Source organism: Fringilla coelebs (assembly GCF_963513975.1).
Source record: "Fringilla coelebs genome assembly, chromosome: Z".
NCBI classification, from domain to species: domain Eukaryota; kingdom Metazoa; phylum Chordata; class Aves; order Passeriformes; family Fringillidae; genus Fringilla; species Fringilla coelebs.
The window spans coordinates 20,356,673-20,428,761 of NC_140031.1; positions in this window are offsets into that span (position 1 = coordinate 20,356,673).

Genomic DNA, 72,089 nt, shown 5'->3' on the forward strand with positions numbered 1-72,089 from the left:
AATAATTGATGTCTCCATGCAAATGGATGAGTTTTCTTCACCCACAGCTCAGTGAAACTGCAAGGATCAGGTGCTGTAGGTCCTTCTGTTGCTATAGTGATTCAGGCTACAGAGGTTTTCAAATCAGTAGGGAGATTATCCAAACTGTCAAAGTGAAACGCAATCTTTAAGATAGCTGAAGAGGTCAAGATAAGACCTGAAGAGTGGCAGGGGACCAGCTGAATGCAAGCTGTTCAGTTTCTGGACAAGGCCATAGCAGTAGAAGTACTTCTAGGATATAAAGAGGAAGAAGAGCCCTGGGGTGCTGTGTACAGGCAGGACACCTGAACTGTTAAAGATCAGGGGTGGGCTGATGAGCCAATGACATAATTCTGTGATTTTGCAGGGTCACCTGAAAATACACCCTGGACTTCTGCTTGTCCCAGCTACATCCCAGCTCTGGGTATAATAAACGTATATCTGCTGTTCCTCTCTGCCCTGGTTCAAATGGGAAAGAAACATGGTTATGTAAGTCTAGAGAAAGCCACAAAATTTTCAAAGGAAATGCTCAACATCTCTGTTGGTGGTATGGACAGGGGGGTCAAGGGCAGCCTCAGCAAGGTCACTGACAGCACCAGGCTGTGTGGGGCAGTCGACACGCTGGAGGGAAGGGATGGCATCCAGGGGGACCTGGACAGGCTTGAGAGCTGGGACAGTGCAAACCACATGGGGGCCAACAAAGCAAAGTGCAAGGTCCTACAGCTGGGTCATGGCAATCCCAGACACACCAACAGCTTGGGCACAGAAGTGATTGAAGCAGCCCTGCAGCGAAAGATTTGGGGTGATGGTAGATGAGAAACTGAACATTAACCAGTTCAGAAAGCCAAGGAAGTCCTGGGCTGCATCAAAAGGAGCATGGCCAGCAGGCAAGGGAGGTGATTCTGCCCCTCTGCTCTGATGAGACCCCAGGTGGAGTGCTTCATTCAGCTCTGGTGTCCCCAAAATAAGGACAAGGAACTGCTGGAGCAAGTCCAGAGGAGGCCATGAAGATGATAGGAAGGCTGAAACTGAAACAACTTCTGTGTAAAGACAGGCAGAGAAGGTTGTGGTTTGTTGGGCTTGGAGAAGAGAAGGTTGTGTGGAGACCTCATAACAACCTCCAGTATCTGAAAAAGGCTGCAGGGAAGCCTGAGAGGCTCTTCATCAGGAACTGAAATGACAGGGCAAGGAGTAATGGGTACAAAGTGCAAGAGGGGAAATTTAGGTTACATATTAGGAAAAAAAATCCTTACTGTGAGGGTGGTGAGACACTGGAACAGGTTGCCCAGGGAGGCTGTGAATGCCCCAACCCTTGCAGTGTTCACAGCCAGGTTGGCTGGGACCTTGAGCAACTTGGTACAGTGGGAGGTGTCCCTGCTCATGGTAGAGGCAGGTGGGATTAAATGATCTTTAAGGTCCATTCCAAATCCTTAACCTTCTATGATTCCATGATTCTACAATTCTGTGATTCTATGAAGAACCCAGCTCTGAGTAGTGGGGACACCAGAGCTGTGGAATGCCCCAGGACAGCAAAACCAGAGACACCATAGGTGGAGTGATATGCTGCACCAAAGGAAACTGAGAACTATGCTTAATAAAAATGCCTCCTGAACATGTGGTGGTGCCACTGATTAGTCTAGCCATATAAAAATAAGCAGATCCTTAACTTCACAGCAGTTAATGCCAACTCGCTCATTCCAGTTTTTAAATAGACACTATTTTATAGCACTCTTCTCTCCCTCCCTGCCTTAATCTTCTTCCTCTTTGCTACAGAGGTAAGTGGGACTGGCCGAGTGCTGGCCAGCATGCTCTGTCAGGTTTCCTTCAAAGGAAACCTTTGCCAATTGTCAGAATAACTGCATGCCTGCATAACTTCATGGAAGGGGAAAGAGAAGCAGGGAAGCATAATTAACAGCTTGAGAGCAAACCCAGTATGATCTGGAGCCAGTATGATCTCCAGGCTGGAACTGGTTCAAAACTATGCTTGCACCCCCGCTTCCCTAGCATTCTTGTGCAAAACCACGTATTACTTTAAATTAATTTCAAACCAAATTTATTTAGAAGACCTAAAGGTTCTAGACATGTTTTAAGTTAACTAGCGTGAAGTTGTACTAAAAATTTTTCAGCAGCATTTTGACATTTTTGTGTCAGTTTTGCAGACTCTGCACTCAAAAATTAAGAGACTGGCTTAGTGTGAAGTCATCCACCATCCACGAGGACTATTTTAATAACTTCTGTTGTCATGCAGCAAGTGCAAAACCTACATTTTTCTCTAAAACTGGTTTCACATTTTCACATCACTGCTTAGTTAGCAGATGATATTTAGGGAGCTCACTGTCTTGTTTCTCCTGCCATAAGCTGCCATTGATGATTTGGTAAAACACTGAAAATGAAGGATAAAAATTTGACATAACCTGAATGTAAACTCATTTAATTTAATGGGAAAAGTGATTTCTGTCCCATCATTAGTACAGTTTATTCTTTTCCTGGTCTGTGAAAAATTTCTTGGCTTCCCTCATCCCATCAAGAGGAACAGATACTGCTGTTGCAGAGCTAGCAGCATCCTGAGGGGAGAATTGCCAGCGTCAGCAACCTTCAGTTGTTGGGTTCATTCAGCCTCAGTCTGGCAAATCCACTGGAAGGATGTGCAAAAACTGTCCACGTCTGACCAACATACCAGTGGGATTATCAGCACAAATATCCCCCCATTTTGGTCCTTTTAGCAATATCAATCTATTTTAATTGCCTGATGTCGCTGTCGATCACTTAACTTAAGGCAATGCTGTTTGATAGCAATCTGAGTTTATAAAGAGGTCCTAGTGCATCAAAGTTCACTTTAAATTCTGCACCTGTTAGGGGTTTATTAGGGCTGCTTCCAGACTTGTAGGAAAAAAACTCGAATTGTATTGTTTTGTGCTGTAATAGGAAAATGAGAATACTGCCACCTAGTCTAAGACTTTGGGTGTTTTGGTTTTTGAGACTTTAGAGCAATCATTGAAAGATGATGCTGCTCCTAACTATGGAATGTATGAGAGAAAACTATGAACAAGAAAATATGGTCAGGAAGCTTAAAACTTTTGCTTTGCTGAATTGATTCCAAATATTGATTAAATAAAGAGAAGCCCAGTACAAGTGGACTGTGGGCTATCCCCCAGAGCAAGGCACAGAACAAGGCAGTGCTTAATCTCTGGAGGGTAACATACAAACCACACACCTGTACTCATCCAGGGACCATCTGTAGATGAGTAAAATGTATTTTGTAAACAAGAATGTTTACTGTGGTTTCATCAAGAACGCTGCGGCCATGCATACCATGAGAACTTACACAGCATGCAAGCTAATAACTACTGCGAGAGGCAGAGTAAATTAATTTGGGATTAAAGTAATGCTCATATGGTTATTGAGCTTCCAATTGACTTCAAGGGCAGACTTCTGCTACAAAGGACAGATCTAGCTCATGTTGCTAGCATCTACCCATGCTGCATGTCTAACTGTTTCCATACCCATGAGTCTGCCTCTGTCATCCTTAGCTTTTACGTCTCTTTGAAAAATGTCTCTCTTCAAACTTCAGTTTTGACAAGTGAACAAAAACATAACATATTAAATGAAGTTGCACTATGGTAACATTCTTTCAATTTAACTGAAATGTGATATAAAACATTGTGGAGAGAAGTAGCTGCATCTCTGTAAAGAATAATGAATAATGTATTCATTTTGGTTACAGAAGTACCTTTGTCAGTTATTTCTTCATGAAAGATAAGCAAACTTCTGCAGACTCCAGCTGCTGCTGTAGATCCTAGCTAGCTGGAGAGACTTGGAACAGAAGAAATATGGGTTCTCAAAAACAAAGCAGTAGTTAGCTGTAGAAGAGATAAATCCACACATCCTTCGAAGTCTGTATTTTCTTCTTATGTGGATTGTTTTCTGCTGGTATAAGCTGAAAAAAAAAGTGATTTTAGTTTCCAAACTACAAATTGGACTGCAGATAGCCAGAATTTTGGAAGTTGTTCAAATGAAATGTAGTCTGAGAGCTTATGCCTGGAGATTTTGCCTAAAAAAACCCCAGCCGTTCTCAAAAGAGGAATCCCATGGCTGAAGAAATGGCATCAAAGCATGCAAGGGAAGTCCTCCCCACTCAGGCAGTTTCTCAAAGTGCTCCAGGAGAATCTCTCTGTGCTCCCTATCCACACAGCCACAGCTGCAGCCCCTGCCAGCAGCTGCACCAGGGCACCTTGTGTACACCTTGTGCCAGGCAGGGACACAGGGGCTCCTCAGGGCAGGACCAGGGGTCCAGAAGTAATGTGTTACTTTTGCTTTTGTTAGCAAAATATCGGTCAATGCATGCACTCGTCACACTGTGTTTAGCATTGGGTGTTAGTGTGTACACAAAAATACCTGTGTGTATATAGGTACATAGAGAAATATGTAATGGCATCTGTCCTTCACTGTGTATTTTGCATGCCTGTTTTACTCCCTTTTTGCAGAGATTTTCAGATTTCCTGCTGATAAGTGATTTATTGCTAATGTAAAAACTTTATAAATAAAGTTGCACCTGAATTAGACCTGCAATCATGCTGGTATACCAGTAATCAGTAAGGTTAATTTCTTTTTATGAAATGAAAATTGTGAAATGTAATTTCTTCACTAGGTCTCTAGAAGCACTTTTTTTTGGTGCCTGTTGCTTGTCTCTGACTGCAAAGTTTTCAGTCATAAGTATTCTCAGCCAAAGTTTCTACATTGTCAGTGTGAATCTGAAAGTGCTTCAAATTGAACCACCTTCTTCTTTATCATTTATGATGGTATTGCCAGTCTTCTGCATATCTGTTTAATTTCAAGTTGCAGATATTTACATTGGCACATGTCCAAACACTGACAAAACAAGAAAATCTATATTGAAATACACACAGGAGTTTTCCAATAAGTTTTTCTTACTATAAAGAGCACCGGATGTACTAGAAGAAGTTGTAGAGCATTAAACATAAAGAGTCATGTATTATCTTGCTTTTCAGAAAAGTTTCTTTCCAAACTGAACCAGCTCTCTCAATTTTTTTTCTTTCTTTTTTTTTGCTTTACTAGCTATAGCTGCCTATATGCTGTACATACGGGATATGTTCCACATATGTTCATACTGGAACATATTCTTTTTCTAATGCTACAGTTCCTTTGCATTGATGATACATGAAGGCTATGTGGTGCCCAGATACATGTCCCATAAGGTTTTGAATCTTAATTCAGGAAAACATCCATACTCCTGCTGCTTGTGATACATTTACAAACTCGCAGGATTAAGCTTTTGACACACTTGTCCATCTCTTTCCTGCTCAGTTGCTCCGGAGAGAAGTAAGTGGTCAGATACTTTTTTTAATTGGAAATACAGTTACATAGTCATGGTTGTCTGAAACTCATGTTCCTACTGGCCACAGCAGATGCAGGTAGATCAAAACACTTCAAGTTCTGAAGAACTGGTTGCATATAAATTTCTTTCCTGCATATCTCAGCTTAGGAGCTATAATATTAGCAAGATTTTTACATCATTAGTGCTGCTAATTTGAAAATTTCACCTCCTCCTCTAGCAATTTCATTTCACACACACAGGCTGCATGCCAGAGATCAAGCTGCGACTTCAGTGACTTGATAGAACATTGATTTATGTGCTCACGTGGTTCTCTTATTATCTTGTTTTGATTTTGATCTGCTCCAAATTATTCCTGTGGCTGTCTCAGGTACCAGCTGACCCAGGAACAGAGAACTGACTTTTTCTTGTCCCTCCTGCTGGCTTAGTTGGCCCTGACACAAAAGTTGGGAGGAGCCAGGCAGGACTGCAGCACATGGATTAGCTTATTGTGTAAATATCTGAATAGGTAAAATTATGCAAGAATCATTAACATGTAAACATTCAAGAATCAAAGGAGAAAATCAAAACAGAAGGGATAAAATGAACAGAAAAGGGACTAAATGTTTTAAGTTCCAACACTGAGTGAAGCAGGCTCATACAAGACTGCGAAACTGGAGTTCAAAACAGTAATTTCAAAGTAGACAGAAACTAGTATGAGGAAATCTGAAGATCATAGTGACATCATCCTGCTGCCTGGATAGACAGATTAATCTCTCTGCAGTATTGTGGACCCTTAATCTGCGCTAAAAGCTGTGGTTAAGAAGTGAGGTGCAGGAATGAAAACAAGCTGCTGCAATAATACAGTGCTGCAAAAAGACAGAAAAGAGATGCAAAAAGACAAAGTAAATTAGATTTAAAATGTTAGTGACCTCAGTACAAGACGTGGACAAGATTTTATGCTTTCTCCTTTTTCTTGCTTATTTATCTTAATGTTTGTCAGAAATATGTGATGTGCTCTGAAAGGGGCTGCTTCAAAAGAGAAACTGTTTTCTTGCTCCAGTTTTTGTGGTTTTAGTATTCTGCCAGATCTCTTCCTTTACAGAGGTCCATTCAGCATCCATAAGTATGCTTCTCTTTGAAAGAATAGACAATTTTGCATTAATACAGGAAGTAAACTGAGAGTAGGTTTAGAATAGACATTAGGGAAAAATTCCTTACTGTGAGAGTGGTGAGGCACTGGAATAGGTTGCTTGGAGAAGCTGAGGATGCCCCTTTCCTTGTAGTGTTCAAGACCAGGCTGGATGGGGCTTTGAGAGACCTGGACTAGTGAAAGGTGTCCCTGTCCACAGCAGGGAAGTTTGAACTAGATGGTCATTAAGGTGACTTCCAAGCCAAACCATTCTATGATTCTGTGAGTCTGTGATCCTATGATTCTATGCCTTTACACAGGGATTGTTTTTAAACACTTGAACAATCATTCAGATTTTTAAAATTAGTTAATTGCTAATAATAGCAAGCTAGTTAATGGCTAATATACTAGCATCCAGTAAACTAAAAGTCATACAGAAAAGAGACACTGTTTTATTGTTTACCTCTTCAGGTAAGCACCCTGGCAGAACCCCTGGGAGACACAGAAACTGTGGATATGTCCATCCGAAATCAAGTGACCAAGATCTGCCATGACTTTCCTTTCATTAAAAATGATTTTCTGAAATCTTGAACAATGTGGAGCAAACACATTCTTATTATTTTGAAATTTTGCAATGCTTTTTTTCCTGATATGGCACGTTCAAGTTTTATTACTTCCTGGCTCCGAAAAAATGAGAATGTAATAATGTAAGCACTCAGAAACCCCAAAGGATACAAATGTCATTTTTCTCCTAGCTTTCTAGATTGAAAGAACAATTTACTTTTTGCTTATTATGCAGGAAAACATGTCTGCCCCAACTCTGCCCCAGCACAGTTTGTACTTGCAAATAATTTCAGCTTTGTGTTTCTCCCCAAGATTGCCACTCACCAAAATAATTATTTTCAAGTTTTTAAAATAATTTTGGTCTACGGCAGAGCTGTTGTTTCTGAGGTAGCGTGACATCCTGTCATGAGACAGGACACAGCCCATGGGTTATGTCATGTTTTAAGACAATTTTAAAAGGTGGACAATGTAAAATAAGTTACCTCCCCTTAGTTTCAACCAATTGCTTTTCACCACTCGGGGACAAATTTGAGTAGATATACATGAAAAAATAGGAGTTTACTAACAACAGAAGAAGCAACAGGAAAAAAAAAACCATAACAACCCAGTAAATGACCACTAGATACAAAGCTGCAGAATCTCACCAATGCCAGGGGAACAAAGATATACCCAAAATTGGAGGGTACTGCCCCCTTCTGAGATGTTCCCCCTGGCTGTGTGTAGGGAAAGGGAAAATGGCACCAGACCCTTTCCCATCTGGAGCCCACCACAGGCAATTGTGTGGCTTGAAGGTCAAAGGGAAAATGTGTCAGTGCCATCCCAGCATGGCACTCCCTGATGACCGCGTGGCATGGGGGATGAAGGGTATGAAAAAAGAAATGCAGAAATAAAGAACCTTCCCAGGAAAGCAGAAGCTTACAGAGCTGCTCCAGGGACAGACAAAGACTTGGCCAGCAGAGTGGGCACCGCCTGCCTTTCCTCCTGCCACACGCAGACTCCGGCGGTGTTGGTGCTGATGTCGGGGACAGCTGGGCTGTCGGCAGCAGCACAGGGTGGCATGAGCCCAGGGACTGACTCAACCTTCACTGCCCATAGAGTTTGCAAATTTACTTGGAAAACCGTTTTTAATTAATTGTGAAATGTAGTTTTTCTGAGTTGCTACAGTTGCAGGCCCAGAATCCTCCCCACAAATACTGCCCGGCAAAGAGAGAAGGGGCTTGGGTCCCCCAACATTGTAAAGGGACCGGCACCTCCTGTCTGCCCCACAATTCCAGTTCCAACTGCGCTGGCTTGTAAAGAGACAGTAACAATTTTTGGCACACATATGGAATACAGTGACATTTTGTTGCCCACTACAGTCTTCAGTCACACTATTTGAGTATTAGGATGATAGGAAGGAAGTGTCATCACTGATCTGGTGCCTAAAGATTAGCTCTTTTGTATATTTGTAGCTTTCTAGATTTTTAATACCTATAACTGTATAGTTTCCAGTGCCTTCTCACACTTTAGAACAGTAGTTACCCTTTCTCACATGTTACGCTATATTCTTAAAATTGTTCAAATATATTTTTAAAGAAAAAAATTTCTAACAAGTACATCCTATTTTGTACCAGCACCAGGGAGAAATAATAAGATCCTTCATAGACATAACAAGTTATAGGGCTAAGAGCCCTTGGAGGGACTCCAGTGGGGGCAGATCCAAGAGTGGGTTACCAAGGCAACTGTTCTCCTATTAAACATACTTGCTAGATATGCTAATTAGTTAAACTTCTAAATATTGTGAAATTTTGATACTAGCTGTACACATATGTGCATATGAAAGCTTTCATTAAAAGGCTGCTCTTTCTGTTATCAGTCTTAATATTTGGAAAGTTTTTCTTCCAGTTTTAGGCAATGGATCTGGAAACAGAGAACGAACAGCGAGTATCCACTGAGTCTGAAGCAATGTGTCTCTGCACAGAAAAGTGCCATAGCTTAACCAAGCCATCAACTAAGCTCCAGGCAGCTGCTCACTCACTGCCCCATCAGCAGGATCAGGAAGAGAATCAGAAGTAAAAAAATTGTGTGTTGAGGTACAGACAGTTTAATAGGGAAAGCAAAAGCCCCACAAAAAAGCAACGTGAATTAAGGAATGAATTCACTGCTTGTCATGGGCAGGCAGTTGGTCAGCAAGTGCAGGAGAGCAGAGCCCCACACACACCCACAAATAATGGTGACTTGGGAAGACAAACTTCATCTCTCCAAATACCTCCTCCCTTCCTCCTTCTTCCCACACTTTATATTGTGAGCATGATGCCACAAGGTCTGGAATATCCCTTGGTCAGCTGGGGTCACCTGTCCTGGCTGTGTCTCCTCCCAGCCCCTCAGGCACTCCCGTCTCCGCTGCCATCATGGCAGTACAAAAACAGAAACAGCCTTGGCTCTTTGCAGGCTCTGTTCAGCAATAAAAAAAATCTCTATATATGAACTCAGTGCTCAGCACAAATATAAAACACAGCCCCACACCAGCCACTGCAAAGAAATTTAATTCTACCCCAGAAAAATCAGCACAGAGAGAAAGGGTTCTAATTTGTGATGTGATGACCCGTGATATGGAGATTTTGAGGTGTTTCATACTCTGAAGATTAGTCTTCAACCTCCACTATTTTTACATGAGTAATTTCCTTTTTAATGAAAGAATTGAGGCCAAATGTGTGTATTATTTATATGATTTGTAAATCTAGGACTTGAATTAAATGAACCATGTATTTTTAACCACACTGAGTAAAGAAGTAGGTTCCCTGAGACTGTGCAATCCTCATTTCTCGGTGAAGTGTCTATATTTTGACCTCCACTATGCCATGAGTGTCGAACCTCCCTATCTTTATTGGAGTGTGTTTTCTGTTGCTCTGAGCCAAATCTACATTCATAGCACCCAACTGTTGGCAATTATTCATTTTTGAGACACTGGTTGCTCCTCTTCACTGTTAAATGGTAGGGTTGAAAAAAGTAGCAGCGGTTTCTGATAGTCCCCCCACCTGCACACTCTTGAAGGCTGATCCAGTTCACAGCTAAGCCCCAGTTAATTATTTGCTATGGCATTACAATGACTTCTGCTTCAAATGAATATCATTTTAATGTGAATTTTATAAGTGTGGGAAGAAATGGAATTAAATTATGTGCTAGGAGTCACTGAGGGACTTCATCTTGCACCCAGGAAATTCCCTGAGTGGGGCTTTTGTTCATTCCAGTATTGCAAGATCAAGTAGGCAGGAACCACAAACAAAGAGGAGACACCTGGAGCCCGTTTATCCTTCCTCTGTGCTCAGATCATTCCAGCCTCTTTGGACTCATGCAGCATTGTCATCATCTGGGGAAATGGACATTAAGTACTTATTTCTTAAAGTCATGCAGGAGGAAACAGATGACAGTTATGAGAACAATCCTTAATGTGATTAATATGAGCTTACTTAATATGATTAATAAGCCTTATATCTTGCCTTTGAGTTTTTATTTTTAAATTCTGAATAATTTAAAGTCAACTGCTTGGAATAGCGTAGCAAATCTCTGTTGGTTCTGACTTTGTTCTTATTCCACATTTGCCTTTATCTTATAAGCTACCTATAAGAAGACAAACTAGTTTCATCCTGGGACTTCCAAAAATGTATGTCAACTTTTAAAGATTTTTTTTTTTAGATCTTTAGAAAAGAAAATCTGATATTTAACCCAAGCAATGTTCATGAATATGCAAGGATAACTGAAAAAAACAGGCATAAAAAATCCTCAAAAAATGGCAGAGACAGTTTACTAATGCACTGATACGTATTTGGTTGATTCAGAATTCACTGATCAGAGGGTGACTCCACTTCTGTGTTACCTGTGACTCCACTTCTGTGCTTCAACATCTTTAATATGGCAAATAAAACTGTTTTCAGTGAAATTATGGGCAATATTCACATGTTTCACCATTAAAAAAAAACCCAATCCAAACACCACCGCACCCACTTTCGCACTTTGGGAAAGTAACGCCCCCCAGCCCCACCCCCAGCCCTGAAATAGCAATCCCTACTGAAACTCAGCGGTGACTTGGTGATGTAATGGTGGTTGTGGGTGTGGTGGGGATGACAAGCACATTGTGATGTGCTAGTGGTACAAACAGCCAAAGACGCTTGCTGCCTTCCTCCAGCCAATTGCTTTTTCTTGTGCTTCTGCAGAGTACAATACAAAGAGCAAAGCCAACATCTCCTGCTTCTTTCTAGCTGCTGCATTGCAGAGCAGCAGTTTCTCCTCTGGGAAGTCTTTTCCTATGGCAGAAATTATGGTTTTCATCTCTGTCACTTTCCAAATTTTTTAATCTGCCACTGTTGTGATTTATTTTTTCCTTTTGTCCTCCACATTGGAGTGTCTCTGGATGCCTATTAGTGCTCTGGGCTTAGGAGACATCATGGCCCAAAGTGCCAGAAATGAGACATGTACAGCATATGAATATCATTAAGAGAAAACACGAAAAATTCTCTCCAGAAGATCTATGTGTGTGCTATAAACACCACGATAACATAATAAATCCTGTAATACATAACTCAGAAAGTTCAGCTATGTTTCTGTTGCCTGTGTTTCCCTTAGCAATTAATATGTTTATTTCCTACTGTCTTGTTTATAGATGTTACATTTCTTGCGATTTTTGCATATAGTGATGTTCTACAGCTGTATTACAACCATCTAAAGTATATCTGTCATTCTTACATGTTTCTCCTTTTACCTCAAAATGTTTCTGTCTTTGGGAGTTTTTAAAGTATGTGCAGTAGAAAAATAAATAGATGGATCTTAAGTTCTTTCATGCACTATTATTTTTAACTATACACTTTTGTTAAAGATACTATTATTTTCAGAGACATACAAAATGATTGTTACAAGTGCGTGGAAAACATTCTGTTTTTCTTAAGAGCTCCATATTTCATCTTACGTCACTAATGACATAGTAATGGCAACAGCAATGATAATTAAAATTAAATAAATACTAAAATTAGCCATTATGACCACTAAGGGAAGTCTCCAATCCAAAACTGATGCAGCAAAATCTGACTTGCAAAAATCTGTAAAAGGAAAGCAATGAGCTGGGTTATCTGTTGCTGTAAGTTTTGGTCAGGAGTACAGGACACTGCTTTGTTAGTTTTTATGTTCAAAATGCTTTAGAAAAAAAGAGAGGGTATCATACTGAGAACATCTTGAATATTGGCAGGCTTTTAATAACAGACAAACAGGTTAACGAAGGATGTTGCTGGTTGTATTTGCTCATAGGACAAGATTTAAACTTATTAAAAATCCCATTAAAATCGTCATTCTCTATTTTCTTACCATAATTTCAGTAGAAAAGGATTTCTGAGGTCATTTGGGCCTGCTTTCTGCTCTTAGTAAGGGTAAGAGTGGTGAGGTTGTTCATGGCTTATCCCACTCAGATGATGAAAATCCTGGAGGACAGATATTCCACGATCTCCCTTTCCACCTTTGGAGTCATCAAGTTTTGTGTGTGTTTTTCCATTATTTATATGATCTCAATCTCCTCTTTCTTCTTTTGGATTGAATCAACCTTTTTGAAAGACAGGCTGACACTTGACATTTTCCTGTCTTTAATGCTGTCTTCTCACTGTACGAGGACAGTGATGAAGAGCATCTTCACCCCCAGACCAGCAAAATGTCACATACAGTACAAGGACCTGTGCAATTGTGTGTCACATACTGCAGCCAGAACACTGATGGGGAAACAACTGCAGAGGGATGTCATTTCTGTATCTACTTGTGCATAACAGTATTGAAAAAGCAGGTTTGATTGCTCTAAGTGTAAGAATTTCAGGTACTATGCAGAAGATTCTACAGATTGTCTTATTTTGAACAAGTATAAGAATAAAGTTCACCTCTGATTTTTCTCTCTGCTCCAAAATACCTCTCTCAGAAAATCTTTTGAGATTGTGTGGAGTCAGAGCTAGCTGTGTACATTGCAGAGAGAGATATTTATAAGTTCTGCAAAGATGTTCCATAGGTTGGTTCTTTCAGCAAGCTGTATTCCTCCAGTCCAGCACATTAATCACTAGCTGCACTTTATCAGAGTTTGGATCTCCAGAGTAATTCTTGCAGGGATAGAATTACTATTGAGCTACCATGTTAAGGTGATTGCTTATAGGTGAAAAATACAATTTTTAACTAACTTCAAGTCTTCAACATAAAAAACCCCAAATCCAAACATATATGCTGGCTGATGTTTATTCTGATTCCATTGTAAAAACTCTGCAATTTCCAAGAGCTACATATCCTTTTCAATACATCTGCAATTTTAAGCCAAATTTTCTCTACATTTTCAGTTTAAAAAAATGAATGCTGTTGGTATTGCATGAATCCAGTGAGGATGATAAAAAAGGATAGACAGTATAGAAGAACAGCGTGGTATTTAAAAGAGTTATCCCTGTGGGTTAGGGGGTTGAATAAACATAAGAACTGAGAAATAGAAATGTCCAAGACCTCAGCTGATGTAAATTGGTGCTGATACCAGAAGAAACTGTGCCACTTGACATCATCTAGATTCCAGTGTTACAGAAGAGTAGGAAATAAAAGGCATGAGCAATTGCTTTTGAAAAGTAATTTGTACTCTCAAATCATGGAGATAGGCAAAGCGAAGCTCTATGGCTTAAAAAGGTGATATATTTCTGGTAATATTTCTTCTTTGTGGGGATTTACAGAGAAGATACAGAAACTAAACATAGCCTTTAAGAAGAGAAATAGAAGAAAGATGTAGAATTTAAACTAGTGACTCTGAACTCAGCTTCTGGGGATATTAAGAAAACATTATGCAAGCTAGTCCGTCTTGGCTAATTTTCTCTGACAGATCTGGTGGATTGTATTGGATGATAAATCAGAAAAGACAAAAGAATAAAAGGGAAAATCATGGTGATAGATAACAAGTTTCCAGAAGTGGAACAGCATAAAATGGAGAAAAGCTCTGTTATAATGTTGATTCCAGCTAGCAAACATTCTCCTCTATCATACCCACACCCTCTTTTTGTCTTTCTTTTCTCTGTTCCTTCTCTCTCTGCGCTGGAAACTGCTACCTCCTAGATCACAGTGTTTTCATTTATTGATTGAATTTTCCTAGAATATTTTTTTAAATGTTCTTATTTAAGAGTGATACCATGACTAATAGGGCTTAATTGCCTGAACTTTTTTTTCCTTGAAATGTTTTTATCATAGACTAATATTAAAAAGGGATATCCTTTATTTTCAAGAACATAATTTGAATCTAAACTTAAAAAAATGCCTTTGCATCTTCAGATAAGCTACTAAGCGAACATGCATGTTGTCAGAAGAACTACTTATTTTTCATAGCAATAATAAGAAAGAAGGACATGCTTTTTTTTTACTTATTCATATATCATATTTGCTATCTATTTTATCAGTGTTAACAATGACATTGTTTTATTGCGTTTTTGAATACTACTGGATTAAATTCACAGAAGGACAATGTGTAGATCTTTTTTTTCAAGTTAAAGGATGTGATCTTAGATAATTGATAGAAAAGTGACCTCAGGATTACATTAACTATGTATTCAGGAAAATTTGTTCTGGATGATTAGTGTAGACAACTTTTTATCTAAGGATTGCACTGATAGCTGCTGTACACAGAGCACTAGGCTGACCAACCAGGTCTGTGTATTTCAGAAAACTCTTCTCCTTGTAAGTCAAGTAAGTTCTAGCATTTTCATCAGTGGAAGACAAGTTAGAACTGAGTCTGATTTAAGATCTCCAAAACTGTTAAGCTGAGCCAAAAAGGAGAGCAGATGGGGTGCTGTAATTTTTTCTTCCAGGAAATCAATGCACAAAATCTATTTAAAAGGCTTGAATTTTAAAAAAAAAAAAAAAAAAAAAAAACCAAAACAAAACAAAACAAAAAAACCAAAAAACCACCACAACAACAACAACAAGAAAAGACCCAAGAATGTTTAGACAGTATATTTTTTAAAAATCCCTGTCTTCATGCTAATTCCAACTAGCCAGCTGCTACTGTTTTCCTTTTCCATTGATGTTAGAGATAGGTGTTACCTAGAACTCTGAGTTCACCATGGAGATAAGAAAGTAAAAAGGTGATAATCTAGAAAATCTTTATTTAGTAGTCAGTGGCAAGGAGTGCCACTGTATTTTTGGGATTCACCTGGAGCCTGTAGTTCTCCTCCTGTCTTTTTGATCACTGACCTTGCTGTACAACTCCTAGGCTTTCCATGGCGCTGAAATCAGAACAGTGTAAAGGCACACTTTAGAGTGATATTAAGATAGTGTTGTTTCCCATTTAAAATTCAAGGTGTTCCTGATGGCACTGCTTGTCTCAGCTCCAGGGAAGGAAAAGGAGGATGGTGGGTTTTGAAAAGATGAACTGCATAAAATACAGTACAAGTCAGTATCAGTCTGTGCTGTGCTGGGCATCTGTGTGATCTGCTGTTTAAAGCACTGCAGGTTCCTGCTCCCGAGCACTGAATGCTGGTGTCAGTCACTGCAGTGCATTCCTCCTAAGGCCAAGTTTTCAAAATCAGTGCAACTATTACCCCTTTGCAGTAGATGATAATCTGTCCTAGAGTCTCTAGTGGCTTAAACTGCTTTGGTTTTTTGATTTTGTGGGATTAATCAGAAAGGCAGAATGATGTGAGTGCTAGTACCACATGCTTTGTTCCTCACCCCTACACAGCATAACTGTTTGATAAAACCTGCTCTTGAGACTGTTCAAGGTGCAGACTGGAGAAGTAAATGTCACCTCCTCCTGTTGGGGAAACGGGGTCTGGTACCACTGAGGGCCATAAGTAAACACTGCAAGAAAAGTTCTTAAATAAATTTGTTGAGTGTCTCTGATGAACTGTAAGTACAAGTTAAACGTTTGAAGGCTTCAGAGATTCTATTTTTTAAGTTCCACAGCTCAGCATGTGTTATTGATTTCCTACTTTTCTGTACAGTTATAGTAATAAATTCTGACTCAACTATTAATAAAATGAAAAAATTGAAGTAACAAAGATTGATTTTTGATAATTAATAGATCCTTGCTGAGCTGGTCCCATTGTTTGAAATACTATTGCGCAGAACCTGACACACACATACAGGGAGAGTTTACCAGTACTTTGCAAAGCAAGTTCATCCTGGGATTTGGTACTTGAGCCTTGAATTTGGTAATCTGCTCTGTGGATTTTTCACTGTGAAAAATTGTCTAAATTCCTTACACAGTGTGGGCTTAGTCCTCAGGGTGTAAAACAACTGTGACTCCTCAGCACACAAGAAGCACCAAAAAAATGGAGCATGTTACAAGGAGCAGCTCTCTGCCACCCAGACACCTATGTCTATTAGCCCTACCTCCACATCAATCTCAAACTGGTTCACATAGGGGCTCTCTCTGCAGCAGGACCATGTTCCCAGGCACTAGGACACCAGTGTGATCACACCAACTCTGCTGGAGAAACTATTTACCTTAACAAACTTGAATAGCTCTGTGCTTCTAGCTAATGATTTGGAGTCAGAAAGTTGCAAACCAAAATAAAGCTTCAGATCCTGCCAGAGCCAGGCTACTTAGGCATGTCTCCTTGTAGGTGCCTGAGCACTCCAATCCCAAAAGGGACAGCTGTCTAGGTAACATGAGAGAGTTATGTGGCCCCTGCACCTCACTGGATGTGATGGCAGTACTTTGCTGGTGTTGCAATTGACCTGAGAGGAGGGCATGGAGAGTGAAAATTTGCATTGTCTCATGTGCACATGATGCTGGGTAAGTGTGCTAAAAATTACCTGTCTCTTTTGCATTTGCAGCTTGGGTGTTATATAGGGATTTTATTCAAACCCTTTTTCTCTGAAATTTCTTTCATTCATATGATGAGAAAAACAGTTGGGTTTCTTTTAATGTTGCTAAGAGGAATTAGGGATTATGCTGATACTTAAATTTAATCTAAAATACATTTATAGCAAAGCACATGAAAGTGAGTGTAGAGTATTTTATGGGTTTTACTTATATGATATTATCTTCTAATATTTTCTGATGAAGAAGGAAATAAAAATTTATAACTTAAGAGCCATGGTTATGCTTAAGGTGGTTTTAAAGGCCAATTGGTAACTTTTGAATTAATGCTAACTTCTAAACTAATTTTTATTTAAAGTAGCTGTGTCCTGCAGCTGTCTCTCCTGATAAAGCTTGGTACGGGAGGCATTTGTGATAAAAGACTAATGTTCACAGTTGTATGAAAAAATATTAAAAATTGGAGTTTGTGTAGTTGAAATTCCAGAGCTTTCATTTTAAAAAATTGTATTACGCATGGACTCTTTATTTCTTTCTCAATTACACTGTAAGTGCAGAGACAATTTAAGACTCTGAATAAACAAAGTACTACAAGAATTGGAGGGCTTCTTGATTTCACTGAGGTGTTGTTACTTAGAAAGCAATAGCTGGACTATTAATAGGGCTCTGTTTGTGCTGCTCCTATGTGTATCTGTGAAGACACAAAACTTAGAAAAATTTTAAAGTCCCCATGACAAAATTCTTCTGAATGCCATAGCAATACCAGTTTTCTGGAGGTCAGGTGACTTCAATTAGCTTTTCCAGTTATGTATGTCAGGCTTGGTACAGAAAGAATAAAAGCTGTTAAAGTGGTTGGACTTCAGCTTGTAGAGTGCAGCCTTGTATTTGCAGCTGGCAGCTCACAAATGTCCCAGCAATCTGTTTTGAGATGGATCCAGACACTTTCCGTTAGACCTTGCAAAAACCCACATATTCACCAGAATATTTTAATAAACAGACATTTTGGGAAATGTCTGCTTATTGACAACTTAGAAGCAGGTTGATGGAGATTCAGTATTTTTGCTTCACACCAAATTCAGGAAATAAAAAAGGACAAAACTGAGAATCTTCCCTCAAAGTGCCTTGTGCGTATGCCCCTGTTGGAGCCTGTTGGAAGCCCAGAGGTGCCCACCTGCCTTTAGCAGTGAGCACAGTTGGCTTTTGGTCAGGGAAAGGAGCACACAGTGCTGGCATGACTGCGTGTGCATTCCTCCAGTAAGTCTGCTTTTTCCTTAGGTTTCATCTTAAGCTTCCCTTGAATTCTAGTGTGATGTCAGTGTATGAGCTTCTGAATTCCACTCCTCTACCTTCTGTCTGGAAGGATGGGTTTTACTCTCTTCATGCTGACATTTTGCATAATGTCAGAGTGGTCAGCCCAAGGCTGGTGTCAGTGTTTGGTGTGGCAAGACTGAGAAGAACATGGGTTTAAGTTGTTTAAGTTTAAGTTTAAGTGAGTTGTTTAAGTGGTTTAAGTGAGTTGGGGCCACTTGCCTGCCACTGTTCCCTTTTGACAAGGACTGACATGGGCAGTCTTGCTTTAACTTATCCTTAATTTAGTGAAGCATGTTGGATGGCCAGACTAATTAGTTCTGTGCTTAATGAATGTAATGTGCTCCATCTCCCTGAAACAGCAACTCAGTGACCACGTCATCCATTCAATCACCAGGTCATACAAAGATTGCACCACAGATAGGAAAAAAACTTCACTCATTGTGCCTTGCTTAACCTCAAGAGTGTAAATCTTTGCAGTGATTTTACTGGTCTTCTTAATACACATATTTTTAGGTATGTTAATAACTATTTGTGATTTTAGTGAATAAAGCTATTTAATTTCTTTGGCAAACAATTTTTCTTGATGTGTGATGGCACCTTTTTGCTGACACTTCAAAGTATCAGTTTTTTTGTTTGTTTTGACAAGGTTTCAAAAGATAGCTTGCTTTAGATACATGTTAATCCTTCTCTAAACGCCAAGCTGACACACCCTTCCCCAATTCATTAAGCGTCACAATACACTGTTGACAAACAGGGAAACACGGCATTTATAAACATCTTCAGCAAGAAAGCTTATTTAATAAGTTTCTGTCTGGTTCCAAGAAATTACAAATTTATCACTACAGTAATAATTAAGCAGGTAAAGTACTAGTACTTAACACTTTTCATGGATTTCCATAGCAATTGATCCAGAATTGTTAAGGAATAGAGAACTTCCAGTTCTTAAAAATATTTATTTGTGCTGTGATTAACAAGCCTTTCTACGTGAAAGTTGAAATTAAAAAAAAAAGCAGGATCTTATTGGAATCTAAATTTTCCATTAATTGTATGTTATTATGTCATACTAATGTACACACTAACTATATGAACTATTTAATGGTGAAAATGGCAGGAAAATTTTGCTTTGATATAGCCCATAGAATAGAAAGGTGTCTTATATATCTTTGAAAACCTGATGTTTTTGTAGTTTTCAGGCTTATATATCTCCTTTACTTGATAATATAATTCGTGAGTATTGCTCTTTTGGGCATGGTTATGAATTTGCTGGGTTGTAACAGCTTTAAAGTTTGGCATATTTAGTGCATTCCAAAATGTAAAGCCAAAATTTAATGAAATTTCAAATTAGATCTGCTTGATGAGATGTTGGCAAATTCAGTCTTTTTCTAAGGAAGTCTTGATTTTGAAACACTTTGAATTGAAATTAGATATGTCAGGGTAATTTTCTTCTATCTTTCGTACCTTCTATCTTTCGATTGTTATTTCAGTCTCATCTTTTATAAGGGAAAATAATTGATATTTTTCAAGAAACACAGTGTTATTATCATGAAACATTTGTATAAGATCATTTCTATATTTCCAGTGAGGTGTTGCTCAGAATTGCTTGTAGTAAGATTATTAGGAATTTTGTTCCATCCTACCAATTAATGTTTCCTGAAAAAGTGAAATTCCCTTTAATGCTTACTTAATTTCAGTACTGCAAAGGAAAACACCAGACAGATAAAAATGTTTAAGGGATGTGGTCACTTTGTATGGCCAAGTTTTGTTAGTGGGACCGCTACAGGAGTAGCTTCTCTGAGAAGCTGCCAGAAGCATCTTCCATGTCTCACAGATCCAGTCTTAGCCCATCAGAAATGGTAGTAACAGCTCTGTGATGACAGATTTAGGAAGAAAAAGAATTATTGTGCATGTGTAATTGTGGCCAGAGAACAGTAGAGTGACAATCTGTGAGAGAGGACACCCCTGCAGACGCCAAGATTGGTGAAGGAGGGGCAGGAGATGCTCCAGGCACCAGAGCTGAGGTTCCCCTGCAGCCCCTGGTGAGACCATGGTGAGACAGCTGTGGCCCTGTAGCCCGTGGTAGTCCTGGGGGATGCAGAGATCCACCTGCAGCCCCTGGAGGAGACCCAGGCCAGAGCAGGTGGATGCCTGAGAGGAGGCTGTGAACCTGTGGGAGGCCTGGGCTGGAGCAGGGTCCTGACAGGGACCTCCAGACCCATGGAGAGAGGAGCCCATGCTGGAGCAGGTTTCCTGGTAGGACTTGTGACCCTGTGGGCGACCCACACTGGAGCAGACTGTGCCGGAAGGACTGCACTCCATGGAAGAGTGACCCACATTGCAGTATCTCATGGAGATGTGTTGCTTTTGGGATGGACTCACACTGAAGAAGTTCATGGAGAACTGTCTCCCATGGGGGAGACCCCAGGCTGGAGCAGGGCAGGGACTCCTCTCCCTGAGCAGCAGCAGAAACAATGAGATGAACTGACCATAACCTCCATTCACTGTCTCTCTCTGTGCAGCTGGGGAGAAAGCAGAAGATCTGGGAAGGGGGGAGAGGTGTGAGAAAGGTGTTTTAAAGTCTCATTTTACTGCTCATTATCATGCTCTGATTTTGTTAGTAATGAATTCAATTAATATCTCTAATTTGGGTCTGTTTTGCCCCTGACAATATTTGGTGAGTGATCTCTCCTGGTCTTATCTCAACCCTTGAACCCTTTATTGTATTTTCTTTTTCTGTCCATTTGTAGAGGGGAGTGATAGGCTTTGGTGGGTGCCTGGCATCCAGCCAGGGTTAACCCACTACTGGGGAAGAAGCGCAGTGTGACTTCATGGAGGAAATCCACTGATAATCTAAATTTGCCTTTGATCCCAAAGGCATGAAGGCAACCTCCTGACATTGCAGCAACCAATATCTTTCCTTTCCTGTTTTTCCATGTTTCTGATAGCCTTTAATCAGTTCTGTTCACAGCTGTAACGAAACAGAGTACTTTTTGATCTGTAAAATTGGGGGGTTCAGTCTTCTGTAGTTCATGCACTTCAGTGTGTTTACAGCTAGTTTTGTTCACAAATTTATGCATGTATGTCAAAAACACAGAAGAAAAGATAAAAATTTATTACCTTTTAATTATCTAGTGGAAAAAGATGGAAATGAAAAGATTAATTTTTCATTGAAAACTTTAACGAAACTTGAAAAAGCCCCATTCTGTCTCTACTGCTGTTTCTTTAAGTACATAAAGCGAAGTATACAATGCATATTGAGAGAATGGTCATTATTTTTAAAAGCATAATAATATATATTAGGCCTTGAGAAATACAGGGGAGAAATAAATACAGTAAAATTAATTTCCTGGAATAGAATTATGTTTCCTCCAAAATATAGTAGAACTAGAGAAGACTATATATTTACTCAGTAGGTGAGAAATGGCCAGTCTTATTTTTCACAATTTGCTACTTCAATATTCAATGGCAATTAAAACAATGGCAATTTGACACAGTTGGAGTACAGCATCTGACAGACAGAGCCTGAAGGGAACTGTTTTTTTGACATATTCTCCATAAAAAATATAACACACTCATTAGTGTTGGGGGTCATACTGATTAATGTATGAGTAACGGGGCAATACTGATTATTCTGCCATAGCACAGAGGTGTTACAATAGGGAGGGGGAGAAAGGGCACACACAGCACATTGGATGACTGGATTAAAACATCTTTGCCCTGATTTCATCAAGTTCAGTCAAATTCCACTGGAGATTAATGGAAAAAAATTACACGAAAAAGTCTCTGCGCAGATGATATTTTTAAAAATTGTCTCAAATCATCCCAGGATTTACACAGGCATTCACTGGGTACAGTCATTTCTGCACCATAGTCTGCCACTGATTTATTCAGTCATATATCAAGTCTAAATCATATTGCTGCTTCAGAAGAATGCCAGAATGCCATTATGCAGACTACAAAAATATAGAATGACTTTACTTAATTAAAATAAATAGATGGGACCATAGCTGTAGTGCAAGATTCTCCAGGAGGCTCTCCTGGCCCTTTTCCACCTGCCAGGATCCCTCAGGACTACTGGCTGTGAATGCTCTAACATGCAGATTTGTCCAGCTGTTTTAAGCACTTTAACTTCAAAACTCACTTTAGTCACACTGACTATTGTCCTCTGTTGGCAAAATTTCCAGGGCAGATGGAGGCAGCTGAAGGACAAGAAAAGAATATGACTCTTTCTGTACAGTAAAGCACAGAGATATTGTGGAATAAAAAATTGATATACACTAAACAGTCTTGGTAAGTTTCCAGAGCAGAAAAGGCTCTCTCCCTATGAGGGAATGTAGCCAAGTAGATGACTGGCATCTGTGTCTTCCTCAGCTTCAGGCACTGTGTATGCTTGCAGTACAAATTTATCTCCCCAAAGACTTAAATCAAGTGAAGAAGACACATTGTCTATCAGAGTCAATGAATATCACTGTAGGCCCTCTTGAAAAAAAAAAAGGAGTATGACAGAAAGCAGGGAAATTTCAGGAGGGAGGGCTGCACTCCCATGATCATGCAGCTGTGTCTACTGTAGGACTTGGTTTAGCTTTGGCCTCTCCATTAAAGAGGCCTCTGAACAAAATCTGCACCTTTAGCATGAGGGAAAGTATGAAGTAACTGATAAATTTTAGAGAGGCAATAGGAAGTCCCATCAGTGAGATCAGTGCAGACCTGCTGAACTGAGGAGAAATAATTAAAAGTTCTAGAAGAGTCCGATGACCAATAGTGCCTTGACAGTTGCAAACTGCTGCCTTGGGAAAGTGAGAGCCAGCCCATATAAACCCAGAACAGGACAAAGTATTCAACATAGTTTCTTTGCCTTCAAAAAATTGGTGTTGGTTTGTGTTACCGATAGGCAAGGCTTCATGAAGGGAAGGCCTTGTAATGTGGCTGTGGCCTCCTACGTAGGCTAAATAGAAGGGAACTGTGGGAGAGTGACTTAGCTGGACCAGAGAGATATGAGAGAGATGCTGCACGACTGCAGCATGTCCATGTCGTGGTGTATGGTGGCTGCTTGACTTGGGCTTATTTTGCCTTAAAACTATATAAGCTGATAACTGGCTAACTGCTTAAAAAGGCCAGGTTTTTGGCAATAAAGAACACTCCTTTGCACCTGCCTGGGGTCCCTGCATCACTCATTACCACAATGGGTTTGACTCCTAGGAGAACAGAAACAGACTGTCCGGCAAATGTTCTTCTCTTTACTTCGTGATACAGAGATGGAGAACAGCTCAATACTCTCAACCTGACCACAGCCAGATCTCATCGTGAATGATGGTGGGCCTGGAGCTGAAGCAGAGCATAGCTCTTTTCTCCAGTCTCATCCAAATGCAGTCAAGTGTCAATGGCATGCATACTTTATGCCCATTTAGATACACAGGTGAACTTTTAAAGAATTCCAACGTAAGTATGTAAGAATTAATAGAATGCATCCTGGATTTTCTGCAGTTGAAAACTCATGCCAGTTTTGACAGATCTTGTTTTAAACTTTAAAAGCACAATGAAAAAATCATTTGGAGGGACTGAAAAGTGAAGATAACTAAAATTATGACTTTTTGAGAAAGAAAGGAAAAAACCACTTTTAAAATAGATTTTTCACGAGACCACATGTTATGGTAATGAAACTTTATCCCTACTTCTGTATACCAGCTGAAGAGCTAGCTGATATGAAGCTTTAAAGTGTGTCGAGGCCTCTATCTCTTGTTCATATGACTTACATCTTGATTGCTATGTTGGGAGATTCTAAAGATGTCTTCCTTGTCTCACCACAGTCTACTACCTGCAGTTTGCAAAGATCTTTTCCAAGTGTCTGAATAGCTTAATCTAGATTCAGTGATCGAGGTCAGTCAACAGACCCCTGAGTACCTTACATGCCTTTGGTTTCTCTTGGCATACCAAACCCATCTACAAATGAGCAAAGTATTTGCCTTTGCGACGTACTTCTTATGCTTGAAAGGAAGTGCCCTTGGATCCTTCTCTCTTCTGACATTTTGCTTGAATGTCTTTTTTTTTAATAGAGCAAAATGAGTCAGACTCATTATAACAGTTTTCTGTCATAAAGAAATTTTATGAGTACTTATAATCTCTAATTCCTACTTTATTACAAATATGTTATTATTCAATGTACAACCAACCTGATAAATTGTTCCCTACTTTTCAGAGATTATATATCTTACTAATACACAGTGTGACATGTTTGCTTCTCAGATGTCTTGATCTACTAATATTACACTATAAATATCTTCCATTATGACATCTTCTCACATAAAATATTTATTTTCTATAAAAGAATATAAAATTTGTTTATTTTCTTATTTTCTTACCATTATTTTGTGTTTTTCTTTCTGTCTGAGTAGCTCTTAAAACAGCCATCATGTTTCCAAACTTAGGCACCATTACTTGCTAAAGGGGCAAAATTCCTCTCACAGCTCCTCTTCATTCTCATGCACCCATCGTAGAAAGACAGTCAAAAAGAACACTATATACCATAGTGTTAAATTCTTTTGGCATTCAAATCTGAAAAAATAAAGCAGGGAAACCAAACCACACCAAAGCAAACCACACCACACCAAACCACACCAAACCACACCAAACCAAACTACACCAAAGCAGACCACACCAAAGCAAAGCAAAGCAAAGCAAAGCAAAGCAAAGCAAACCAAACCATGCCAAACCAAACCACACCAAATCAAGCCAAACCACACCAAACCAAACCAAGCCAAACCACACCACACCAAAACAAGCCACACCAAACCAAACCAAACCACACCAAACCAAACCAAACCAAACCAAACCAAACCAAACCAAACCAAACCAAACCAAACCAAACCAAACCAAACCACACCAAACCAAACCAAACCAAACCAAACCAAACCAAACCAAACCAAACCAAACCACACCAAACCAAACCAAACCAAACCAAACCAAACCAAACCAAACCAAACAATTAAACATGGTGTTTTAAAATTACATATGCTTTCCTTTTTCATTATGTTTGTATATTGACTTCCGCCCCTACTTTGTAGGTATGCAAAGCAAAATTACTTATAGTAATTTTTTAGAATTGACTCTGATTGTCTCCAACTGCTGATACATTGATATTGTCACCAGAAATTTCCTTATGGTTGTTTCTATTACATTGTCCAAAAAAATTCCAAATTTCAGTATTTTATATTTTCTGTATAAAGTCCATTGTCATGGTATTCCAAACACAGTTTTATGGACTCCTGAGCCCCAACAACCACTCAATACCCCTCAATCTTCTGGGTAGTCAATAAAACTGAAGAGAAAATTTCAGTCTTCTAATGTTCATTTATAACTTCTCCGCAAGAAACATAGTCAAAAATGGCATTATCAGCCTTGCTGTTGAAAGACACTCCAGAGGCAAATTATTTAATATGCTTTGACCCTCAGCTGCATTTCTCTCAGAAGTGACACACAGTTCCATGCAGGCTGAACATATCATTTACCCAGGCTTCCCTTTCCTTGTCTTTGTAGGATGCATTTATACTGACCAAAGGACTCTATGATTATATCAGTCTAAACCTGACTTAGATCTCCAGTGCTCACCATTTGTTTTCCTTTGATCTATAATTGTCAGTGTAGAAATGTTTTCTTTGCTTTATTGTTTGGTGGCTGACAGCAGGATGAGATTCAATCTGTTCTACCTGAAATGGGATATGCATTTAAACCTGATCTTTTTACTTTACAGCTGTACAGCAGATGGCCACAATGATTATAAGAGATGCTGATCTAAGCAAGCGGGCAGTGTCAGGGACCAGAGTAGAACCAAGGTGACATATGTGTTTTTAAGACATCATATCCTTTGATTGTGTGCTGTCACAGAAATGTTGCTCTCTATCATGTTCTCAGTTCCTCAGATTTGAAGGACTACTACTTCCTTTGTCTTAGAGCTGACCTGGTATACTCCTTCATATTTTTATTTTTATTTTTATTTTTATTTTTATTTTTATTTTTATTTTTATTTTTATTTTTATTTTTATTTTTATTTTTATTTTTATTTTTATTTTTATTTTTATTTTTATTTTTATTTTTATTTTATTTTTATTTTTATTTTTATTTTCTATAAATTTAGTACTTGGATCAATTTTACATCAACAGTAATGAAAGTGAACTTTTCCACTTATGCCGTAGGTTCTGGCAACTTTCTGTCATCTTCCTTTCTTATTTGATGAAATTACATTAATAAAATGGTTAGCTTTCCTTGGATCATTTTCATTTTCAGTAGTACCACTTTGAAGAAGATAGCAAAAATTCTGTCTTTTTGTCTTCTTCAACCTTAGCCTGGACAATCATTTTTAGCTTTGCTAATGTGAGATCTTGTTGAATGTCCTCTTGAAGCTCTTGGTGTCTTCATTGACTTGAGGACAGTACTTTCATGATTCTTCATGGATGATATTTCTTTCTCTCACAGATTTTCAGGTTTTAAGATTAATTACATCTGCAGTAGATGTTTTCTTTCTCTGCTGAAAATGGTAGCCAGGAATATAATTACAACAGGAAAAGGACTTGCAAGATAAATGCTGTTTACACATTTACTGAAGTAATTATCAAGGTAATAGCATAGCAGTGGTCAAATGGAGTGCAGTAAAATATCCTTGCCTTTTCCTTTTAGGCTTTTCTCTGCTCATTAATGGAGATGGCATGCCTCTCGTAGCAGTGAATTGGTCCCTTCTGTGATTTGAGACTACCATAAACTTGCGTGAAAAGTCCATTTAAACACCCTGGTTCTGATCTCTAGTGTGGACTTGAAGGCTGCTCTTTTGTTCTGTGAAACTTTAATATGTGCCCCAAGCCAGCTCTTTAACTTAGGTGTGATTGTACAGAAGAGAAAAGGATTTTTATGTAAACCCTTCTGTTAGGTGACCAGGCTGGAGGGTTCCACCCCTCTCACCAAGAGCCAGGCACTTGGTGGCTTGTGCCCAGATGTCAGGCTCAGGATCTTCAGAGGGCAGGGAACAAAACACACCAGCTTACCCGTTTTTCTCATGTCTCTGGCAATATTCTTAGGTTGAGGGCCATGTGCAGGCTTTGGATTGCAATTTTGCACCGTGTTAGCGCAAAATTTTTGCTTGTCTGCAGTACATACTTTTGAGATACCACAAAATGTATCTCGATATGCGAGTGAATACGTCCTGAGAACTGCTGGTAAACCACCCTACCATCCTGCAGAGCCTGATACTTAAACTTGTGGTTCTACTGCAGTGGTTATTTTTTCCCAACAGGAAGATGCAACCTGCTCTTCTGAAGAGATGGCCCTGCTGTTCAGTCTGTGCTGAGAGATCACATATTACTAAAACCATTTAGGCTGGAAAATACCTCAAACGTCATTGAGTCCACTGCTTTGACCACTCATCACCTTGTCAACTAGACCACAGGGCTAAGTGCCTTGTCCAGCCTTTCCTTAAATACCTTCAGAAGTTAATAAATTCATCACCTGCCTGAGGTGATCCAGGCCTGGACAAACCTTTCTAAGAAGAAATTTTTCCTCATGTCCAACCTGAACCTCATCAGGCACAATCTGAGGCTATTTCCTCTTGTCCTGTCTCGGGCTGCCTGGGAGAAGAGACCAACCCCCACCTGGCTACAGTCTCCTTTGGGGCAGTTGTGGGGAGGGATAAGGGCATCCCTCAGCCTCCTTTTCTCCAGGATAAACTCCCCAGCTCCCTCAGCTGCTCCTCACGAGGCTCTTGTGCTATAGACTCTTCCCCCACTCCATTGCTCTTCTCAGGCGTCTCAGTTTGTTTCTTGTAGTGGTGAGGGGCCCAGAACTGGACACAGGATTTGAGATGTGGCCCAGAACTGGACACAGGATTCGAGATGTGGCCCAGAACTGGACACAGGATTCGAGATGTGGCCCAGAACTGGACACAGGATTTGAGATGTGGCCCAGAACTGGACACAGGATTCGAGATGTGGCCCAGAACTGGACACAGGATTCGAGATGTGGCCCAGAACTGGACACAGGATTTGAGATGTGGCCCAGGGGGATGGGCACTGCCCTGGCCCTGCTGGCCACACTCTTGCTGATCCGGGCCTGGATGCCCTTGGCTGTCTTGGCCATCTGGGCATACCCTGCCTGATGATCAGCTGCTGTCACCAGCACCACCAGCACTCTGGGCAGCTTTCCTGCCACTCTGTCCCAGCCTGTGGAGCTCTCTGGGGTTGTTGTGACCCAAGGGTGGGGCCCAACTTTTGGCCTTGTTGAACCTCACACCACTGGCTTTGGCATATGATCCAGTCTGTCCAGATCCTCCTGCTGAGTCTTCCTATCCTAAATCCTGTCTCTGGATACCAGATGACAAATGAGGCCAGACATCACACATTTCAAGAAATAGAAGCATCAGTCTTCAAGATCAAGGACAAGCAGCTCACTTCCATTGTGGCACAAGAATTGTGCTGTCATTACGAACTCCAGCAGGTCTTCAGATGCGAGGCAGCCACCTTCTCTTTGTTTCAGTTTCTGCCTTCAGAATTCTTAGATTGATCTCTTTGTACCAGCTGCCACATTACATTAGATTTTAATTTATAATATTATAAATTATAAAGAGCAATACATTATTTATGAATAATATATGAAGTCAGATTTTATGCAGGCAACCTCATACCAAAATTCAAGTCACCTATGAAACTGAGATCAATAAGTGACAAATATTTTTGCAAATATATAGCACAAAAATTGATAAGTGACTCTAACCTGAAATAACTGGAGTTGTCCTACCCCAAACAATATGCAGCACCTTTAACAACGCATTGAATTGAATTAAGAAGTCAGTGAGATTGTTTAAATGTCTTTAAAACAGCTTCTGCTATTTCATGACTACCTGGTTATGCTAAGTGTTGTGATATTCTGTGAAATACACTAGCCTTTCTGCAGTGTTCGTGCCCAACAAACTTTAGTAGTATCCTGCTTGAGGTACAAAACCCATGTGTTTTAAGGCTGAAAGGTAACAATCAGTTGACCATACTTTTCTGACATTCCTTTTATGCATTTGAAAAATAACTTCCATCCATATTTAACTAGCATGAGAAGTTTTCTGATGCACTAAATGTGGATGTGAGCTTCTGGGGCTGAAGGGCTGCAGCCACTCCATAACCAAGAGTTAGTGCAAGTCCAAAGTACCACCTCAACCACCTCAGGTACTGCTGCCCTGGCAGTCTTCTATTCAGCCCTCTCAGCCCTCTGATACCAAACTTTCCCTGAATCTTGGAATATTTGGTCATGGCTGGAAGATACATTTTCTTAATGGCTGATTGCTGCTGAGAACACCATCATTTAAAAGGTTTTAGAGGTCTAAAGTACTTTTACTGGGTCTTTGGGTAAAGTAAAAGAAGAATTTCCCCCCAAATGAGGCTATTAAGTTTTATGAATCCCCTTGTGTTTGAAAATATATTAACAAGAATTATATGTTTCAGTGAACAGAAAATCACTGAGATATACAGGGAAGAGTTAACACACAAAGAGAAACAAAAAAGATATTTCAGTAAATAATGCATCACAATTTTTGGTTCTTTGGTGAATGATGAATCCTTCACGTTATTCTCTTTTAAGGCAGACAAAGTGAACAGTGTATATAAAAGCACCATAGTCATAAGAGAAAGTCTAAAAAATACCAAAGGAAAAAGTATGCTCCTTATTTTTATTACTATTTTATTGATGTGCTGGGGATGTATATGTAAAAGTAACTTATTGTATTTTTTTTCCTAGATAGCAGTTTTTGCTGTGTTTTAATCATTCTTTGATGTTTCTGACAACAAGCTGAAATTGTTTGGGCTATGGTGCTTCATCCTTCTGGCTGTTTTCTCTGTTACTGAACTCTAAATAAAAAAGCTTTGGCTGCATTATCTCTAGATTTTCTTGTCATCAAAACAAAAAATAAAACCAAATAGTTGTCTAAATTTCTATGCAAGATATGATTAGGGTCACTAGTAAAAGTTTGCATCAAATTGTTTTCTTTAATATTCTACCTCAGATTGAGCAGATGAGAATCTCTTGCACTCACTTGTGCAAACTTTGTTTGAATGACTAGCTTCATGTCAAACACTTGGCTGTTTTGGCAGTACAACAATGACAAAGAAACAGAAGAACAGAAGGACAAAGGAGGCCTAAGAAAGTCCTCCGTGAGAAATTTGTATATTTCTAGTCCCTGTAAATAGACTATAAATGTAATTCCAGGGCTGATGTTACCATGTTTAATTTGTTACAAGTCTTTTGATGTTTTTATTAATAGGTTGTCAGCTTGCCTAAGCTTTAATTTTTTTTTCCATTTTAAAGAATAATCTTATGAAATTTGAGACAATGTTAATTAGATTATACTGATGGGATGTCATAACATGCAGAATTCACAAACATAATTATTGATCAGGTCCTTTGAGTGTGAGGACCAGTCATACTGGAGGCTTATTCCTAAATTTCAAGTCTTCTTTTGCTTGCATAAGCATTTGCTTGCATTACAGACTTCATATTACAGAGTAACTGCTAATATTACAGAGTAACCGCTCTATTTTTTAGACCAGTTTGACTGTAACAAGTCAGGCCAAGGGCCATTCAAAATCAATTAATATAGTTTTGAGTTTCATCACAGAACAAGATCGCAGACATGTATCTCTGGTGGCTGTAGGAAAACACTTTTTTGACTCACTTGCATATCTCTGGGACAGAGTTTGGAGTTTTTCCCTCACTGCTTTTCTTCTTTGGGTTTTATTTACAGAACAATGTTCAATATTTTGATGAATAGTTGAACGCTTAAGAAATGTCAGAGCCCTATTTTTTATTAATTAACAAACTATGGGCTAATTATACTGTTCTACATCAGCAGACTAGTTTTTTATTAAGTCTAACACTGGTTAAAAGGAGTTTTTAATCTCTTTGCTCTATTCATGTATTAATACATTAGCCAACACAGAGATGTAATTCTTGACAGAACGCCTTGTAAGCAGTTTTGTTGTTAATATTATACACTGAGTTAGTCTGAGATACCTCTTTGGGGCTTTACTTTTTTTTTCATTCATGATCACAGAGGAGGCCTAAGTTCCATACATGAGTTACAAGAAGGATGTTTTTATCTCTCTGCTTTTCATATACAAAGAGAATCCCCTTTAATTTGGTTGTACATAAGATATAGCCAAGTATGTTTGTACTCAAAAGTATACTTACAAGGCTGAGATAAACAGAGACCTTAAAATAATTTAGGACAATGACACCAGAAGTGAGTCACATTTCCAGTGGACACAATACATCTGACCTGACATACACCAGAGGACAGTCTGAGCACTGCTTTTATCAAAAACTCTTTTGAGAAAATAAGGGTGGTCCCAGATAGCAGATAATATTTTATCTTGATATTATTCACCCTGTTCTGGGTAAGAAAGAATCATCTTTTCTTTCCTGGGTCTGTTTATCTTTCGGCGATGTGGTTACCTTAAAGTGAACATATTGGTCTTTGGTTGTGGTGCACTGAACTAGTTCACAGTGTTCAATAGATTCAAAATTCATCAATTCAGTTAGAAACATGATAGGTATTAAAACAGATTAATTTTGTTGACTTTTTTTCATATAGCCCAATCAGGATTGTCTTTTAGCACAAACTCATTTGAAGGAATCTTCACCAATACTTAAGTTTTTCCATGCTGCAATTTTTTTTTCTGATACAAATGAAGACATAGTGTTGTATGGTGTCATTTCTGTTGCCCTGGAATGAGTACAAATAATTAATTTTCTTCAGGTGGAACAATTAGAAAAATTATCTTATTTCTTCATTATTATTATTTCCTCTCAGTAGTTATCAGTAATCCTTGCTATAATTGAAGAAAGCAGAGGATGCAACTTTGGCTTTATTGATGAACACCACTGTAGAAGAGCAGGCAACAATTTTAGATGTCAGAATTGAGGCTCGCAGAAGAGTAATTGCATACAAATAAATTAAAAATGGTAAGACTGCTTTCAGTTAGTCAAATAAGGTAAAAATGGGAAAAGAGCTGCAGAATACCCACAGCGATATGTTTATTTATAAAACATGGCTCATTAAAAAAGTTAAATTAGTTCACTTTTGCCTAATCTGCACTTTGCCCTCCTAGGAAGAAGACTAGGAATGTTGCAAAGATGACTTAAGTAACTCATACTGTTGTTTGCTATAATGGCTGCCCTCTTACATTTCTCCCCTCCAACACATGGTGTCATCTCCAGTCCTTCCCATAGTCCCTTCACTCCAGCCCTGGCTACTCAATCTACCCATTCAGGAAAATGTAAAATTCCTTCATAAGTCAGTTCAATTCAGCAAAACCTCAGAAAACTAACCCAATTTCCTGCTGGCTTACTCAGTACTTCAGGGTTGAGCAGCTGCCAGGGCTGGCACAGGATCCATGACAAGAGTGTATAGCCACAGGAAAGAGATGGTCTTTCCTTACTTTGGCAGCTCTGAAGTATTAATTTACTTTATTGCATCTCCCCAAATCAAACCATCTAGATTTTCTGGGAAATGGTGCGAGGGGAAAAGAGAACTGGCAGTTCCTCCAGTGAGCAGCAAGGAGTCATGCGTACTGACTTCCCAGGTGATGTAGGGGAAAATGGGTTGATATGGTTAAATCCTGCACTTTTCACTGACCTCAAACCCAAGGGAATTCTACAATGGGATGTAATGCAGATTTCTGGATGCTTAAAAAATATAAAGAAATTGTGATGAAATTGTAGGAGCAAAATCAGAAAGACTGTGAAGAATAATAAAACTTGCAAGGAATTTCGTGTAGGAAAAAGCATCTCTAAGGGACGCTGCCAATAAAAGGCAGAGCAAGCAAAGAATTATTTGCTGTCCATCAAATTCAGTGGGGTTTTGACAGATAACACAGAGAATGTTCAAAAACCTCTTGCATCTGACCTCTGTTAAAAGGTTAGCTACAGCAGACACTGGTAACCAGTGAAACAGGTAAAAATTCCTCCTGTGGTAATGAACCATTCACTCATTGGCTGGGCTTGATGAAATATTGAGATACTTAAAGAATTAATCAATGGGTTCTCAGCCTTTTTTGTGCTTATCTTCGAGAACTTACAGAGTACAGGGAGCACAGTGCATCACTAGAAAAGAAAATAGCAGTCCTTCCTTTCTTTGGAGGGAAAACAGCACGACCTGAGACTTATTGAATAGTAAGCTTAGCTTCAGCTCCTGACAAAGTACTAAAGCAAACATACTGTTTATTTGCAGGTACCTAAAATTTATTAGGAAAATGGACAACAAACATCTTCCATGAGGTGACTTTTTCTAGAACAAACTGTATCAAACCAATCTAGTTTCTTATTTTGACAAACTATAAATCTTTGGTGTCAGATCGGAAATAACAAATATCAGTTATTTTAATTTTAACATCTTTAATGCTTCTCTTATTCTCATACTAAACTTCCATTCTGTAGATCTTTAAGAAAGGTTTTAACGGTTCACTGTCAGAGATGTTTAAAGTACAGCTGATCCTGTTGTCTGGCCAGAGGTTAGTGGAAAGCAGCTGGTGAAATCCAGTCCAGCTTGTCTGCATCTCTGATAAGTTAAAAGAGATTCAACTACACTTTTACTATTCACAACAGTATAGGGAATAGTATCAACAATTAGGCCTTAAATGAAGGTTAGTTTGGACACATTTGAAGGGTTGCAAGGTACATGGGCTATTCAAATACACAGCATTGTGAGCAGTGTTTCCTATCAATACTAGTGTAATAAATTAGTGTTAACTAGGCTCAGTCTATAAGGGAGCTATTAATTATCATGGGATTTGTGTTGTTTTACTGCACAAGTGTAGGGCTGTATCAGCTTTAGTCCAAACAACAGTACCCAGATGAGTTGCAGAAGCTTTTCCCTTTTCTTCAAGTAGACATAAGAAATAGAAATGTAAGTCCCTTTATATGTTCATGTGATAGCAGCTCCCCTGCATGCTTAGGAAAGGTAAAATTATATAGATAAAGCAGCTTCATCAAAGACAGGACATGTTGTCTTGTAACCTGACACTTCTGACAGGGCTGCTTTGTCAAGACAGGGAAGAGGACAAACTAATAGCCCTTGTATGAAGAAGGTACTATTGTGCTAGTAGTGATGGCAAATTGCTGACCAAGAGCAGCCTGGAACCTGGAACTAGCTGTTGCCAAGTTAGATGGACAGAGGTGAACCACTCTGTACATACACTTCTCTCACATAAAATTTCTTTTCTACATGCTGTAAGTTCTGGAAAAAAAAACCCCATCACACTCTGTTTTAATTTAATTACAATCCATTTTGTAATCATTTATCCGTGTTCTCAATAGGCTGCTCAGGAAGCAGTTTACAGACCCTGAGGAGCAAAGGTTGGAAATTATGGGGAAAGTAATTTTCAATCTCTTCCTGAGTAATGATTGTATCAAGAGACATATTTTCTCTAAGTGAAGACTTATCTGCTTTGCGAGAGGGTCACACTCAAACTAAATGTTCACTTTGAGGAACACATGCTGCAAAGTGCACTCTGCACAACTACTGGCCCTGTGTGGATAGCTCACATAGCAGCTCATTCCAGCCCTCTGTTCATGAGCACAGATCTTTCCTGGGAGAAAAACCTGGATGAATAGGGGATTGAAGTGCTGCCATGTCTCCTTCCGGGATGGACTACAGGGATCAGGCATACTGGTGTTGCCTCTGGTGCAACAGACCAGAGAAATCCTGAAGGTGCAGTTTAGCAAAGCTTTGCAATGGCCACCCAGAGTGCAGTTCCTGAGAGCTCTCTATCCTACCTACAGTCCTGAAGTGCTGAAGCTATAATGAAGCATTTCAAGTGTCTCACTGTCTATTAGCCTGAACTAGTATTGCTCAAAATAGTCTTTTTACCTCTTGTTTTTCCCCTTCTAGGACACTATGACTTTTCATCTTAGTTGTTTCCAAAATTTATAGCAGATAAAGACTGATGATTAAAACTCTTCTAAAACCTATCTGAGCCTCCAGCTCTCCAAAGAATGCTTTGTCTCGCAAGAGTCACTATAATGTGGTCAGTGGCCTGGCCCATTTCTCTCTGATGAAATTAATATCTTTATGTAAAATAACTAAATCTTACTGTGACAAGAGCAAGGATGATAAGGCTTCTAAACTCCATAAGAGCATTGCTTAGTATGATATTGATTGACACATAATTCCTGAAGTATGATGAAAGGCATTTAACAAAAATCTTAGACATGCTTGCAGGTTCTTTATGCCACCTGTATAAGCAAATTAATGTAATGATGTGTCAATCACTGTTTTAATCTCCAGCATGCTTATACCTTTGAATCTTAGTTTACATAGTATGGTTAGAAAATCAGCCAGTACAAACAAAATGAGCAATATAATAGGGCTTCCAGACAAGATCTGGTGAAAATCAACTACAATGCCAAACATGAACAGTTCTTACTAAGAAAAAATAACATAATCGGTTACCTATGTCAAAGATTTTCTCTATGCCTAAGGTATCCTTTCCATCCAGTTTGGTTTCTCCCTTTCAAGATGCCTAAGGTGTTTATAGCTGCAAACGTACATGATTTCTGAGACCAACTTTTCAATGTTGCTCAGCATAAAAGTCTCATTTGATAACAATGAACTGTTTCATTTGATAGGGCTTTAAGAATGACTTACACTTAATTTAAAGGGAGGGAAACAGCTTGTCAGAGACATGGAAATGTCAGGAAGGACTACAGAAGGTTGATTAAATTCTAGAAACAATCTGAACAAGAGTCTCCTCACAGAAACATTCTTAATTACATCAGAAGGTTGGAATACACTTAGTAAAGCAGTGCATGGCTTGGAGGTCCAGAGCAGCATGAAGTCTTCCTTCATCTCCAGAGTAATGCAAATTACTAGGATACATAGAAGGAGAAAATGGAACAAGTGTTCTTACAAATGACAGCTTGCTGCTGAGCTGTCTTTTGCCACTTAGCTCACAAAAATGTAAAATGTTCAAAGGCATCAGTTCCTTTTCAGGATACATAACTCATCAGGCATCAGCATTTCCACTTCCAAGGCTGAGGATTCCTTTTTCAAAATCTAGCCTGTACGTTTAGAAATATTCATATTTTCACTTTTGTCTACATTTAGTTTCTAACTTGGGTGTGACACAGGAAAAATATTTAGGACCCTGTGTTCCTTACATCTGGAGAGAGACCGGCACTTCCTTTTGTTTCATTTCTTGGGCAGAGAGTGCGCAAGGATAGCATTTTTATCAGACGGGACTGTGTTGACACTATCTGTTTGTCAGTGGCAGTTACCCTGCTATATTAAAGTTTTTAAAACCTGTTCTTGGCACATGATTAGTGTTGCTGAGTAGTACACACAGCAAGCTTGTTTGGGGTAAACATTTAATGAAACCTTTATTAAACAGTGACAATGAAAGCTCTCAGTATGCAGCTGCAGGGGGGGCCTGTGGGTTCAAGGATGATTCCAGACATCTGCCCTGGGATTTCTGATGGCATTTCAGATGAAGAAGGGTCCATCAGGAAGTCTTTGCAGACTTGAAATCACAAGCAAATATCATTCCAAGTGAGTCTCTATGGGAGGAAGGGTGAATGGAAGAAGCCAAGGGAGAGGGTGGAGGGTGTACCTGTTGCACGGCATCAGTGTGTGTGTCACTGCCAGCAGCATTTCACCTGGCAGCAGTGAGATCAGTGACACTGACTATGCATCAGAGCACTAAAAGCATGACTTTTTCTTCTCTGTCTCCTATGTTCCTGCTTCTTAAGTTGGTGGGAAGAGAACCAGCACCTCAGGTAGGGCAGATGCAGGTTGACCTCTGGTCTGAGACTGTCTGACATTTGGTCATGTTGTCATCGCATAATTCTCACACTGTAATTTTATTGATTTTTATGAAACTAAACAGACATACTTATGAGCCTAAAGAAGTGAAAGCTATATCTGCTATTCCTTCCTGGGTAAGAAATGCACCTCTTGTTGTACAGAAGGACAAAAACCTTCCAAAATATTGGCATGCTGTTAACAGGGGAGTAGAGTTCGTCATTCAAAGGGTAGAGATTCTCAACACGTTCTTCATGTGTCTTTGCCAGCACTGCTGGGCCCCAGGTGTCGGGAACACAAACCCAGGCTGATGCGAACGCAGATCTGCTGTCAGTGAAGGCAGAGTTGATGTGTGAGCTGTTGCTGGAGCTTGACCCATTTGACTCGAGGGGCTCTGATGATGTCCCCCCAAGGGGTCAAGACAGCTGGATCATGTCATTGTGAGGCCACTCTCTGTAGTCTTGGGGAAGTCGTGTAGATCAAGGAATGCCGCAGGAGATGGGAAGAAGGCTCGTGTCACCCCCACCTGCAAGAAGAGCTTAAAGGAGGATCCAGGAAAATATGGAGACATTTTACTTCAGCCCCTGGGAAGGTTAAGGAGTGAATCATCCTGGGGGCAATCGCATGTCAGGTGAAGCACATGACTGGGAGGAGCCAGCATGGATTCCCCAAGTGCAAATTGTGCTTGGCAAACTTATCTAAAGATGGGATCAAGTGTAAACCCATATAAAGTTCAATGATGTTAGCAAACTGTGTGAGGAAGCAGATGCTTGTGAAGGGAGAGCCGCCTGCACAAAGACCTGGATGAGCTGGAATGGCAGGCTGATGAGAACACTGTGACGTTCAGTGAGGACAAGGCTAAGGTTTTGCACCTGGAAAAACAAAACCCTAGTGCAGGGGTGCAGCACAGGCTGGGATCTACCCAGCTTGGGAGCAGCTCTGTGGGAAGGGGCCCGGCGCTCCCGGTGGGCTCAGCTCCGTCCGAGCGCCCGGCGCGTTCCTGCAGCGCAGAAAGGGAGCAGATCCCGGGGGGCTCCAACAAGGGCCTCACCAGCAGAGATAAAATCCTGATCCCTTAGCTTCAAGTCTTACCCACCCCACACAGAGCTTGTCAGGCCACAGCTGTGGCCCCGGCGCACAGCACGGATGTGGCAGGCTGGAGAGCCCAGAGGAGGGCCACAAAGGCAATGACAGGGCTGGGAGGCTGGCACGGGCGGAATGGCCGAGGGAGCCGGGTTGGTTCAGCCTTGAGAAAGGAAGGCTTGGGGGGCCCTATCCCCATGTCACAGTATTTGAAGGGTGGCTGTAAGGCTTCCTCCAAGAGAAGATGGAGACTTGCATTTTTCAAGGCGTCACATGGAGAAGAGGAGGGGTAATGGGTACAAGTTACTTCTGGAGAGATTCCAATTGGACAAAAGAGAAAAAAGTCTGCAATGAGAACTGGCCATTGAAACAATCTTCCCAGGGAAATGCTGGGAAGTTGGTAGTTTCACTAGATCTGAGCTGAACTATGTAGAATTGTACAAAAAGTGGAAGCAACAAATAGTGAAAGATATACAATTGTGTGTGCGAAGAACAATAGTGGTGAGACAGGAACGGTGGGGAGGAGATAGAGAAAGAGAGAAAGGACTTTGTGATGTTACCATTTCTAATGGTTTGTGCATTTAATGGAAGGGACATTAAATTAAATAATCCAAGAAATTTCCTGCCTGATTTCAGAATCACTGAAATGGAGCTGAATACATGTATTTCAGAGATCAAGGCCTGAATTCTTTCTTAGGCTGCAATAAGTCCATTAGTAAAGACAGAAGGCACTCCTTTTTAATCCTGCGTCCTCCTACAGAGACTGTGTACAGGCAAGACATATGAAGTTACTAGAGTGTGAAAGCAGAACACAACATAATCAATGTTTTAGTTGAGATTTTATTTCCTGAAAGAGAATGCTAGTTTGAAAATAGCATTGGGGGTTTGGGTTTTTTGGAAAAAGTTATTTGTTTGTTTGTTTGTTTGAGGTTTTATCTTTTGTTTTTATCTTGTTGGGCTTTTTTTTCTTTTTGTTTTTTTTGTTTGTTTGTTTCTTGACAACTGATAATGAGATAAGAAAAGCATCATGCAATGTCAGGAATTCAAATAATAGAAAACATCTATCATGTTTTTTCTGTTTCCTTTCTCTTCTCCCTAGAGCATGCCATTTCTTTTCACTTTCAATGGATAATTAGAAAATAGAAGACAACCCAAGCGCTGTCTTTGGAAAGCAAGTGAAACACAGACCACGCTTATTTATCATTATCAAGGCTTGACATGACACTGTTGTCTGTGTAGTTAAAAAAAAAAAACAAACCAAAACAATGCAACATTTTACTTTCTTGTTAAAAATAATGCAGAAGACATCTGCATGTTTATTGTAACACCCTGAAGTAAGTCCTAGCTGCAGATCAACTGGAAAAACATTGATTTATATGAATGGCAAAGAGAGTTAAAGGAATGTCTATCATTGGAGAAAAATCTACTGTGAAAATATGGCAGTAAGTAATAGCTGCATGTGAGTTTCAAGGCTGTTTAAGCATTCACATACTTTTAAACACAGATAAGAGAGGGTGTCAATGCACACCCTGGAATGGTGCTTTGCTGTTGGAAGATGAGCGCAATATTTTGCTATTGCTTTTTATGAAAAAATATTTTTATAAAGACTTTTATAAAGGCTTTTGAGACTTTATATAACCATCTTCTAAAGTTGAATTTAATTATGAAAATGTTAGGAAATAGGAGTATGAAAAATGTTGTTTTGGTGAAAGGAAAGGCAAAGTACACATGACCAGAGGAAATGCTTCATTTGCTGAATACCAGTCATAAATGTCCAAAAGAGAAAGCACTATATAGCAATCTATCATGCTGATTTTAAAAACTGCAAATTTTTACTCACAATACTCATAATACTCAGTACTCACAAAACTGTGTCTCTGTATTGCTTACAGGAGGAGAAGTATTACATAGATGCTTGTTTTGGCATTTCAAGCCAAAAGAAACACAGAAACACTTGTATCTGATTTTCCCATGGATATATGCCCATGAAATAATTAATCCCACAGATACTGGGTTTAAGAGAGTACAAAATACACTCTGCAGAATTGTCTGTATGTATTTTATTCAGTGTTTTTTTCCTATCTTTTCTAGTTGTCTGGTCTTTCTGAATAATTTTTCATACTCTGTGATTTTACTGGGTGTAAATCCACTTTGAAGATGTGGATTGTGGTAGAGTGACAATCTGTACTTTCCTTAGTAAGCAAAATCAAAACTATGATTTCAGTGTATGAAAGAACTTACAAATGAAAGCTGACTTGCCTTTGTATGGCAAAGAAAGGTATTTCACCCTCTTACCATTTTTTCCTTCATTTATTCAATGAATAGGACAGGAACAAGAGCATTGGCCTTTTTTACTACTTTAAATTTTTGCCCAACCTATAGTGCCCCCAGAATATAGAAATAATAACCTCGTTATTGATTCAGCTTGCTGTGTCAGCAGAGCTTAGCTGGGCCTCCACCTTCCAAGGAGAATTCTCTTGGTCCTTGGTACTTTAGAAACATCCATTAAGTGAAGTTTGATTTCACCACATGGAGAGAAGCCATAGGAAAAATTAACATAGCCTATGGCACATCAAAATTTCAGCATATGTTCTTATAGCCAGACTCCCTCTGGGCTGACATAACAGTACATGGTTGTTTAACGGTTCCTTAATTGAGCAGAAAATAGCACAGTCATATCTATTAGCTGGAGGCTGAAGGCAAAGAAATTCACACTGGGAAAAAGCTAACATTTCTAAAGGAATACATAGCTAAATATTGAAATGCTTCACTGAGGGATATGATAAACTAAGTCTGCCAGCCCCTTTACATCAAGACCATATGATGCTGAGGTTCTCATGCAGTGCTGATCATAATGTTTTACTTTAAGCTCTGTGAATTATTGTTAATTACATATAAGCAAACATATTTAGCAAATTAACAGATTTATTTTTAATATTCTCTAAAGCGCTCGAAAAAACTATAATTTGTTAGACTTTTGGATAAAGAAATTTCGGTTTCTAAGTTAACTATCAGTTCTTAACCAGATTTTTGAGAATTTATTTCTATTTTGTCTTGTCATGAAAATTATCATAGGCTGCTTAATTCTATATTAAATTATGTGTAGCATTTAAACATTCCTACTTTTAACTTGTTGTTTCTTACGAAAATCAATGTATGTCTTTACTATTACATTAGCAGTATTTGCAGCTGAGCTTATTGAATTGTCAGTGTCCTCATTTGTGAGCGCCTTTTGCTTGAGAAGATACCAAAGAACTTGATCTTTTCACAGCAGAAGTGTCGGTGAGGCCTGGCCTGACTGCCTGAGGGAAAAAAAGGATATAAAAGTTACAATAACTTCCCTGGCTGATCTTGTGCTGAGTGAAGTCCACAAGAAGACTCCTTCTGATTTCAACAGGCTTCAAAGAGCACAAGATCTGTCTTCTTCATCTGAAACTTTCTGGAAAACCTGAGCACTAAAGCTAATAGCACAAAGTCAAAACACTTGATCCTGCTCCTCCAGTGCTGCTCTTAACTTAAAACAACTTAAAGCTTTTAGTATGAGGACTACCAAAATGGATGCTTCAGGGCAGATAAGACTGTGCCATGGAAACAGCTGAAAAAATGTGGAAAATAAGAAAAATGCTTTTTCTCTATAAGTGAAGTCAGCACCCATAACATTTCCTTCAGGTACTACTGAGTGCAGCTACTTGCACTCACTTACCTAGTGCCCTCCCAGCAGATGTCTTTTTAACATTAGGAGACCAGAGATCCTCCCTGCTTTTTCAGCCTGGGCTGAAAACACAGCAGCTGTCATTTACATACAGGTACACCTACTGAAATACACCAAGCATTTCTCTTGGGCTGAAAACAGAGCAGCTGTCATTTACATATAGGTACACCTATTGAAATACACCAAGCACCTCTCTTGGGCTGAAAACACAGCAGCTGTCATTTACATATACTTACAGCTATTGAAATACACCAAGCAGAATGTTAACTGAGGCAGAGCGGGCTCTTTTTGAAAGTGAAACGAGATATTAGACATATCCTCTTCTGATTACATTAATGTGGTTTAAGCCATGTTTTTAAATAATTAGCTGAAGTTTCCTAGACTTCACAGGGGTAGAGTGGGGAAGAAAAAAGCTGTGGTCAGCTTAAGTTTCCAAATATCTGCAAGACATTCCTTTTTCACTGGAAATTTCTGTCAAGAAAGGATCTGGTGTGTTTCTGGTTCAAAAAATATTATCAACAATATTTTCAGCTCATTAAAAGGAAATTGATGATAGGAATGGTACTGTGTAAACTATAGCTCTACTCAAATGAAGAAAGCAATTATTCCTAATAAGGAAATAACATATTAGAGCTAGGAAAATAGAGAAAAATATGTCAAAAGAGCTCTATTGTGCTTGTATATTGAATTTATGTACTTCAGAGGAAGATAGGACTAAGATAGGAAAAAATAATGTTATACAGATAAAGTAAGATTTTAAAAGTAGAAATAACATAGAAGGCACTAAAACAATGAGCAAAATTATCAGCAGAAATTAGAATAGTCTGCTTCATAGTCTTAATGACCTGTCCTAATATTTCACTTCCTAATTAATATTAATGAAGATGTTTATTTTTAGTCATTTGCAGCTTTTTGTTTTGTTGGTTGTTCTATTATTTTGGTTTGGGTTGGGTTGTTTTGTGTGGTTTTTTTTGTACACGCATCACCTTTAAAGCCATCAGTGACTTTTTTGTCTGTCTGGAGAATCAGGGTGGATCAGGAAACCTGTCACTAAGTAAGAAAGGATGTAAGTAAGAATTCAAAGAGCAATTGGAGAAATTATATGGGAAGAAAAAGGGTATCATGACATTGTGCTTTCAGAAACACCAGCTCAGAGAAAGGAGTACACAGCTTTTGTGACAAAGGCTAACATATTTTGATTATTTTCCAGATCATGTAGTGCATAATAATTAAAGATCTATCAATAAAGAAATATAAGTTTTATCTGAATAATTATTTTAATGTTTAAAATTTCTTTCAGGCAGAGAGATTTTAGTAATTCTGTTGATTTCTCATCACAAAGTGTCTCTAATATTGTGCTTTTCTACAGTGTGGTATTATCATGAGGGCTGAACTTCTGACTGGACAAAGAAAACTAAGACCCCTGGTAATTACCCAGAACTTTCTGAATGTTTGTTTCTTTGTGTGGGTCCAATAGTTGGCATAACTTCTGACCTGAATAAATGCTGGGGAAAAAAAAAGCTGGTACTGAAATAAAGAAATTCAGGGGTTTAAAAATAGATTTTTTTTTTCATTTGGGGACAATATATATTACCCTTTATCACTAATTTATTTTTGAAAAGGAGCAGATGGTTAGGAACCACTTATAAAGAGCTCCTCCCCAGATGTGCTCAAGAAAGCAGAGCACTTTCTTTCCATATGGATGAGGAGGTCCATACCTGCTTTCCTCTGCTGGCAATGAGGTGTCTTTTTGCCGGTTTTTGTTCTCATTGGGATGCATTAGCCTCCACATGTAGTTCTTCATTACAAGTACTGCAGAAACCTCTTTCTGTATTGCCAGAGGTGCCATTCCACTCCAGAGCATCCCTGGTACAAATTCAAGCATATAATTTGGATTTTCTAGTATGATCACATTTATATGTGCTATTATTTTAAATTTTATCTCTTTTTAAAACAAACTATCTGAATTATAACATTACTTTAAAAACCAAGAAATGAAGGTATTTTTCTACCAGGAGTGGTCAATTTTTGAAGTTCTCTGCAAAGTTACAGTCAGTTCCATTTCTTCAACATGGGGATCAAGTCTTTTTTAAAGGGGTGTCACTGGCATCTGATAATGAAAATATTTGCATTTGGAGACTCAGTTGAATTGTTCTTCAACTGCAAACCATTGGAAATTAGCTCCTTTTTATGTTACAAAAGGTACAGCTTTCTTGGCTTCTAGATGTTTAACACATTTCTTATCAAACATCTGAGAATTATAGCTACAGTTAAAATTCCCTTCTCCTCTGTTACCTCTTACTTTACATAAATAAAGTTATTTAGTATTTTAAAACAAGTGTAACTTTCATGGAAATCATTCTCTGCATCTCACTTTCAGCACATCATTTATATTTCCCGTCCTAAGCTGCCACATCACTTGAAGGTGGATTGTATCCCACCAGCACTACTCAGGTAAAAGCTGGGCACACGCTGACCCATCTGACCATGGGCAGCTCTCTCCCCACCCCTTACTCGAGTAATCTGATGACTCAATCTGCATTTCTTGTTTGGCATCACAAAATGGAGATTTCCTCATCATTGTGACATTAAAAACAAACAAAAACCTCCCATCTAAGCAACTAGAGTACTCTTGTGTAAATATCAATGGAAATATTGAAGCCTTAGTATTGTAAGGTTTCTTTTCCTCCTACATATTTTATGCACATATTTGTTTTCTCTTTGATTTACTGGAGCTGGGCGAGGGAGGAATGAGTTGAAGCCAGAAATCTAGGAAATAAGACCTAGATTTTAAATTTCCTTTTACCAATATATATCTGATAACATGCAAAATGTATTTCTAAATACATTAACTAAGAAAGCCTCATTGGGTAAAAAGAATCTGAAACTGTTTTAGAACACCTATCATAAGGTATTTTCAATAGAAGTTGTGAACTTGCCTTGTTAAGTCTACCAGCTCCCACATGAAATGTTTAGTACTTGCATATATACACTTGGAAAGCAGAACTCTGTTTAAGATAGTGAGGATGATTGGAGGAGACATCAGTTCCTTCATGAAATGTATTAGAAAAGAAGGAATCAAGCAAACTGTTTATTTGCTTTGGGAGAAGAAGATATTTTAACATGAATAATATTGAAAAGAAAATAATATTCACAGTGGAATATTTATGCTAAATATTGATGTTCCACCCCAGTGAAGGTCACACTTAGTGCACTGGGATATTAAATGATGTATGAAACAGCAAGAGAGAATATCTTAGTAAGGTTATACAACAGCTGTGTTTTAAGGGTGTGAAAGTGGAAAAAACAGAGATTGTTAAGCCTTGATTTTGCTGCACACTCTCTATAAACAATATCAGTCATAGACAGTATTTCAGGAGCATTTGCCCATAAGAATCTGACTGGAATAATAAATTTGAAAAGGACCCAAATACAGGAACACAAAGATATTGCACCTAAATGGGAAAAACTTTGAAAAAAACTATGACTGAATGAATGAAATTATTAGATCAACAAATTTCCTGAAAGTGGATTCAAAGGAAAGAAAACTGAAGGGAGGCATAATCTGTATTTATTGTTGGCTGTAGTTCTGGTTGACCTGGCTCTTCCATTTACAGCCCAAATATCTCAAGGTCTATTATCCATATCTACAGCAATTTAAAAGTGAATATATGCATGTTAGTGAAACAGGTTGTGTAAAGTTAATCCTTTCAGAAATTACAGAACAGTAGTATACAGAAAGTGGAATGTGGTCTCAGACAACATGGAAATGAGATCCCCTTCTTTTTAGCTCCGGATGAAAACATGCTGTTTCAGACTACATATCTTTTTTAACAAGAAAGGGATATTTTATTGCCTTAAAATGAAGAATAAATGTTACTATGGTTTTGCCTAGGTAAAAAAACTTTCCCAAGGCAAACTCTTTCTGAAAGATCTTTGTCATAATCATGGAATTCATTGTGAATTTAATACAGCTTCTTTTTGGAAGAGTAAACTCATTGGATAAGGAAGTGGGTACTCTGACATATACAGAGAGATGCTAAAATAAATCCTTGTTTCCAATCAACATCAGTATTTTACATACTGGCAGGGAGAGCTGTGTCCTGACCCATCCAGTAGCTCTGTCCTTGTAACCCAGAAGGGCATGTGAAGGTGGTGAAGCAAAGGCTGGTGCCATGAGAACTGTTTGAGAAGAGGAGAATGTCTTGTGTGTCCAGGTGATGCGAGAGCCCTCCACACCCACAAGGCTCAGGCTCTGAGACCCCTCAGCAATGGAGCTTGTAGCCATAAAGCAAAGATCCTAGCTCCTTCTTAAACACCTCAGTGGGTTTCTCATTTTACACATCAGGAGAAGAAAAAAAAAATCTCTTTTACAGTGGCTAGTTGTGCATCTGCTGATATTGGCTTGGTGTTGAAAAAGCTGCCAAGGGAGATGAAGCACTCTGCCTACTCCTTATTAATACTTTCAAGTGCTGCATATGGCATAAAGTTGCTGAGCCAGAGAGCTCAGGGAAAATGCAGTGTACTAACAGCAAGCTCCTGAACAGAAAGTCTGCTGGAGAAATTCTTCAGCATAGACATCAAGGAGCAGTACATGCATTGTACAGGGAACAACTTATTTTAGGATATATTGGCCTAGAACTTATAAACTCAGAGGAGCAGAAAGAACTTGCAAAAGTCACTGTACATCATGCCAGAAGTAAAGAATTTTTCCCTACAGGAAGAGCAAATGCAACTTCCTCACTAATCTCACTTTCTGAGCAATAGTGCAAAAACAATTTAGACTCACTTCTGTGACTCTTGTGTGTCACTTGTGTCTGCTTTGTCAGAGGAACAAACCTTTGTTCTCCCTATCCCCTTCTTGGAGGAGCCATGCATCTCTGTATCCTCATAGACATTAGGCTATGAATTTCTAAAATCTCTCCTAAGTCTCTTTGGAAGACCCTGTGATGTTTCTTGAATTCTGAGGGAGTTACAGAGCCACTCCAGAGAACTAGTTCTTCCCTCCCTCCTTCCCTGCCCTGCTCAGCCTTCACATGGTGGGTTTATCTTCCTCCTCCTTTCCTATCCTTTAACCTCTTCAGGCTGCCATGAGTCACCATCTTGAGGCCTGTGCATAGAGGGACTGATGGGGCAAGTAGTTGAATAGCCCTAGAAGTATGGGTTCTGGACACCCATTCCTGCTCCTGTGGGAGAGAAGGGCTGAAACACCCCATCCCAAAGCCAGTTCTGCTAGAGCCTGCCCTTCCTGACCCCAGGCCAGATAAGGCCAGGGCTGCTGTGATGGCCTTGGCAAGTCCTAGGAGCAATACCTTCCAAACTAGGGAATCGTATCTCTCTTTCCTTTCCTACAGAAGGCCTGTAAAATCTTCTCTGCATCCTTGCAGGAGCCTGGCAGCTGCTTTAAGCCTGGAGCAAGGAGTCAAGGGCATACAGCAATACTGAGTTAACAGATGTGGGGTTTGAAATTCCTGCTGCAGCCTCCAGGAGGATAAAAGTTATTGTATCTCCCATGACATACCTCCGAACACCCTTTTTCACCCTTTGCAGGAACTGTGTCCCCAAGACCAGACCACCCTCCTGCAGCAGGTCTGGGAGGGTGCGCAGCTGCCAGGGCTGTGCAAATAGAGAACACTCTACAAGGTGCAGTGGGACACTGTGGGGCACCAGGGCCAAGAATGGGGAGGGCTGGTGGGGAAACAGCAGCAGGCAGAGAGGCAGAGGAGAGCAGGAAGAGCCTGGTGTTGGTGCTGTGGTTTAACTACGCACTCAGTGGGTGTTGTGAAATGCCACAGAGAAGTGAGATGCCACGGTCAGGAACGTTAGCTGCTCCCAAAATAGCCAGTAGTATGATGAAGAAAAGGCTTCTGCACCACAAAGAGAGAAAAAAGTGATGGCTGGGGCAGGGGCACATTCCTGACAGTGAGATCACCCTGCAAGGAAGTGGCAGATCCTGGAGCTCCCAGCTGTGAGTATGCACTCTACGCAGATGTTCAGAAGATGTCATGTGGGATGCCAAGAAAAGGCAGCCTGTTACAGACACATGTCTGGGAAGGACATAAGGGTCTCAGGAAGAGAGGGAACCTGGATCCCTGCCCAGGCCTTTGTTTCCAAGTCTCTCTCTCAAATGGCAACTTACTACCTACCTGCAAATCCAACCCAGTCCTTCTAATCCCTGACCATTATGATGTCTTGATATCTTGATTCCTACTTGGTTGATATGTTTCCCAAAGCTTTCAAAAGCAGTGGAAAGGTTTTGGACTACATTGTGAGCAGACAGGCAGGATGTGAACAGGAATGGTCCATTCATATCTTTGCTATATGTTTTTAATGCATGCAAGCCAAGAGTCCTGCTCTGGACTTATTGCTTTGTAAACATTGGAACTTCTGCAGAATTTGTATTTGTTTTTCACGAAATTATCTGAAGTGTTTGGTCTAGTTCACAAGTCCTGTTAAAAGAAGGCTTTTTTCCTTTCCCATGTGTCTTTATGACCACAAGATGTTAAAATGTGTTCAGGTCCCTGCCTCAAGACAGCTGTGCCTCTGGAGCCTGCTAGGAGGAAGAGCCCAGAGGCCATTCTAATTATTTGTTTTGCATAAGTGCTACATACATCTTCCTGACATTCTAGATTTGCAGTGATAGATCAGTCGCAGTGTGCGTTGTTTAAGAAAAGAAATGTTTTACTTCAGTTAAAATATGAGGTGAATAAATGGATACTCAGATTTTAAGGTGTACTTCAAAGAAAACTGCCATTCTCAATCAGAGAACTGTAGAGCTTTTGTTTCAACTTCAGGAAAAATAAATGTTTTTTCCTTTTCTAATTCTGCTCCTCAGCTTTGTACAAATCATGTGGTGGGGAGTGTTAATCAGAGCATGTCTATGTATAGACAAACATCTCTTGTCTGGAGGTCTTGGGCATGAGTATATTAATCTGAAGATTTCTCAGAGTTTTGGCACAGACTGGTTGTGCTATACAGATCACAGGTACACTATCAGGTCCACATGGTGCCAAGTCCTGAAAAGCTGATACAGCTCAGAATACTGGGTGGTTCCCAAGTTTGAAAACACTAGTCTGTTATCTGTTAATGTACATTTTTATGTCAACTCATCTGTGACTGAAATTATTTAATTTGTCAGAATAGGGTATTCTGGAAATAGGAACAGTATGTCTGTCTGTCTGACAAAGGTTTACCTGCTGGTTGACTGAAGTGGGCATCATTGTTATTGAAGTTTTTTCATGCTTAGCGAAAGTGTCTTTCATAAGGAAATGAGGCAAGTGAAGCTCAAAGAAAAGGAGAAAGCTGTGACAAAGGGTAAAAAGTTTCAGGCTTTTAGAAAAGAATAAGTGCAAGTAGCAAAATGGAGTGAGGAAGGGGGAAATAAAGACTTTAAAAAAAACCCAACAAAATACAAATGTGAACAAAAGTGTGATATCTGCTTGATTGTGGCAGTCACAAATGCAGAAAATGCTGTCTGTGTCTGATATATATGATGTGCAGCACACTCTCTGTCCATGACAATGAAATGTAATGGCTCAGAGTTTATAAGAAAATCACCAGGTAGCTTCTGAGACAGTCTCCTTCTTGAGAGACACTGCCCAAGTATCTGTGCATGTATATGACACTCACTGAAAAAGCCACTTTTTCAACATGAGCCCCTGAGAATATCTATAAAAGGCACTGGAGAGCTGCTCCCAGTGTCTGTGGTCTGTGCCTGAGTACCAGTGTACCAAACTGAGCATCCTATTCTAGCATCCTACTCTGCAGTTGAGGGACAAAGACAGGGAAGAAAAGAAGTAAGGCTGTGAGTTGGCACCTGTGTGCTCCCAGCTGCTGCAATTTGTTGCTGCCTCCAGAGCTGCAGCACATCCTCTGCAGTGGCAACAAGCTCGTGCTTGGCAGATTAGAGGGAAGTGTAAGGACTTAGATGGGAAGAAGAGTTTTGTCCTTTTCGCCCTCTGTCTTGGTGATGGCTGCAGTGAGTATTGCAGGCCACATGCAGAAATAACTACAGGTTTTTAGTTGTGCTGGTTGTTTTTGTGCTGGTGTTAGTTTGCTCAGATGCAGCTGTGCAAATTCAGAGCTGCCTGTGACTTCCTCAGCAGCAGATTCCTGATAACTGTCAGCCTTCCTGTGCAAAAACTAGCCTTTCCTTCACTAGTGTGATTATCCAACTCCTGTTTGTGACAGCTAACTGGGCCACAGCACAGGCAGGCTGAACTCATGCTGTGCTAAAAATCATTTGGGGAGGGATTAAAAAAACCCAAACCTTAATTATAGCCCCATGGTCCCTCTGATGGCACAAATGGGTCTATGCTGCTGACATTGCTGTGATGGAACACATGTTTAGCTGAGTCCTTCAAGTCTATCCAGAGCTGCTATTGGTTAAGAGGCTGTACCAAACTGCTTTCAGAGTTGATAAAGATTGATGAGATCAGTGGTTAGGATGGCAGGCTCTAACTTGTTTTCCAAATGGATTTTAGTTTTCTACTGAAATGTTTGTTAATAACGTCATGCTGAAGAGAATATGGCTGTGTCAAATTAGAACCTCAGACATTATTGAACTTCACTGAACTTCATACAGTGTTGAAATCTGTCCATAGAATTGAAGAACAGCTTGGATCAGAATGGATCTTTAAAGATCATCTTCTTCCAGCCTGCTTGTCAGAGGCCAGGACACCTTCTGCTAGACTGTGTAGCAAAGCTCCATCCAGTCTGGACCACAATGATTTCAGGGATGGGTCATCCGCAACATCTGGGCAGCCTGTACAGTGCATTGCCACAAACAGTAAAGAATTTCTAATATCAGATCCAAACCTGACATTTTTCAGTTTGAAACCGTTACTCCTGTTTCTGTTGCTACATGCCTTCTCCATCTTCTGGTACTGGAAGGTGCCATAAAGTTAGCCCAGATTCTTTTGTTCAGATTGAAAAGGCCCAACTTTCTATCTGCATATTGGATCCAGCTAAGATTGAATTCATTCATAGGAAGGGTGTTCCACCCCTCTGATCATCTTGAGAATGTCCATGTATTTCCTGTGCTGAGGACTGCAGAGCTGGATGCAGCACTGCAGGTGGGTTTTCACCAGAGCAGAGGGACAGAATCCCCTTCCTTGCCCTTCTGGCCATGCTACTTTTGATGCGGCCCAGGATAAAATTAGCTTTCTGGAGTGTGTGCACAAACTGATAGGCCACATCCAGCTTTTCATCCATGAGCACCCCAAGTCCTTCTCCTCAGGGCTGCTCTCAATCCATTCAGCCTGTGTCCATGTTTGGGACAGCCCTAACCCATGCGTAGGACCTTGCACTTCGCTTTGTTGGCCCCCATGTGGTTTGCACTGTCCCAGCTCTCAAGCCTGTCCAGGTCCCCCTGGATGCCATCCCTTCCCTCCAGCGTGTCGACTGCCCCACACAGCCTGGTGCTGTCAGTGACCTTGCTGAGGTGTGCTCAGTCCCACTGCCCATGTTGCCAACAGAGAAGTTAAAATGTGCCAATCCCAGTATCAACTCCTGAGGAATGCCACTTGTCACTGGTATCCGCTTACATAGAATGGTTGACCACAACCCTTTGAGTGCAACCATTCAGCTAATTCCTGAATCACTGAGTGGTTTATCCATCAAATCCATGTCTTTCTGCTTCAGAGACAAGGATGTCATGTGAGGCAGTGTCAAATGGTTTGCACAAATCCAGGTAGGTGACATCAGTTGCGCTTCCCTTATCAAAATTGTAACTTGATTATAGAAGGGCAGCAAAATTGTTAAGCAAAATCTTGTCCTGTGATTCTACGGCACTGTCTCCCAATGTTTAGTCCTTCCTAAAGAGCCTGTATTTTTCTGTTCCAAAGCTCCAGTCATAGGAGCCATCCCATCATGTCTCCCCAGCTCCAGATCTGACAGTGAGTTGCATTTCTACCAGAAACATAGAAATGTTTCTTTGATTTATACAGTGATCTCACTTTTTAATAAAAATTTTAGGCAGTAATGAAAACTCAAAAAAATTCTTAATGCTTTTTTAAAAATTGAAAATATCAAGGCTGCTGGTGATGCATTCCAGTATCAGAATAAAAAAAAGAAAAAAGACCAGTAAATTGAAAATGAAACTGTTCCTTGCAGTTAAATCAAATAAAGATTATGGGTGCTTCACTAGCAATTTTGATAGAAGAAACCCAGACTGAGCTCTATAAGGACTACTAGGATCTGCTTGCTAAGCATACTATTGATGAGGTGACTGCTCTTTGAAACTATTCACAAATCTGTCATACCACACTGCCCAGTCTTGTTCTGGGCTTCACACAGGCACATGTGAAGGAAGGTGAGCCTGCCTCCATTCCCGCAGCCCTTCTGATCTGGATGCAGCTTCTTTAGCAGGCAGAGGTGCTGCTCTTTTGCCTCCAGAAGGGAAGGCAGGAGCATGGGGCTAGCTACCATTTTAAGGAGCCGAGGAGCAGTAGCAGTAGACATATTACAGCTCGATGACTCAGAACATCCTCCAAAAAATGTTCATCAAGGGCTTGCAAAAACATGTTACTTCTCACTCCAGTCACCAGAAAAAGCACCAGTTCCAGCACAGATTCCCGTGGGACAATACTGCTGGCTCATGTCCAGCTTAAAAGCTGTAATAGTTTGACTTTTAACCTCCACTCCTTACCGTTTAACTAGATTTCAGTCCAGTTCTCCCAAGCTGGATGACAGTATAGTTTCCTGGTGATTTTCGGTACAGAAGAAAAGATTATGTCCTTCAAGGCTCATTAGCCTTTGCATATTGCCAAATTCTTAGTTCTCTAGAATATTATTGAGAGAGAATTGCCCTTTGCAGAAGACATGCAATCTATCTTTAAATGGACTGTATGTCTCCATAAGCAGGAAGATATTTTCCACTTTCTTTCTAATATGCATTATTCTATAACCAGTAGTATTTTTGATGTAACTTTTGCACTCAATAAAATTTTGCTATGGTGCATTAACTCCAAAGGATAATAAATTATTAAAAAATTAATATGAAAAGTAGATAAACATACCTCTTGTATCTTGTCCTAGGGGAAGAGTTGTTTGAAGTATTCTCTAGTAACCCACAAAATCCTCTTTTGCTGTGGCCTATAGAAGTAAACAAATTACTTTGGCTTTCCTAGTAGAGAAGGTAAGTGCTGCCTCTCGATTACTGCATGGCAAAACCTACAACTTTCTCTAGTATTTGAGTATTTAAAAATGAGATATGTTCCTAGCGTGGAAAAATGTTTTAATTGGGCACCATTTAACCTCAGTCAAATTTAAGAATTTTTACTTGAATGATTTAATTGGATCTTTCCCTCTCTTAGTTCTAAATCACACAATGCAGATTTTGGACCGCATTTTTTGCTTCCTATTTCTGTCCTTGCAACTGACTGTTTCTGGTATATGTCCTGGCACACATTTACAATGCTCTCTAAACTTGGTGGTACTCCCTGCATTTACATCTTAAACTGCTGTTAAGATTTTCAAATTCATGTGATCTGGATCTTACTAAAACACTTATGGGATCTTACTCTAAATTTCTGTTATGATTTTACTCCTGTTACTAGATAGGAGGGCTGATTACATATCCATTATGGCTTGAAAGAAATCGGAATAAACTAGGAAGCAACCTCTCTCTGACTGACTATTGTTGCTAAATTGTCCTTCTGATCACTGCCTCTGATTGTCACCCCATTAGGAGAGACCTCGTTCTTGCAATGTCAGTAGTCAGTTGCAAAGCTACCCATCAGTCTGGGTTACCTTTCCTGCCTTTCCTACAGCCAGCCTGAATGCTCTGTTCCTGCTGCTCTTCCTTCTTTGGTGCTCTTCCCCACCAAAGCCAGTGGCCAGGTCTGATGCTTTCTGGACCACAATCAGGGCAAGCTTGATCATTAAGGACCTTTCCAGACCGGTGTTTAAGTATGTTTTTCAACAAAATCACACTTCAGAGACCACTCCAGAACCATTCCATGGACACAGTGTTAAGATTCTCTCTGGTATTCATTGCAAAGCCTTTCAAGGGCGTAATCCCATAGCAGGCACTTCTCTCACTGGGTAACAGAGTTCATGAGGTAGCAGAAACAGTGGTGGACAACTGTAGTGTAAAAGGACCTTAAGGCAGGAGCAGGGAGCTGCAAATCTATTGCTGGATTTCCTGTGGTCAAGAACTTTTGTTGGTGAGGTCCAGGTGCATTATAGAAGCATGCAAGTGCATTGCAGGCAAGGATAGAACACCCTGCCACCTAAAAACAAAGATCTCAAACATGTTTGATTAGTCTGTCAGTGACTCTGGAAAGCCAAGATCCTTGTGCCTGACCAGTCTGCTAGTGTCCCATTATAGGTACTCTTCAACCAACAGTCCTGCTGGGTCAGAGAGGGGTTCAACTGACTTGTTCAGGGACACACACTAACAGCAGAAGAGAGACCTCCTCAGTAGGGTTTCCTACTTTATTCAGGTATATTACCCACGGCCAGTGAGTGCCAGTGTCCATGAAGGACTGACCCTAGCTATGGAAAAACATTCTTTATTAATAAGAGAAAATTGTGACAGGTTAAGGTTAAAGGCCTGTCAGTGATAGTTTCTGACTGCAAAAACATTCAAAGGAATATGCAAATAAGATTTATTCCTCAATAAAAGTTATCTCAAGATAACCATTCAGGAAAAGTTAGTTCAAGATAATAATTGAGAACGGAAAGCATAAGGCACTTTTCCACTAGACATCTCTAAGTGGAAGAAGGTAGGTTCAGCCCAGTGACTAAATCTAGTTAAGTTGGAGTCTTACCTAACTTCTCCCCATTTTAATTTAATTCTACACAACTTCTTTATGCTTAGGTGGAGCTTGAATGACTAGTCGTTCCTTTGTTACTGATTGGTGTGAAATTCTGTCGCTTTACTCTTAAAGCTACAGTCAATAAAATGCAAAGCACATGCTTGGTGAGGGGTGATCTTACGTTGGAGGTGGGTAAGTATGGGATGGAGGGGGATTAGATTATAAGGAATCAAGTTTATTGAGGAAAGGTATTTTGCCACAGTTGCTGGTTCAGCAGTAAGACATCTGCTATCCTTCCTGGCTGATAGGTGGCTATGCAGTTTATCAGCTACATGGTACCACTGAGTCCTTACATGGATTTCAGCAGTGCTTTGCTCCAGCCCCAGTTCCATCCCCCTTAGCAGGTGGTCAAGGTACAGGCTGGGTGTATGAGAAATCATCATGGAATAAATTTCAGTCATGCTCACCACACCCCATAGGGAAAGAAGTAACAGCATAGAGCATTTTATCCTCTAATTTCTATACTGTTATACTTTCTGTTAGGATGTGGATATAACTTTCCAGTTTCCTTTCATTTTATGACATCCACCTTTCTACAGACCCAAAAGGGTACAGCTGCTCTGAACTGGTAGGGAAAATCATGTGTGATAATTTTAGAAGTGGTTAAAGGCTGAAAGAAGTGGTTAGGCCTAAACTGGCCTAACAAGTCACATTGATAGAATTTTATTTTATATCAGCAATTCATATTATTTAGTATACCCGCCTATAAAAAGAAGGGATGGTAGAGAAAGATGATAGATTATCGAATTAAACTATTTTTTCCTTAGAGACTGTTAAATTAAGATTATTCTGATTATAATATCTTGGGTACTAATGTTTTACACTGCATTACTGTGTTTTGTAGAGAATACAAACACATACTTCAGTCGAGTCCTGAGTCTATTGTGCTTTCTTGGCAAGCAGGAACTTGGAATATTTTATGGTTTCTGAGGGACTACTACGCAAGAAGTATTGACTTTTCTATACAGGGAGGAAGAGCTGTTTTCAGTGTGATCAAGGCCCACAGAAAAGCTCATATTATTGTTTTCTGAATAGCAAAATTGTGTGTTTCTCCTATTGAAAGGAGCCATATCTTCTAGTTGCAGCTTTCTTCTTTCATAAAAAGTGAGGAGCAAGAGATGGTGCTACTCAGGTTTAGTGGAATGACTGGTAGGACCTCAGTACGACTGCTGCAGATTTTGTTCTTCAAATATAAAAATTCAAGGATTAAAAAAAGGAGAGCAAAGTACTGTTTGTTTTACTGAATGTGACTCACTGTGTACACTATTTTCTACACCAAGTCAAATGTTCTCAGAGTCTGTACTCATTAACTGGAAAGAGATGGGAATTATTTATACTCCTACTTGCCTCAGACCTGCAAACATGACCATGTGAAATGTGAAATTTTGCAACACACATCATAGTTATTCCTGACTATGAAAACACTTTCACTTCTCAGCATCACATCTTGATGTACTAAAATAATAAAAAAAAAAATCCATAAAATGTGTTCCTAACTTAGACAATTCCAAGAGAAGAACAAACCTATAAAGTTTTCTCCTGCCTTCTTGTTTTATTTCACCTGGTACTGTAAGGTGGGGACATAGAGCTTCATTGTCCAGCTGAAGAATTTTTCTCAGCATACTGAAATTTCTAGGTAAGGAACGACGGTGTGCTTTATAGAGTCTGCCTGTTGAGGATAAGAGTCTTAAGACTTTCTGTCCCAGAAAGTGCTGTCATATATTTAAGTGTAGCAGGTTGGATAGCAACATATAGAACAGCAATATTCACTCCCATAAAACTCCTGTGCTTGTATAATTTCAAGCAAGGTGCACTTAGAAAAAGTGCTGCCCAATCCTTCATAAAAATAAGAGCAAAGTGATTGCCCAGTTACATACACAATACTGGAGGTTAGGTCTGAACTAACATATAATATAGCATCACATATTATATGCTAAATATATAACATTTACATTATATGTTAAACATATAACATTATATGCTAAACATATAACATAGCATCATAACATATAATATCTGTAATAATATGGGTAAGAAATAAATTGCATTTAAAAATAGTGTAAAATTCTGTATATGCAGCAGACATATGTCACTTGAGCCCCCCAGATATAACTAATCTGCACAGATCTTCCTAGGTAGGGTCAGCCTTCCTGGTACAATATTGCAGTACAAGGAACAGCCAGAAACCTTAAGGATAAGCTTTCTCCCAAACTGAATGTAGCTCTTGTATTTACATAGAGATATTAAGGTTTTTTCTATCAGAACCAACTTCAATACAATGTTAATGACCTTCAAATCTTTAGGTCTCTGTTCTTTCTAAGAGGATTTTACCTGATAATTTATAAACAATGTCGAGTTTTGTGCATATTGTATGTATGTATTTTATATATATATACACACATACATACAAATACCTAACATAGTTTCCTAAAAATACAGGAATAGAACTTAAAAATAGCTTTATAAACGTCTCAAACAGTGAACTTTTTTTTCTCAAGCTTGAAATACTGAAACTGAAATACTACAACTCCACTGGATCTGAGCCACAGTTTTCTGAGAGGAATTTCTCCTCATTTTCTTCTTCCTAGGCAGTGAAGTGAACAACTCCCCTTTCACACTCCAGCTGTGATGAGTTGTTCACCACAGTCTCACAGAAACTTGATCTGTGCTGTGACACACTTGCTGCAGTCTGTGACTAACTCCTTGGGCACACTGTACAAGATGTGCAGTTCTTTGACCGTATCTTTTAACAAATAAACAAAATTAGTCCTGGAAAATGAGTGGCCAAGACTTCCAGTCAGCTTCCTTCTGGCTAGAATATTAATCAGAATATGTGTTGTTACAATGAGATTGTTCCAGAGATATTTGAGTGTAATTTGTTTTCAGACTGTTTCTCCTATGTGCATGTGTGCCTAGATACAGTGATTAGATATTTAAGGGAAAAAATCTTTATAGGTAGATTTTATTTTCACACAGTACTTGAATTTTTCATCTTGTAACAATTCCAAAAGCTGTATTTTCACAAGCTTTTAGTACTGTTTTCTTGTCTGAATCTGGATATGAAGCCATTTTATCTAGTGAGTCATTTATTTCATCACTAATCACAAAGAATGACTGTCAATAAAATTGCTACTCATAATGAAAAGGAGATTTTCTTTATTTTTCTTTTAACTGCAAATTATATCTGTTTTAAAGCAGTCACAAATTTATTTAGCTGAATTAGAATTCAAGGTGTTTTTTTTCACCCAGAGAGTTTGATAGATTCCTACAAAGGCAACTTCAAAGAATTACAAACTTAAGTTCCCATATCTGCATGTCATTTTTGAGAAATAGTTGTTTATATAACAAAACTTGGTAATTTCCTTATGAAAAAAAATGAAAGAAAGAAAAGATCCCTAACTAAAAAACCACCATCAATTGCAAAAAATATAATTTTGGTATGTTTAAGTCCAAAGAGTTTGGACATGATTTTTTTTTTTTTTTTGGATTGAAGCATGTTTTCCAACATTTATTTTGTGAATTAAATTCTTAAAAATACAGACAATACATAACCCATCAAAAATAAATTATGGAATTAGATTAAACTCTGCACAGCAAAGACGGACAGCCAGAGTTCTATGGGAAATCTGCAAGTACTTTTAACTACTATGTCATAATATCATTTTAGAGTTTTTGGAAAAGTTTCTCAAAGGTATTATACTTGTCACTTGGTCTTTTAATATTGGTATTGCATTTATCTACTTCCTAGCAGAAATGTGAAGAAGCTGGTAATTTTTGTCTGCTTTGGTCTTATAAAGTGACACTCACTGGCAAGATGCTTTTATAGATAAAACCCAGGGATTTTATGATTATCCAAGTCAGTGAGAGAGCCAAGCAGTGGCCTTTCACTTTTCTGAGCCCAAAATACCATTTCATTGCCATCTCTCCAGTGGGAGAATATTTTCTACAGCGGTTGTTGCGATGGGGAGAAGGGAGGCTTCTCTGGCCAGACACAAGCACACTTGGGACTGCTACACCAGGGATGGATGGCAGTATAGTTACACATTATTTGGTACAAGCCTGCTGAGGCAGAGGTGTCAACCTGCACAAAACATCAAGAATAGGAACCATTTTTGCAGCTAATGGTGGTCTCAACCATTCTTGTGGTCTCTATGTGGCTAATGAGATAAGGATAACAGACTATTGAGCTTCATAAAAGGATAGTTTGAAATGTTTATAATAAAACACCTATGACCAGAGTGGCATTGTTGAATGGTTGAGGAAAGAGTCCATGGAAGATGCACTGCTTATGAGTTGCGGATATAACTGGATACCTAAGAAAATGAATGATATTTCTTCCTATCTCTATCTAAACCAAAATAGAAGCAGGTTGTGACACTGAAATATCAATTGGAAAGCTATTTGCATTGGAGACTATGGAAAGATGAAACGGGAAAGAAGAGCAAGAAGTTTGGTATGACAATTACTGCAGGAACAAAAATATAAGTGTTCTGAATTGTTCAAAAAATGTAGAACAGATCTTAAAAGAAAATAGTTGGAGGGTTGTGAAGAGTTGTTCCTACAAGTTAAGTTGTCTGCTACCACACATCAAAAAATAAGCATCAAACCTAAGAGTAAATATAAAAGTTCTGTGACAGTATTAGGAATCTAGGAAGATGGTTAACAATGTTTAGTTTTTTAATGGGCTACTGATAGAATCAATACTTGAGGAATCAAAAAATAAAATCAGATTGATGAGAATGAGAGACAATATTAATGATGGACCAATACTTGTTGTATCACTTCCTGACATATTCTGAAAAGGGTTTAGAGCCAAAGAAGGCAAATGGTTAAAAATAGAAACAAGAACTACAGAATATATATTAAAAGCTCCATAATTTTTAAATGAAAGAGTAGTAATGGTCTCCTAGAAATATTAGCCCACATGGTGACTGACATGCTGAAAGAGAGACAAAAATGTAACAGGGTAGAGATTTTGGTCTTCATAAACTTAGTTGCTTTTATAGCAAGAAGAATATTCTGTGCTTTGAGAGTAGAAATCTTTATTTCTTGGAAACTCATCTAGTTAGAAACTTACATAAGGAAAAAAATTTTAATCCTCATCAGTGAACTGAATCTGGACCAGGATGTAATTATAAAGAAAACCACTCAGTAATAGTGGCCAGGAGGTACAACAGACTGACAGAAACAGGAAATATAGAAACTGAAATATATTAAAGTTGAAAAAAGGGTAACAATATAAAATACAGATAGACTTTGAGGTACAATTTGATAAGAGAGTGAGACTCAGATCAAGTCTGGAAGCCTGATTCAGTTAAATGTGTGAAAAGGAAAAGCAGTAGCAGAAAATAAAATAAATTATTCATGTTAGTGTCACTGTGGAAGAGCACTGGGCAAGTTCTGTATCTGAACCACTTTTTATGAGTGAAAGTCTGAAACACATCCTTCAAAACATTTTTTAAATCATTTATCATTACCTACTCATAAAACACGTAGTTATCACTAGCAGGACTGAAGAACCATTTAGTCACTCAGGAGGTGTTTTAATGTGATTGCACTAAGATGTTGAATGATAGCTCAGCTGTTTCACAGTAGAGGAATGGAAAAGGGCAAACGTGAAAAGAATTTTTACAAACAGCTTAAGGGAAGTTTTTAAAACTGTAGAAAACTACTTGCCTGATCAAGTCCTAGACACTTTAATAAAAATTAGCAGATACTAAGTCCAATGTAATGGGAAGGATCAATGTAACTACTGAAGTTCTTTATAAGTGACGTTGGATATGCAGATATTATTGATACAGTTGGGATGTAGTTTGTGTCTCCAGAAGAATTTTAAATGGAATGGTACAAAATCTTCGAAAAGAAATGAAGCCTAAAGGGACCATAAGAAATCTGTCTCATTATCAGTATAAGATCATATTTCAAACCAGATAAGTCTTGCAAGGTTGATTTCTTGAATAGGCCAGAGAACAGCAGAAACACCACAAATTGTCTAAGAGGTGCCAGCCAAAACTGACTTGAAGGTATTTTTTTTAAGATTTTCTAAAAGAAAAACTTTTTTCCTTTTGGTGGGATGAATTTCTCTAACACTAGGTGTCACCATGTTAGACAAGTGTTGAGATCACATTATAGTTGATGGGAATTTTGCCTACACAGTCAGTACAGTATAACATATCATTATTCTCATTATCTTGCAAACATCTTCATATAGCCAAGTAACTCATCTCCCAGATTCATAAACACCTAAGAAGATGTAAGCACCCCAAAATTATGAGAAATTAGCCTCATCCTGGGAGTGATTTACATTTTCTTTTAAGCACAGATTTCATGTCTTGGGGATTATAAAAGTCAGATTTCCCTTTATTTTCATCTTAATTCAAATGCCAATGTAAGATGCTGCCAAGTGAAACAAGGTGAATTGAGATATTTAGCAATGGAGAAAATATTAATAGATCCAATAGTGTCAAAAATACACAAATGCACCTTATTTGGGTTGTCATGTCATATTCAAGACCAGATAATGTATTAGTATAGTGTGCAAAGACAGAAATAAACTCTTGTGGGGTATTTGAATATCTTTTCAAAATTTATTTAGATATATTCAGGCAAGTAACAGAATTCTAAGCAGGTTGCTGTTTTCTGATTAAAAATTGGCAAGCATCATACAATTTTGTGAATACTATAGGGAATCTACCTTTGATACCTAACACTGTTGCAAATCTGGTTCATAGCTTCTAATTGAAGTCATCCATCTGGCAACATTTGAAAAAAATCTTAAATATTTGTCTTGGCTTGAAAAGACAGGTCTCTGCTAAAGAAGGCAGGAGCCTCTCTTGAAAGGGAAGATGTAAACCCCCCTCCCTCTGAATTATTAAGGAGCTCTCAGGCCCTTATTCGTGTAGGAATAGGAATAGCAGTTCTTTATTAGGAAAAATAATTTTTTTTTTTAAAAGCAGTAATATTAACCAATAGTGACGGAATCAGAATACGACCTGACACCCTGTGGGTCAGGGTGTTGGTAGCACTCCCACTAAATCGTGGCTGCAGTCCTTCTGCAGTGCAAGGTGTGGTTCTGTTGGAGCAGTGATCCTGTAGAAGGGTGGGGTTTTGCTCTGAAGGTCCTGTGGTGGGTGGTGTAGATGGACCTGATCTTCCTCTGGGAATCCAGTGCAGAAGAAAGCTGCTTCTCTGGGAGTCCAGTGGGAAAAGGCTGCCTGTGGTGTTCCAAATCTCAGATTATATCCAGGTAGGAATGCTTGGCTCCTCCCCCTGGGCAGAGCATCTCACAATGGGATGATGTAATTTTATCAGTCATGCCATGAGACTCAATGGCCCATTAACAGAAGGTATCTCCCCCGAGGGAGGATTGGTTGTGGGGGAGATGAAGAAAACTGCCCAATTAACAGAGGATAACTGTCCCAACTCTAACATGGCAATAGAACACACAGCCCTGGCCACATCTTGCATTTCCAAACTATGACAATATTTCACATCATTAGGTGCAAACAGAATAGCATTTTTAATCTATTAATAGACTAACTGGCAAGTTTACTGTCAGCTAAAGTGTATTAAATACTCTGAGGAGTAGAGGAGCAGATGAAATCCAAACCAAGTCTAAAAAATAATTAATAATAACTAATCAGCTGGATGCACATAGCTGTTGAATTAATAAGTAAACACAACTGACTGAGAATAAATCCCATAAAGCAAAGCTCCTTAAAAACAGCATCCACAGTGGATACAGTGTGCGAAAGCTAACATTTCATCAATACATTTTTTAATAGTAAAGTAGTTTAAAAAAGGACAGAGTTGAAAAATTATATTATCTTTCCATTAGTTAGTTTTTTAATTGTGTCAAAGAAAACACCCTTTCCTCTAAGCAAAGTTAAAAAAATAAAAGATATTCTGGCTTAAGTGTCTACATATTAAATTATTCAAGACACATAAATAGTCTTTGAAAAAGAAAACTTAGCTAACCTGAAGCCAGCAGATTAACAGATAAAACCCATTAGTACAGAGAAATAAAAAATTATAGTATCTTTCAAAGGTGCCTTGTTCAAAGTAACAATTTGCTTATGGGAGTGAGAACTGTGCATGTCAGGGTGACCACTAGTTTGGAAAGATTTAGGCCATTATTACACCTTAATGTGGAAATGAAAACCAAGCATATTTATGCAAAAGTGAAAAGACCTGGAGAGGCCCCAAGCCATCTGCTTGTGATCTGCCATCTGCCATCTACAGCACATTACAAGCAAAGAGTCTGCAGTTAATTCCTAAAGGACTGCCAACCCTTCCCCTGAAATTCTAGATTAAACTAAAAAACCAAAAAAAAAAAGAATAATGAATTCCATAGTGTTCTGCTATTCAGGTGTGGGGATTTCTGTGATTCATCCTTTATGCATCACCACTGAGACTCAAACATGAATGCTTTTCTCAAAGCAATGTATTAAGGTTCTGGTTGTCACCATGTCTGGATTCCGCCAGATATGCTCTGAGAGCTTCACTGTGTTTCCAGAGGTGACTCAGCAAGCTGAGAGAAACAGTCTGTTGCTCGGTACAGGAATAGAGCTGTGAATGATGAATGACAAAACCCTACTTTGTATTGCACTGTAATGCGGGATCTCCCCAGGAATGGAGATTACTTGAACTGCTGGTTTTCACAGGCTCTCATAAAATTCTGCCTACTTGGATCCGGTGTATTTCTGTCATGGATGGGAAACTTTTCTTGTCATGGAACTTTACTAACTGGAAGAAGATTAACAAAGAAGCCTCATTTGCCACTCTTAGTTTACTCTGACATAAAATATATTGCCTAGAGATGTCTCCAGAACTGGACATCTCCTTTTATAACTGGATATGCAAGCAGAGACTAAATACAAAGGGGAATGTGATAGTTCAACTGTGAAACCCAAAGAAAAATTATATTCCAGTTCTGAGTAAAAATGACATTGTCACACGGCCCGGCTGGATGGTGACAGCGGGGAGTGACAGTCCCCCTCTTTCGGGGCTCCGCAGAGTCCCCGCTACCAGCGGAGGCACAGCACAGAACAAAAAGGACACAGCAGGGCCTGGGTGGCACTGGGTTACTTTATTTGATGTTACACTCCCCGAGTCTCGGGGTCCCAGGCCATGAGCTGGGGACAAACAACGGCTTATAAAGGGGGGCAGGTCTCAAGGGAGGATACAATGCAAGAACTGTGGGTGGAACACAAGGCAGGGAATACCAGGGAGGAAAACTGCTTGGGACAGGAGGGGTTTACAACGGGATGTGGGGGAGAAAGGGTTTGAAACTCGGCAGAAAAGTAGCAAAGTAGCAAAAAGATAAGACACCTGGCTCAAGGGAATAATAAAGGCAGGTCTGTGTCCTTCTAACACAGGGGGAGAAAAAACCCCAAAAGGACAAATCAAACAACAACCTGCAAAATAAAAACACAATACAACATCTGCCTTTTTTTTTTTTTTACAAAAGTAAGGGAAAAAGTGTCAAAGTTTAAATAGACTTGCAAAAGGTAAATACTTCACAACATAAGATACAAACAAATAAAAAATTTTAAAACTAATGAGAAAGGAACAAATGATTTAAATGTGTCCAGTTTTGATAACTGCTAGCTAAATAAGTCAATGAACTTTTTGCAAAACAAAGTAAAGTTTCTAGGTAACTGATTACAAAAGAAATCTAACTGAAATTTTTCTGAAACTTGAAACTGCTTTGAGGGATCAATTATTCTTACAGCTAACTTAAAAGAATTGGCTCTGAAAAGTTTAAAAGCAGTAAACTTAAAAAGACTTAATTTTTCATAGTATCCAGGAGTTATATGTATAAAACAAATAAATTCATTTTATATTAAACAGTTTCTAATTTTCTTTTGACTTGAATTTATGATTTAAAACCAAAACATGCAGTATTAATTTGACTAAAAATAGACTGGCTCCTCGTTACTATTTTTTTAACAACCTAACTTTTCTTTTTGTTATTACAATTACAAATTATTTTTTTAATACAAAGTTAAACAGTGAGGTGCTCATCACAATAATTTGGCTGATCCTCCTTGGCTGATTTTCTGGACAATTATCTTCAGCTGCACTGAAAAACTTCAGTTGTCTTCTTCGTCCATGGGAGAACATCGAGTTTGAAGGTCTTTTTCTTCAAAGAGTTCAGTTCAGTGATGGTCAAGATTGAGTTCTTTCTATAATATATAACTCAACAACGGGGTTAATTTCACAATTACTCCAAATATGACAGGTAATTATTTTTAAAACAATAAAAACATAAGTTTGGGATAAGAAAACTGCTTAATTAATAACTAAATCAAATTCAATATAGCATATAACATTTTAGTTTTGGGATTAAGGGAATATATAATTTTTCAAAATTTAAAACCTGTTTAATAATTAAACTTTTTATAAAATTAATCAAATTACTCATTTTATTTTTATAAAAACATGCTGCTCAAAAATCTTAAAAACATTTTGTAACTTGGAATGAAATTGGCATCTCTTCAAATTAACAACTTTTTACTAAAGGGATTAACTGTTATAGAATTTATGTTCAATTTTAAAATTAACAATTTTTAAGTTCACCTTTCATTATCACAACCATGAGAATGGCCTTTCTGCAAGGCCCTTTGCAAGAAAGGTGATGCTCAGGGTATAAAAGGCAATTCTATAACTTAATTTTTAAATTCATCAAACTTGTATAAACAAAATTGATATTAATGTCTTTGCCAATTCATAGTAAAATAAAAATAAAAAGGGAAACTGTGTATGGAATGAACAGGGACATGGACAGGGAACCTGAGCAGTCACTTTTACAATTAAAAGGTTAAAACACTTGAATTATTAAAAACATGTAAAAAAATCACCAAAAAGATGATAAACACTATTTTGTTTAGACTGTCTCTCTTTTCTTTTAATCAAAGCTTGCAAATCTATAATTTAGAATGGTTTTTCAGGGGTTTAAAAGGTCTAATTTTTCAAGAAAAATCTTCATAAAAATTAAATGTCAACCAACTCTAAATTAGGTCTAATTCACATAAAATGTTACAACAAATTGATGACTGCTACAGGTGACAAGGGGAGCAGGTATGGGAATGGATCCAGGCACCGCCGTCTCGGGGGGAGGATGGCGGCGGTTTCTGGATCTGGGTTTCCTCCCCCAAGGAGTGAGAGCCCCTCCAGGACGAGCGGCGTCTCCTCTCCCCGAGGAGGGACTGGAAGAAGGATTAGGATCGCTGCAGTCCCGCCGCTCCCCTGCACGGGGGACTGGCCAGCACCCATACTGTGGGGGTGGCCCTTGCAGAAGGGGTGGGCTGGGGGCAGGATTGGGACCAGAAAAGAAGGGGGATGAGGGAAAGCATGGTCCAAGCGGCCTGGCCATCGCCGCCTTGGACAGAAAAGGGTGGGAGGGGGCTCGGTACTGCAGTTCCCAGTGAGGTCTGAACAGTGTCCGGCCGGGCGCTCGGAGCAGCGCGGCCAACACTGGCTCCAAGGGAGGACAGGGAAGGGCTTCGGGAAGTCTGAGGGACAGAGGGTACAGGAATTTAAACGTGCTGCTGCTGCTTGATGGAAGAATTTTTTGCCCCGCTTTGGTGTTCTCTGCTCTCTCCCCCTCAAGGGGTGCCCCAGATCTCTGGGGGAGAGGCCTGGCTTGGGGCCGGAAAAAGCAGAGAGCAGACGGAACACCTCTCTGATAAGTGAGGGACGGGAATGACCCCGAGGAGGTCCCTGCGGGCTCGGCCGACAGCCCTCAGGGACAAATCCCACCCGCTGGGGGAGGAAAAAAACCAAAGAAAACAAAGAAAACCCCGCTCTGACTCGCTCACCCTCCGAGTTCGGGTGTCTGGCCTTCCATCTGACCGGCAATCTGCCTGCGCCTGTCCCTCTCTGTACCAGGATTCCCCAAATGGATCTGATGGCTCCTGGTACGCTGGGGACTTTTTCTTTCTCGGCTCACCAGTGCCAGGGACTCGGGTGTTCCCGGTGCTTCAGGGCTCGTCCCCAAAGCCCTGGGCACGGCCACTGTGGGTCCCCCTTCCCCTGCCTGCAGCGGCCACACAGCTCCGTGCTGCTCTCTGCTCAGGGTCCCCTGGGGAGCTTTCTCTCTCTGCCTCCGGGTAAGCGTCCGAACACCGGGAAGGGCAGGACAGAGTCCAGGAGCCTTTTAAATTTGCCGCTCAGCTCCTCTTAGAGTCACAGCGGTGCCTCACGTTGGTGACACCAAGTGTCGCACGGCCCGGCTGGATGGGGACAGTGGGGAGTGACAGTCCCCCTCTTTCGGGGCTCCGCAGAGTCCCCGCTACCAGCGGAGGCACAGCACAGAACAAAAAGGACACAGCAGGGCCTGGGTGGCACTGGGTTACTTTATTTGATGTTACACTCCCCGAGTCTCGGGGTCCCAGGCCATGAGCTGGGGACAAACAATGGCTTATAAAGGGGGGCAGGCCTCAAGGGAGGATACAATGCAAGAACTGTGGGTGGAACACAAGGCAGGGAATACAGGGGAGGAAAACTGCTTGGGACAGGAGGGGTTTACAACGGGATGTGGGGGAGAAAGGGTTTGAAACTCGGCAGAAAAGTAGCTAAGTAGCAAAAAGATAAGACACCTGGCTCAAGGGAATAACAAAGGCAGGTCTGTGTCCTTCTAACACAGGGGGAGAAAAAAACCCCAAAAGGACAAATCAAACAACAACCTGCAAAATAAAAACACAATACAACATGACATATTTGTAAATGCAAAGGGACTTTTAAGAATAGAATAATAAGAATGTGTTAGGCACATGCAGAAGAGGCTGGGTACACATAATCATGGGTAAAAGTCCACCCTAAAAACATGAGCCCATAGATTTTCTCATAAGGCATCTTTAGCTGCTTGTCTAGTGTACCTGTGTCACCTGACAGTACCTTGGAAATTTGAATCTTTATCCTCTCTTCTCTCTACTGCAAAGCTAAACCGAGCAGTTCCCTCCTAGTTCTTCAAACCTCTCAGTGAAATAAAGTGATCTGTTCCTCCTGACAGCTTTATGTGTTGTCCATTGCAACAGGACCAAACTATAGGCTGAAATGACCTGGTTGTTTGCTTTTCTGCATATTAGTTATCAATGTTGCTTTCTTAAACACTGCAGTACTGTTTGATATTTTCAGTAAAGCAGTTAGGGGAAGATTTGAGAAATCTCTCTCTAACATACAGAAATCCAAAGGACAGGGACAAAAATTTTGTAGCAGACCATGCCACAGTGAGTCATGATCCTGAGCAGAGTCCATGCAGGGAAGCTGGAGATACTGTGGAAGTGACAGAATCTGAAGGTCTGGCTCTCCACTGCTTGGCATACACTCTCTCTCCCTGGTGAAGATATCATGGTGAAGATATTTTTTATTTCTTTAAATAATTTTATTTCATGAAGAGGTGGAATCCAGAGCATGTGGGCAGTCAGTAGTGCTGTACTCCACTACTTGTCTTCATCCTTGCCTTGCCCTACAGGAGGATTTCAGAGCATGTGACATGCCTCTGTGGCCCCAGGATGAAGGAGAGCAAGCTGACTGCAGCGCTGGGAATGGCAGGCACTTGGCAACACAAAGATTGCAGGTGCTTTGGCATTAGGTTCCCAGCAAAACCCTGCCAGCTCATGAGGGACATGAAGGCCCATGGGCACTGGCCAAACTGTGGGACTGTGCATAAAACTAGTCTGAGTACCTCAGGCCCATACACCCATGGGTTTGTGAAGAAGAAGGCGCTTAACACTAATAGAAGCATAGGGCAGCTTAGGAGACTGTGTACATAAGGGTCATTCCATAAAACAAATGGGCAGTATTTAAAACAAGAAATATTTGAGATTGAATCAGAGAAAAAATGAACTGCAAGGGAAATCTCACCACTACCTTTCTAACTGCAAGGCTAGTTAAGTACAGAAATGGCTTACTTAGGATACTTGAAAGAGTTCAGACAAAATGGTTTAGCGAAAGTTGATCTGTAGCAGGGTTTCAAGAAGGCTGTGCAGTCCATTTCCTAATTCAGTAAAGCTCTTTGACTGTCCAGGAGTATCTTCAGTGGGAGGGCTACCCCACTAAGACTGAAATAAAGGCAGACTCCCTTATAAAGTCTCTCCTGAGGCTGTATTTGAATTCAGAATGGCTTTCATATCCTGCCTTGCTATCCAGAAAATTATGGCATTTACAAGACTCCCTAAGGAGTAGGAAAGAAGGCTATCTTGTGGTTCAGTGAAATAGCCAATGAATATTTTTAGTCTGGTTTCACAGAAAATCTTGCTGTTGAATGTGATTGCAGCCAAAGATAAATTGCTCTGGTAGTGTAAAATTTGACTTGGTCACTAATCCAAGTATCTAAACCTGCCATAAATCCTAGTTTTGTCTATTCATGTCCTTAGTTCTTAACCTGTGAAAACAATTTGTGGGTAGAGGAAAAAACCTAGTGCTTTCTATCCACAGGGATCTTGGCTTCTTTAAACATGCAGCAGCTGGAAAGAGAGAGGGAAAAGAAGAGTGAAAGGAGAACAATGGGAAAAAACCCAAATACACCATCTTGGGCAGCCCGTTCCAGTGCTTAACAACTCTTTCAGTGAAGGTATTCTTTCTGATCTTCAACCTGAACTCCACCTGATGCAGCTTGAGTCCATTTTTTTTCATCCTGTCATCTTGGGAGAAGACACTGACCCTCACCTGGCTACAGCCTCCTTTCAGGCAGTGGTAGAGAGAGATAAGGTCATTCCTGAGCCTCCTTTTCTCATGGATGCACAGCCCCAGCTCCCTCAGCTGCTCATCATTGGACTTGCCGTCTCGACCCCTCACCTACTTTGCTGCCCTTCTAAATCAATATTTATCTCTTTCATTATTGATAATTTCAGATTGCAATTAAGTCTAGATCATAGCATAATGGAATTTAGACTGATTTTAAATGGTCTGCATGTTTTTGGTGCCCCCTTTCTGCCTAAGGAGAAAAGGTCTTTATGCCACATAAATAGTAAAGAGCTATTTCGTATGAACATGTTTGCTCAGTGCCACATAAAACTTTCTGAGATCTATTAATATTAAAGATTGTTGATATGTATTCATGTTACAAAAAAAACCAAAAACAAACAAAAAGAAACCCCAAAACAACAACAACAACAAAACAACCAAGCAAAAAAAAAAAAAAAACCAAACAAAAAAACCCACTAGTTTTCTGTTCGGACATTCAGACAACTTACCAATTTCAGCTAGAAATGCCCCAGGCTTTTTCCATGTAATTTACAGTATTTCTTCAGCTTCTATGCAAAGCAGGTATTTTTTGCCACTGGCACGGAACACAAAAAGCCAAGAAGGTAAAAATAGGCATTCTAAGCAAGATGGAGTTTGCTTATTCAACATAGTATTGGTGCTTATTTTGCTTATTCACTTCATAGCTTGCTTACTCATTTACTGAACGTAGTTTGCTTACTCTTTAAGTATTGGAGAGACCTGCTTTGTGCATGCCATTTCCAAGTACTATACTGAAAATAGATATATTGTTGCCATTTAAATTAAAAGGTATATCAGAAATTCTTTGACTACTTAAAAAATTTATGTGTACTTTAATTTGGATACCAAAGAATGGCATTTTTCCAGTGGCGGTGAAAAATGGTGGTGTGGCGATCAATGCCAAGCCACTCAGTATAGCACTCAGTAAATTTACGCATAAAAATCTGTAATTAGAATTTGTTTAAGGTTAGAAAAGAAAAAAAACACTGAATGTAGGGAGAAAATAAAATATTCATCTTAATTTACTACAGGCCACAAACAAGTCTTTAGAATGCAGTTTGTGTGGGAGAGATAATGAATTTGTCAATAAAATCAAAACGCTCATAATTTGTAGAGGAAGCCAATGAGACAAGGAATAGAGAGACACAACAGAAGCAGACAAGACAGACAAAGGCTGGCTGCCTGAAGAAGACACAAAGAGCACCTTGAGTTTGAGAATATTCTCAAGGTCAAAAAGATTTTGGACAGGAAGCCGGTGAACATAGCTGATGAGAGGAGTTAACAATCAAAGATTCAGACAATGAAGATGAAATCCAAAACAGTGATTTATGTGGACTGATGAGGGCAATGACTGCACTTTGGAGAATCCTTTACTAATCAAGGCAGCATGCATGAGTGCATGAATGAAATGTTTGGCTGTAATGATGGAGATTATAAGGATTGTTCTTTGAAGACATTGAGGACAAAGAAGTGGCAGGTTTTTGGAAATATATTTGTCATTAGCAAGACTAGTAAGAATGGTGTCAGTGTGAAAACACAGAAAGTCAGATTGGAAGACATCCAAAGCAGATGAAAGGGAGTAAATTGTTGTATTTTGCAGTATACTAAAGGAGCTTAGAAAGAATGGATGGGAGGAAAATGGGTAAAAGATAGAAATGGGCAAGAAAAATTGGCTGATTTTTTGAGAAACATGGAACTTTGAGATAAGAGTTCAGAAAATATATGGAAAAATTTGAATAAGACAGTAGAAGAAAGAGGAATAAAGAGAATATATCACCTGGCACAGAGGTCAATGCTGAGCAACAAAGTAAGATGGAAAGTACAGAAAAGAGAAACTATTTGACAGAGCTCAGAAAAGCTCATCAGTAGGAGTATGAGTCTGCCACAGAAATGGCCCTTCCCCTGTATCTATATGCAGAAAAACATAACATATTCTCTTTGGCTGTAACAGTATCTGCGAATTAATGTATGTCTGAAGCCAATCTCTGGCCCTGGCCATATGCCACAGAGAGCCCATGCCCACACTTTTAAATCCTCTTTTCTGCCAGAGAGGAATATTTCTGTGCAAATTGTGCAAATTGCTGTAGTTCCTCCTAATTCCTAAGCTGTGACTTGGGCATTGTTTAGAAAAATGCTATTAGGCACAGGTTAAGTGGGTCAGGGACAATCTAGTTGTGTGATAGCTTGAATAATAGAGTTTCAAAGCTTTTAAAGTTTCATGACATTTCTCATACAGATACAGATCTTTCTGGTCACTCCAGAATTTCTTGCTGAAGATGGCTATACATGTCTGTTTGGGTAAGGTGCATGGCAACAGAGTGAAAAGGATGGGCTCGAGAGGCTGAGAAGGCATGGCAGGGTTCAGCATTGGTAATGTTGAATGGACATGCTGAATATCTTAATCTTTACCATTCCAGGTTGGCAGGGTATTGGGTTAAACATCTCTCCTTTGGCGTATTTTCATCAGATGTATTCTGTGTGTGTCACTAAATTATTAAACTCACAGTCTTTGTGGGGACTGAAGCTGTAAATTTAATGCAAAATTAATCTAGCAGATAAAGAATATTCTGCTTGCATACACTCAGGGGAAAAAACGGAGCCTGTCATCAGAGTGGGCTGTAGCAGCTGTGAGTAACCAGCTGCCTCATTCCAGTTACCAAGAGCACCGATACAGATCAATAGCTATTGTCCCATGACTTTCTTTTGTAAAAATCAGAACAAATAAAGGGATAAACTGGAAAGAAATTGGATGAGCTTCATTTCAAATGAAATTCATTACCC